Below are 72,089 nucleotides of genomic sequence, written 5' to 3' on the forward strand. Positions count from 1 at the left end.
GCTACACCACCATCAAGAATGCCTACCATGCTATTCCATGCCCTCATTTCAGGAAGTCTGATCACCTGGCTGTACTTCTCCTCCCTGAGTATAGGCAGAGACTGAAGACTGCAGTACCAGTAGTGAGGACCAAGAAGGTATGGACAAGGGAAGCACAGGAGCGCCTACAGGACTGCTTTGAATCAGTGGACTGGACTGTATTCAGGGTCTCCCAGTCTGCGTCAGGTCTCACCAATATATAAAAGGCCACACCGGACTGGGAGACCATTTCGCTGAACACCTACGCTCGGTCCGCCAGAAAAAGCAGGATCTCCCAGTGGCCACATATTTTAATTCCACGTCCCATTCCCATTCTGATATGTCTATCCATGGCCTCATCTATTGTCAAAATGAATCCAAACTCAGGTTGGAGGAACAACACCTTATATACCGGCTGGGTAGCCTCCAACCTGATGTCATGAACATTGACTTCTCTAACTTCCGTTAATGCCCCTCCTCCCCTTCTTACCCCATCCCTGACATATTTAGTTGTTTGCCTGTTCTCCATCTCCCTCTGGTGCTCCCCCCCTCCTTTCTTTCTCCTGAGGCCTCTCGTCCCATGAGCCTTTCCCTTCTCCAGCTCTGTATCACTTTCGCCAATCACCTTTCCAGCTCTTAGCTTCATCCCACCCCCTCCGGTCTTCTCCTATCATTTCACATTTCCCCCTCCCCCCCACTACTTTCAAATCTCTTACTATCTTTCCTTTCGGTTAGTCCTGACGAAGAGTCTCAGCCCGAAACGTTGACAGCACATCTCCCTACAGATGCTGCCTGGCCTGCTGTGTTCCACCAGCATTTTGTGTGTGTTGTTGTGAGAAGCTGCAGAACCTGGGCCTCTGCAATTGAATCCTTGACTTCCTAACCGGAAGACCACAGTCTGTGCGGATTGGTGATAACACATCCTCCTCGTTGACAATCACACTGGTGCACCTCAGGGGTGTGTGCTTAACCCACTGCTCTACTCTCTCTATACACATGACTGTGTGGCTAGGCATAGCTCAAGTACCAACTACAAATTTGCTGATGATGCAACCATTGTTGGTAGAATCTCAGGTGGTGACGAGAGGGCATTCAGGAGTGAGACATGCCAACTAGTGGAATGGTGCTGCAGCAACAACCTGGCACTCAGCATGAGTAAGGTGATAGAGCTGATTGTGGACTTCAGGAAGGGTAAGACGAAGGAACACATACCAATCCTCATAGAGGGATCAGACGTGAAGAGAGTGAGCAGCTTCAAGTTCCTCGGTGTCAAGATCTCTGAGGATCTAACCTGGTCCCAATATATCGATATAATCATAAAGAAGGCAAGACAGTGGCTATACTTTATTAGGAGTTTGAAGAGATTTGGCATGTCAACAAATACACTCAAAAACTTCTATAGTTGTACTGTGGAGAGCATTCTGACAGGCTGCATCACTGTCTGGTATGGAGGGGCTACTGCAAAGGACCGAGAGAAGCTGCAGAAGGTTGTAAGTCTGGTCAGCTCCATTTTGGGTACTAGCCCACACAGTACCCAGGACATCTTTAGGGAGCAGTGTCTCAGAAAGGTAGCGTCCATTATTAAGGACCCCCAGCACCCAGGGCATGCCCTTTTCTCACTGTTACCATCGGGTAGGAGATACAGAAGCCTGCAGGCACACACTCAGCGATTCAGGAACAGCTTCTTCCCCTCTTCCATCTGATTCCTTAATGGACATTGAATCTTTGTACACTACCTCACATTTTTAATATACTGTACAGTATTGCTGTTTTTGCATGTTTTAAATAATCTATTCAATATATGTAATTGAGTTACTTGTTTATTTATTATTATGTTTTATTTATTTATTATTTTTTCTCTCTCTCTGTTAGATTATGAATTGCATTGAACTGCTGCTGCTAAGTTAACAAATTTTACATCATATGCCAGTGATAATAAACCTGATTCTGATTCTGATTTTTCTCATTACACCAATCAGGGAGGAAGTACAAGGGCCTGAAGACACACACTCAAAATTTCAAGTACAGCTTCTTCCCCTCTACCATTAGGCTTCTGATTGGAATGGACAATCAACTCATAAACAATATCTCACTTTTTCTTTACTCTCTTTTTGCACTATTTAATTTAATTTTATATATAATTATTGTAATTTATAGTTTTAAAATTATGTATTGTAACATACTGCTGCTGCAAAATAACAAATTTCACGACATACACTCAAAGGCTGAAGGACCTGCTCTGCACTCTATCTATAAGTAAATAGCACAATTCCTTTTGCAGTTCCTCTGAAATTGAATCAATCCATACCTTCATGAATCAAGAATGTAACAACTTTCAGGCATGAGCAGGAACATGACAAGTAAAATTCAAGGCTCATACATGCCTGACAATGACCAAATTAAGAACCAGGAGTTTAAATGCTCACTCCTGACATTCAGTGGCATTGCTACTGAACATATTGGGACACCTCTATTAACCTGAGCCTCAGGAGAACCAGCTACATACAGTAAATAGCATAGTTACAAAAGTAGGCTAAAGGCTGAGCAGAACTGAGTCATCTTCTAATTCCACTCATCTCTTGTACCACCTACAGGAGAAAAATCAGGAGAGTAATGCAATTCTCGCTATTTGCATCTATGAGGATAGGTCTATCTGCACTCAAGAGCTTTGTCACCATCCAGGATAAAGCTTCCTGCCACCTTAAATCTCCATTCCTTCCTTCGTCGGTGCACGTGTGCTACCCACAAAATTCACTACAGTTGCTCACTTCATTTACTCCCAAACCCACAATCCCTTGCTAACAAGAACAACATGCTCAGCAGGCAAATAGGAACTCCACCACCAGCAGATTCCCTCCAAGATGCGTGTCACCCTGATTTGGGAATGTATCAGCACCCCTTCATTGTCACTAGATCTGAGTCCTGGTTCTTCCTACCCAACTGCACTGTGGGAAGCCTTCATTAGAAAAACAAGACGATTCAAGGAGGTGGCAAAGGCATTTAGGATGGACGTCTAACATTGCCTTTATCAATGACGTCAAGGTCCTGAGAAATCAATAAATTAAAAACAGAATTTGTTACCTTTCAGCCTATGTGTTTACCATAGGTATTACTATTCACACATAATACATTTCACAGAGCACAGGGAAAAATCGGTCTGCACGTCGAGGTGCAATCACTGTTACAAACCAAGCCAAGGTTTGACACTGCTCAATTACCGGAAGAAACAACACAATACAGAGAATGAGAGATATGAAGAATGCCACCTCTAGATTTTAGCCATTTGACCTCTATTCCCAAGCAACAAGTTATACATCAGTACATTAATTTTGCAGGTATTTTTACTTCAAATTCAGGGGAGGATTTAGTTTACACAGAACATAATGACCTTGCATTCTCACCTTGTCTGTACAAAGAGATAGCTCAAATGATCTGGCTTCCTGTTTCTCTACCAGAAGGATTCATTTTAACTCAGTATGAGTTTGTAAAATAGCAGGTTAGGGTATTTTTAAAGCAGAATGATTGTGCCAGACTAGTATAGGAACAATTATCCAAAGGAACAAAATGCTTGGTAATGTTGCAATTTCCTATCGCAAGTAAGTAACAACCTGAGAGATAGCATTTAAAAGCAGATTAGCTAAAAATAAGCAAGTAGAGAGAAATGGAATTAAAAATACACTGTAAATCCCACCTGAATCATTAGCCTATCTTTCTCTTTCAGATTCTGTGATCTGATGTGTGCTTCCTGGATTTTTATTTAATTTGGTGATACCCTTTAACACTTTCCATATATAAACATCCATGTAGGAGGCAATAATTTCCATTATAAGCTGCCTCAAATATATCCATGTGGAACTCCAGTTCTGGTCCCTGCTTCTAAAAATTGCATTACCTTGAAAATTAATATCAAGCTTATTTTAAGTGTTCTGACCACAGTGATTTTCCATTCGAAATACAGAGCAGTGATTTTTGAGTCGGCATTGAGATCTATGGTCAGCTGAAGTCACTTACAAGAGAAAATGCTACTAGCATCAGCTGACAGTTTAATTGCTGGTGCTTTGAATGGCAAAGCATAAGCCACACCACAGTCCTATTAAAAAATTTATTGACCAGCTCAAAAGCCTACTGACGAGAATAGAAAATACTGCCTAGGTTTAACTTCACTTCAGAGAGACATGGTAGTGTTTTAGGAATTTGCTACTTCATCACTTAATTACTGAAGTGCCTGAATTTCCTGCATGAGACATTAAATGCAGCTTCATTTGCATCGATGTGTCCAGGGGATATTTTTCTTGTCTGAAATTTGCTGGTTCTGAAGTAAATAGGAAAATGTATTAAGTTTTAAAATCAAGAAGTGATAGATTTCTCAACAAGATATTTCACTACTTCTAATGTTGCTTGTATCATAACTGTCTACGTTCACTATACTACAAATGTCTATTGTTTTATATGGTTTTCTTTTTTAAATTATACCTTATGGGTTTTAACATGCGTTCAGATCTTCTATGAGATTATTTTGTGGGTAATTTCCTTATGGAAATTAAAAACATACGAAATAAATGGCCAGAAAGCTTAAATACCCAAGGTAAATTGTCACCTTCCATGCCCAGACAGCAACCCAGCCAAAAACATCCTCCAGTATTTGTAGAATCTGCTGGATCTCCATGCATTCATTTCCATTCCAGATGTTTCCTTGATCCCTTGTCTATGGCAAAACTGTCATCAACCCCTCACAAGCAATAGTTGGGAGTATTGGCAGAGGTAAGCTTTAAAATAATTCCCCGCCTCCCCACACCTGGTTCAGAGGTTTGATTGGTTAATACATGACAAGTATACCTGCATTCGTATCCAGCACGGTTTCAGTGCCTCCCATCTCCACGCCCACACCACCTCATTCAAGTTGCCCTTCATCTTACCCATCTGCTCAGACCACCAGTCACCCCTGACTGCTTTCTCACCACTGCCACTCTCCTCTTCATACTGGCCATGTTGCTCTCCACTCTCAGTCTTGAAGTGGGCCTTTGATCTGAAATGTCAGTGACTTCTGATCTCTCACAGATAGCTTCCTCCAGCAGATTGTTTGTTGCTTCATATCCAGAGAGTTTTGGAGACTCCAGACATAGGTAAGAGACTGGAGGTGTGTTCAGCCTTCCCTGGGTAATTTGTCTATAAGCCCACTGACCCACAAAGACCATCTGGGCTTGTGCTTGGAAGCACAGTTGTACAACAGCGTAACCAAATCACCTAGTTCAAAAGCAAGGCCATCGCCAGAAGCATTGACAATGCTGTGTCAGCCAATGTGTTGGGAACCGAGCAGAGCATATGTAAAACTTCTGACACTCCTGAGTGCAGGTACAGCCGGGGAAGCCATTGCTGGGGTGGATGCTGTGTCAAGGTCCGCTGGCGGAAGACGAACCCATCATTGGCTCCATTACTCCGTGCCGATTAAAGCATCGAGCAAGACTAAAATGTGAGCGGAAAATGAATAGATGTTCAGTGCCAACTACCTCCATTTGATCGGCCTCCCTCTCTTCTCACCAGGTGCAGGATCTTGGGCCCCCACTGCCAGGTTCAGGAGCAGTTGCTGCCCTGCAGCCACTGGCCCATCAGCCTCAGGCGACTGAAGAAGTTCGGCATGGGCCCCCAAATCCTCAAGCCCTTCTCCAGGGGCACCATTGAGAGCATCCTGACTGGCTGTATCACTGCCTGGTATAGAACTGCACCAACCTTGGTCGCTGGGCACTGCAGAGAGTGGTACGGACAGCCCAGAACATCGAACTTTCCTCCACTGAGGACATTTATAGCAGCAAGTGCAGAAAGAAGGTCTGGAAGATCACTGGGGACACCAGTCACTCCAACCATAAACTGTTTCAGCTGCATCTGTCTGGCAAACACTACTGCATCATTAAAGGCAGGACCATCAAGCTACAGGACAGCTTCTTTCTACAAGCCATTAGAATTTTAAATTCACGTCTGTGAATCGCAACAGAGTCATAACACAAAGATTTTTACTCACACACGTTGTGGGATGGATGTAAGATTTAAATTCTTAAATTGGGCCCCTGGACGGGCTTCACTGGCCTCAGCACTGAACAGGGTCTGCAGCTATGGACTCACTTTCGGGGACTCTGCCATTCATGTCGCAAGCTTTTGGTTTTTTTTTAACTACTTGAGTGATTTGATCAAGGCCGAGGGCAAAGGGCGAACTGGTGTTCAGCTCGCCAGTCCATGAGGTTTACCCGCCACAGTGCTGGAGTGGCTCTACTGCGGTAGCCTGTAAACGTCAGTACTCACTTCATCACTGAGCCAGCTCCGTGGCTGTGAACTCACTTTCGGGGACTCTGAGATTAATGTTTTGTGTTTTATTCATCTACTTTTTTATTGTTTGCATGATTCGAAATCGGGTGTTTGACGGTCTTTGTTGTATGGGGTTGTTAATGGGTTCTGTTGTATTTGTTTTGCAGCTGCCTGCAAGAAGACGAATCTCAAAGTTGTATACAGTATACAAACCTTGATAATAAACGTACTTTGAACTTTTAAGTGAATACGATTGACTTTAGGCAGCAAGGTGAAGACAGACATTCTTATTTCGTGCTTCTGATTCAGAAAATTCCGTGATCGATTCTACAGCTTGAGTCAAACCTGAGTAGAAGCCTTTCTTCTCCATATATGATTGAGCCGTTTCCAAACATGACTGGCATTGGTAGGAAGTGGATGAATGGTCTCTGACAGCCTATGACTTCATGACACTATGTATGTAACGTAAGGTCGGTCAGCATTTGCAAATAGAACATTCAAGGCAGCTTCTAGCAGTGACTGTTTGGGTCAGGCCCACTTGCTCTTCTAAGTAATTTATAATGTGTAATACACTGAGGTATTGCACAATCTCATTATTATTACTTTTTTGCATATTTAACTACAGTTTTTTTAATTAGATGTATTTTATTATTCATGCACATAATTTGTCTATTGCTCATCCAGCACTCTTATACATATAAAAAAAACATTTCCACCTTTCTGCTTGTGGTCCTAAACTGGAAAGTGGTTCGACCCTCCACTACAGTAATGACGCTCTTTTAATTTAGCTAATAGCTATCATGTTATGTACCTTTATAAATTTGCTAAATTCATAGCACTGGGAGTTGTCTCTCCATGCGGTAACTGTTAAGTAGTTTGCTGTGTTTGGCTTTTGCATAGAGCTGTTTGCTCAGAGTATGGCTCCTTGATGTATTATTAAAATTGGTAATGGACTCCTGGGACTCTTTCTGGTTATAAGCCTTCATTTTCAGTATAAACCATGCGTTGTTTTCATCTTTGCTCATGATTGTTAATGGCAGTGATGATGAGCAGAGTGTTTTTTCTCTACCACCTTTATGAGAACTATTTTATTATGCAGTAGAAATAGCCAAGCTGCTGATTTTGTTTAAGGTTTTCAATTATTTATTTGTCTGAACACATCTGTTACTGGAAAAGGCCCAAGCATGGACCAGGGTATTACTAGTTTACACCTGCTGAAACACAGCAATACTTGTGCATATGTAGCACAAGAATGGGCGAAAGGGGCTTGCTTTCCTGTCCTTGTTTTGTTCCATTGCTGTTGTTGTGTTGTTGTTGGTGTTGTTCGTGCTGTGCTGGCGACGCACATCCTCAGGTGTGTTATTAGCAATGTTGGTTGCTAATGGCAAATGAAGCATTTCACTGTAAGTTTCAATGTACATGTGATAAACGAATGGATCCAAGTGGTTATTCTTGCTCTGTTTATGCATTTGTTCATGTTAACCTCTAAAATTGTGCTAATGATTCTACTAGCCACACCCAGAATAATACCTATCCATGAAACTCTTGCTCAGCAATTACTAATGGAAACATTAGCAACTGCTGAGTATGCTTTAAAGACTCAGATCAGTAGGAAAAAAATTGTCTCACTGCACTCACTTTAGTCAGAGTTTCCCAATTTGCAGTGACGTTGACAAAAATCATTACCAACTGGAAATGTTAACTCTGGTACTCTCTTACTTATTTCTGTCTTTATTTCAGATGACAACATTTATGGTACGCCCGCCCATTTCCTTCCCATTAAAGAACCCGACTGAGCCTTTTGCATATCACATTCTGTGCTGCAATCCGATGATGGCTGTAGTTAAAATGAAGATCCTCCTACTAGTGGTTTCTTCGTTGTTGAATTCCATGTGACCAAAATTGTTGCAATCTGTGTGGTGAAGTTTTAAGTATTGGATCTGCTTTTCTGTGGGGGTTCAGACACACAGGAGACTGAAACTGCTGGAATCTGGAGCAACAAGTTATCTGCTGGAGGAACTCAGTGGGTTGAGCAGCATCTGCAGGAAGAAAAGAATTTTTGGTATTTTGGGCCAAAACCAGGTCTATCAGAAAAAGCCAGCTATGATACAGAGAAAAAGAAGACTGCACATAGCCAGACAATGCTATGTGTTTGGTCTCAATGCAGCAGTGCAGATGGTCACAGATAAATAGGTCAGAATAGGAATTAGGTGGAGAACTAAAATGGCAGGCAACTGGAAGTTCATGGTCACTCCTGACAAACCAACCTCCCGTTGAAGAGAAGTGTGGATCCATGGCAGGGTTTAATATGTATCTATCTGCTGCTCTTGCTATTTTTTCTATGCCAAGTCACTTTCAAGACAATTCAGCATTAATGACATAAATTCAGGGATACCATCGTGAAACCAAAAGTGGACTGAAGCAACAATGTAACAGTGATCGCTGAAGTTTGCTTCTAGTTTAAATTGTACTTCTGTTTCTGAAACCGTACTCCAAACAATCATGAAACTCTGACAGTTTCAATGCTTTTAATTATTATGTTTTGTTCTCCAAAACATAAAACTAATGGAATTAAAAACATGGGGTCAGGAGATAGATAGATAGATAGATAGATAGATAGATAGATAGATAGATAGATAGATAGATAGATAGATAGATAGATAGATAGATAGATAGATACTTTATTCATCCCCATGGGAAAATTCAACTTTTTTTCCAATGTCCCATACACTTGTTGTAGCAAAACTAATAACATACAATACTTAACTCAGTAAAAAATATGATATGCATCTAAATCACTATCTCAAAAAGCATTAATAATAGCTTTTAAAAAGTTCTTAAGTCCTGGCGGTTGAATTGTAAAGCCTAATGGCATTGGGGAGTATTGACCTCTTCATCCTGTCTGAGGAGCATTGCATCGATAGTAACCTGTCGCTGAAACTGCTTCTCTGTCTCTGGATGGTGCTATGTAGAGGATGTTCAGAGTTTTCCATAATTGACCGTAGCCTACTCAGCGCCAGTACTTTGCCCACGACAGAGCCCGCCTTCCTTACCAGCTTTTTAAGACGTGAGGCATCCCTCTTCTTAATGCTTCCTCCCCAACACGCCACCACAAAGAAGAGGGCGCTCTCCACAACTGACCTATAGAACATCTTCAGCATCTCACTACAGACATTGAATGACGCCAACCTTCTAAGGAAGTACAGTCGACTCTGTGCCTTCCTGCACAAGGCATCTGTGTTGGCAGTCCAGTCTAGCTTCTCGTCTAACTGTACTCCCAGATACTTGTAGGTCTTAACCTGCTCCACACATTCTCCATTAATGATCACTGGCTCCATATGAGGCCTAGATCTCCTAAAGTCCACCACCATCTCCTTGGTCTTGGTGATATTGAGACACAGGTAGTTTGAGTTGCACCATATCACAAAGTCCTCTAGTTTTGTTTTTACTTTACTGAGGTGTGAGCATAGGACGTGGTGGTGTAATGACGTAGGCAATTCACGTACTTTGTATATAAATCCCATGATGATTTTTTTTAATGAACAGAGTGCTTAATCAAAACAATCTATTTACAATATTGCTCAAATATTGAATACACAACATACATACACACAGTATAGTATATAATATAAATATAATACAACTACTCTTTTACTCTCCGTACACCCATGACTGTGTCGCCACCCACAGCACCAATCTGCTAATTAAATTTGCTGATGATACTACATTGATTGGCCTCATCTCAAATAATAATGAGGCAGCCTACAGAGAAGAAGTCATCATCCTGATACAGTGGTGTCAAGAAAACAATCTCTCCCTCAATGTCGCAAAAACAAAGTGGCTGTTTGTGGACTACAGGAGTTTTGGATACAGGCTACCCCTATTGATATCAATGGATCTGGGGTTGAGAGGGTGAACAGCTCACGTGGTCTGTACATACCAGCTGTGTGGTGAAAAAAGCACAACAGCGCCTCTTTCACCCCAGACGGTTGAAGAAGTTTGGCATGAGTCCCCAGATCCTGAGGATTTTCTACAGGGGCACAATTGAGAGCATCCTGACTGGCTGCATCACTGCCTGGTATGGGAACTGTACCTCCCTTAATCGCAGGACTCTGCAGAGAGTGGGGCGGACAGCCCAGCGCTTCTGGACTTCCTGTGAAGATGTGAACTTCCTACTATTCAGGACATTTACAAAGACAGGTGTGTAAAAAGGGCCCGAGTCACCCCAACAAAGATCATTGGGGACCCAAGTCACCCCAACCATAAATTGTTCCAGCTGCTACCATCCAGGAAACAGTACTGCAGCGTAAAAGCCAGGACCAACAGGCTCCGGGACAGCTTCTTCCACCAGGCCATCAGACTGCTTAATTCACGCTGATACAATTGTATTTCTACGCTATAGTGACTGTCCTGTTGAACTTACTATTTATTACAAATCGCTATAAATTGCTCATTGCACATTTAGATGGAATGTAAAGATTTTTACTCCTCATGTATGTGAAGGATGTAAGAAATAAAGTCAATTCAATTCAATATCGGCATACATACTCATAGTACATATTAAATTGTCCTATTCAACTGTAAAAATTTAATCGTTGGAGGAGAATTTCTTACTCTTGTGGAATTATAGCTTTCCTGGCAAGAGGCATCATTCTGGTTTTGAGTGAGACTTGTGGATGTGAAATGATCTCTGGATCTGGGGCCCACTCCAGTAGTAGGAGTTGACTCTGCAACTGGAGGATGTGGTTCTGACGGTTTTCGACACCTTTCTTCTGGACGTGTTGTCACTCTGAACAGTGCATGGCAAGTTGCTCGATCTGCTGATCCATCCCAGCCCACCAAACAAAACTCTGAGCTGACATTTTCATTTTGAACACACCTAGATGATCGATATGTAGCTCCTCCAACGCTTTAGCTCCCAGCTTGGATAGCACAACTCTCAAAGCCCCGCGTAAGGCAACCTCTAGCAAGGGGAAGTTCATCCAGGCGTGGGTAAAAATGGGAACACTGGAACTTCTAGTGCACGTTCCAGCCACTTTGGGTGTGTCCATGTAGACCTGAGACAGAGTGGGGCCTTTTATTGTTTCCCTTTGGATCTTTGCTGTAATAGGGAGACTTTCAATTTGCATAAGGGACAGTGTGTCAAGAGGAGTGTCCTCCTTTGTAAATTTTTCAGGTATTTCCTTTTCCAAGGGTAACAGGACACTCCTTCAGCATTTCTATGATTAGTTGTCTTCTTGAATTTGACATTGTACTTGGATCCTCCAAGAAACAGAGCTATTCTCTGCATTCATGCTGCTGCTGTTAGTGGAATGAAAATGGACACCAGTGGTTGATGATCAGTAACGAGGATAAACTCTCTCCCATACAAGTACTGGTTGAAATGTTGTACACCACAAGCAAGACTGAAGCCCTCTCTGTGAATCTGTGTGTAATTTTTCTCTGCAGTGGTAAGGGAATGTGATGCAAAGGCTATTTTTGAATGTTTTCTTGTAATATTCCACAAACTAAGCAATCTCTCAGTGCATCATTAAGCTCATCACTGAACTGACAATGCTTAGACAATCTCTTCAATTCATCCGCATAAGCAGATATGGCCACCCCTTCCTTTTGATTCCACTATGAAGCCTAAAGCATTCTGCAATCAACAACATTTTTGGTTCCTGCATTACTTTCATCATATGAACAAAGCTCATTTCAGTTGGTTTAGTTGGAGCAGTTAAGCTTCTAAAGCAAACTGGATGCTTTTCCACCCAATGCACTCAGCAAAACTGGCTCTCACTTCTCATTGGCTATATCATTTGCTTCAAAATAATGCTTAATTCACTCAATATATAATATCCATTTATCTTTGTTCAATCAAATGTGTCTATCTTTCTGATGTGGCCAGCCATTTCTGCCCTTTTTAAAATTTTTGATTTGTCTGTTTTCTACCATTTTTTAACTCAACCATCTTTCTCTTCTGAAGAACATGACCTCTGATTTTTTTTTGAACTCGAACTCCTCGTTGCTCTTTTTTATATCTCAAATGTCTCGCTGCACATCAATAGGATAGGTAGTCACTTCAGATTCGTTTTAAATCTTCCTCATCACCACTGTTATGTTCTGTAACTCCAAAACATAAAGCTAATTGAAAGAAAAACATGGAGCTGGGAGATAATGTCTGTACTCTAGTTTCATTTTCACTTTAGAGAGGAGCATGCATATGGCGCAGTGGAGTAATGATATACGCTATTCATGCACTTCATGCATATAACCTGTAATGAATTACTTAAGAGAACCAAGAATGCATAACCAAACAATATATTTACAATATTATTCAATTATTACTGAAATATTAAATATACAACACTAATATCATCAAACGACTAGATTTGGGGATGAATAGAAGTTCCTTGCAATCAGAATTGCAGCGAGCAAAAAAAAGGAAAAGTTATATTGCAGAGTGTGTTTCGCTGTACCTGGGAGTTTGTAGAAAATGGACTTTCATCCAAACCCAAGTGCGTTAGTTATTTTGGCGTGAGAGAAAAAAGCTGAGGAACTTAGACAATTCTGTCTTCGTTTTAAAAAAACTGAAAAAAGGGAACAAGATTTCATTAGCAAAGAATATGGGTGTACTGTAAGCAAGAGTAATGGGTTTGTTAGCAGTCTGAGTAATGGATGTATGTTTGTGGTAAAGAACTGCTGACGTGAGTCTAAGTCTCATTGCTAGAGACTCTGACTCTCTTATAGCAATGTTAAAAAAGTTCTGCATGTAGCAATGCAAGTGTTGAAGTGCAAAGCGCTGCTGAAGATGCACCAGTGCGTTGCAACACTGGATTGGCTCAAGTGCTGACACACAATGCAAGGAAACAGCTTACTATCTGTGCCAAACATTTCGAGGAAGGTATGGAAGTGAGATAAACTATCACAGTCACAATGACAACCATCCAAGGTCCTTGGAGACAAAGGGAAAGGTATAAATTAAGTAGTAGCTACAAGGGTTAATAGAGGATTTTTTTTTTGAGGGAAATAATGATGGGTTAGTGAAAAGAAAACGATCAACACCAAAGTAAGAAAGTGTTACCAGCAGTGCCAGCAAACACAGAGCCAGGATAGAAAGCTGAGTAGTTCTAAGAGTGTGTGGAAACAATAAGCAGGACATCATGTGTCAGTTGAAGAGAGGGAGCTTGAAGAAGCAGCTTGTCACAGATGTCCTGTCACTGAAAAACTATAAAAGAGAAGGGATCTGGACCAAATTCAATGCAAGCGCTTCAAATGTGAGAGAACAGCATCATAACACACTGCAACAGCAAGTCCATGCTCTCAATTACTTAAGTAAATAATGGCAAGCAGGCCCCCACAGCAGTTTAAACTGCAAATACACATTTCATTACCAGTGATGTTCTAATGGTCTTTGGGGAAGGATTTTGTAGCAAATTGGTGTTTCCTAGAAATGTTCTGCAATAAACCTCTACTTGGTTAAGCTGTGTAAACAGTGTATTTTTCTACAACTGTGCAGTATAAGAATACACTCCTCGTTTGATTTCTGCTTGCAGATGATTATATTTATGTTTTCAGTAAACCAAATCCTATTAAACAAAGATAGGAGGGCCAACAGGTGGACGTTTTTTACATGCTCTTAATATTGATTAAAATACTGTAATTCAAAATGTAATCTCAGCTGAAACAGTAGCCTTTAACTTTAAAAGAAAACAAGGTCTTTCAGACAGTTGATAAAATTACAGGCGTACTGAAAGTTTCACAAAGTTTCACTGACGAGAGACAAGTGGTCGAGACGAGGAATGGGGGTGGGAATAGAATAATAGACAGGTTGTTTCAGTAGTACTCAGGCTTTTCTTTGTTAGGGTCATGAAAGGTTCAATGATGTATAAAAGTTTCCCCATGATCCAAATAATTCACAAGGGGCACAGCAAAAAAAAACATCCTTCGTAATTTTACATCTTGTGGGAAAGTAGCAACTAGCATGGGAAAATTAAGACTGGACAAGGATGTTGACATGACCTGTCGAACTAAGGTGCTGAAAAACTTGGCTGCATTAAATTATTCAGTCTATGTTCTCTGTTGGATATTACGTTCTTAGGAAGACTGTTATATATTTCAGTGATCATCTCTTGAATGTTATGTATTATTTACAAATCTCAATGACTCACAGGAGATGATATTTATGGAAATTTGTAGATTTATGATAAATCTGCTGCAGTTTGGGTAAAATATTTATACATTTGGATCATTCTTTTCCTAATAGCATATTAATTAGGTTTTTACTTTTAGGCTTAATTTTTTGTTTCAAAACACACAAAACTCAACAGGTCAGGCAGCATCTGTGGAGGGAAATGAACAGCTGACATTTTGGACTGATACCATTTTTCAGGACTCGGAGGAAATGGGGAAGAAGCCAGGTGAGAGGGAAGGAGGCTGAGTGGCGGAGACGCATGAGATAAGAAGCTGGGAGGTGATAGGTGGAAGAGGTAAAGGGCTGAAGAAGAAGGAATCTGATAGGAGAGGAGATTGGGCCATGTGAGAAAGAGAAGGAAGAGGGGCACCAAAGGGTGGTGATGGGCAGGTTAGGATAAGAGAAGGGGGAGGAGGAGAGCCAGGATAGGGAAAGGACAAAGAGAGCACGGGAAAGGGGGTGGAATTACAAGAAGTTAGAGAAATAGATATTCATCTCATCTAGTTGAAGGCTACCCAGATGGAATATGAAGTGATCTTTCCCCTAACTTGAGTATGGGCTCATTGTGGCAGTAGATGAGGCCATGGACCAACATGTCAGAGTGGGAATGGGAAGTGGAATTAAAATGGGTAGTCACTGAAAAGTCCCATCTTTGCTGGTGGGTGGGGTGAAGGTGCTCGATGAAGTGGTCCCCAGTCAATAGACTCGTATCTGAAGCATTGCCTCACCTGAGAAGACTGTTTGGGGCCCTGAGTGGTGGTGAAGGAGGAGACCAGATTCAGACTGGAGGAGCAACACTTTATATTCCATCTGGTAGCCTCCAACCTGATAGCATGAAGGTGAATTTCTTTAACTTCCAGTAATTTCCTTGCCTTCTCTTTTCTCTTTTTTTCCCATTCCCCATTTTAATTTCCCTCTTACCCCATCTCCTCCCCTTCCATTCATCCCCCCATGGTGCCCCTCCTCTTTCCCCCATGGTTTACTGCTTCTCCTAACAGATTCCTGCTTCTTCAGCCCTTTACCTCTCAGCTTCATTTCCTGTATCCCACCCACCCACTTTCCCCCTCACCTGGTTTTACCTATCACCTTCCAGCTTGTACTCCTTGCCTTCTTATTCTGGCTTCTTCGCCCTCCCTTTACAGTTCTGATGAAGGGTCTTGGCCTAGTACGATGACTGTTTATTCCCTCCATAGATGATGCCTGACCTGTTGAGTTCCTCCAGCATTTAGTGTGTGTTGCTCAAAAGTTCCAGCACCTGCAGAATCTCTTTTGTTAAGAATTTGTTGTTTGTTAATATTGAAGGTATCCTGAGCAGCTGCATCACTGCCTGGTTCAGAAATTGTACCATCTCGGATTGCAAGACCCTGCAGCGGATAGTGAGGTCAGCTGAGAAGATCATCAGGGTCTCTCTTTCCGCCATTACGGACATTTACACTACACGCTGCATTATGAAGGACCCCACGCACCCCTCATACCAGTTCTTCTCCCTCCTGCCATCTGGGAAAAGGCACCAAAACATTTGGGCTCTCACGACCAGACTGTAACAGTTTCTTCCCCCAAGCTATCAGACTCCTCAATACCTGAAGCCTGGACTGACACCTTACTGCCCTATTGTCTTGTTTATTATTTATTGTAATGCCTGCACTGTTTTGTGCACTTTATGCAGTCCTGGGTAGGTCTGTAGTCTAGTGTAGTTTTTTTCTGTGTTGTTTTTTACGTAGTTCAGTCTAGCTTTTGTACTGTGTCATGTAACACCAGGGTCCTGAAAAAGCGTTGTTGCATTTTTACTACGTACTGTACCAGCAGTTATGGTCAAAATGACAATAAAAGTGACTTGACTTCACTTGAAATACCTCATACATATATTTGAGTAGATGGAGCTCGTTAGCCTGGGAAGGCAGTCCATCTAAGAGAGGGAAAACTCTGATTTCAAACCTCTGCTGCCTTGTGGCCATACCCACTCATGGGAAAGGCTTTGGGAGTAAACCCTGAGGACAAATCCGGAGCTGGAGTCCCTAAGGCAGTCCAACGTTGCCTTCAACCTCGTTCTGGCAACTCCTGCGATGACACTGGTGCCAAGCTGTATCGGCCCTTGCCCTTCCTCTGGACAACATCAGTGGCGTGGAGAGGGGAGACTTGCTGCTTGGGCAACTGTTGGTCTTCCATACAACCTTGCCCAGGCCTGCACCCTGGAAACGATTCCAGGTGCAGATCCATGGTCTCGTGAGACTAACGGATGCCATCACCACCACATATTTTCTACAATTTATACCTTTAAACACAATAATCTAAGTAAGCCTGAGAATAATTTGAAAAGTTGAGAGATCAGGAATGAGCAGAAGGCTGATTTCTTCTGACAGAAATCTCTTTGTGATTTCATGTCGGTTTCGGGGCACAGTTGTACAGGGGTTAGTGCTGCTGCCTCACAGTTTCAGAGCCTCAGGTTCAATCCCGGCCTTGGGATTCTATCCGCGTAGAGCTTGCATGTACCGCTTGTGATCATGTGGGTTTCTTTGGCCACTATAAATCGTCCCTTTGCCAGGTGGGTGCCTAGGGGAATAAGCTAGTGGTGGGAAGTTAACAGAGAAAAGAAGAGCTGTGTGCATGGGTTCCTAATGGTCAGCACAGAAGCAATGGACCGAAGGGCTTGCTTCTACGCTGTATAAAGCCATGTGAATTTACTGCTCATCTTTCCTTGCCCTGACAAGTAACAGACCTTCTAGGCTGTTTCAGATAGCATTAAAATGTCAGTCATACTCAAGTCTATAGACTGGTCCAGATTCCCTTCCCTAAAGGGTATTAGCACAAAAATTCCTAAAACTTTCATGGTCAATTTTCTGGTGCAAGCACACAAATTACTAGATTTGTTGAATTAAATTTCACAAGTTGCCATGGTACAATTTGAAGTATCAACTCAAGAACTGCCGGTCTGATATTATTATTACCGTAATAGCATATCAATCTAGTTTAATTCAAGTAAGCAGATTTTGATCATCAACTGGAAAAAAAAAACGACTTTCTGGATAAGCTTTCTTTTCTTTCTGTTGGCATTTTCATTGAGTCATTTTAAGAATTAATTCGTTACTCTAATATAACTGTTTTCAGATGTTACAGCACAATGGTAACTCCAGCAAGCCATGAACCATATGACACTGCCCCTACAAAGCTCCAAGGTATGAATTGCAGTGTGTCATTCATTGGGCTTTATGGATCGCAACCTGGTATTACATTGTAGTAGGAACTGATGTGGAATTGAGAACATGTTCACAACCATATTATCCCATAAAATAAGAAAATTAACTGTCATCATTGCTTCATCTTTCACGTATAGGACCATTTTTCTAAAGCTTAAATAAAACCCGTATGCTTGGAGATCTGGCTAAATTTGGAACAACCACCAATTGACAAATTCTAAGCTCATCCATTGGTTTAGTAGGCTATTTACCATGAAGAAATCCTTTGGAACAAAACATTGCTGCAGTAAAGTCTGAACAGTAGGCTTATTACTCCAGAGACCCATGAAATAATAAATTACCCATTTTAAACTATAATTAATACTTAAGGCAGTATTTCCTGTGATACACAGTGAATAGGTCATTGTTCATAGCTTTTTGAGTTGGTACCAACTTATAACATTGTTTGTCTAACTGTGGTTTGTCCTGAAGTACCCAAATACTCTCTGGGATTGGATAGAGGCAGTAATTTGTTTGCTAAGCCTGTCTCAGGAACCATACATCATTTGAGAAAACAAAGCCCCTTTGCAGCTGATGCTATCAGCTTCCTCTATCTGTGTTCCATTTTTTCCTCCCAGTACAAGACCGGCTCTCAAAATGTTTTCATTGTGATAATTTGTGATGCTCGTGTTCCTTAAGTCAGGGCAGTGAGCATCCATCTTAAGTTAAATGTTGCATTCTGCTTTATGCATATTGTACCGTTCAAGGAGAATTGTTTGCCAGATTTTTTCTCTCTCACTATTCCATTGTTTTGTTTAATTTTTCATTTTGTCAGAAATAATCATTTGGGAAAATAATCACCTTTGCCATAACCACCGAGGGAACAAGGCCTACCACAGAGCTTTTCGTAACAAAGTACACAAACACTTCTGCATAAGGAAGCAAATGAATCCATGACAATAGGGGAAAAAAGTAATACATAACTGTCACTAAAAATACATACAAACAACCTACAAGGCACAATCCAGACCTACAGCAAATAATGCCTTTATTTTTGCTTTGTGACTTCACATTGCGAAGCCTTGATGGAGTCCTCATGCCCTACTCTCTGTATGTTGGATAATGGGATTCAGCATAAAACATAAAAATGCAAAGCAGCTGTGGTAAAAATACAATAGCAGCATGGTAGTTATTAAGAAATAATTAACTTTAGTTTGTTTTCTATCGCATACATTACTCAATCTGAAGCATCTTTTATTTACTGACTCAGGAAAATCAATCCAAATGTTTACAGAAGAAACACTTTACTAACAAAGAAAAATGGATCTTCAAAGTAGAGCCTGGAGACATTCGCACTAAATATCATCACTGACATATGTACGTTTCAGACTACATTCTCATCTTCCTGACAAGCTTGTTTGATGGTATTACTCTCAATGTCTACTCTCACGCATGCATTCAATTAAACGTTAGCTAACTGTTCACTGCCGAAACCGATCATCATTGTAACGTATATGTGCTCACCGAGTTCGCATCCTTCAATAACGACCCTTGTAGAATGTACATACATACTCAAGAAGAATGGAGATATTGAACAGTCTGTGTAGTTTAGTCAAGAATTGTTTGCAGACTGTCTTTGAAACACTTAAAAACATGGTGCAACCCAATAAGAACTAAGGGGGTTACAGCCTTAAGGCAACAATTATTGTTCACAACTAATACTCCACTGTTGCCCTTTTTTTCTGATTTATTCTATTTACAAATCCAGCGGAGCAGCTGTTTTTTTTAAATTTCTGATCTCTGCAGTGGTGCTGCTATCACTCTGTGAAGGCAGTGTTGTGAAAATATCATTCATTTCTGGACTTAATCATTTTCTCTTAATCTGACTCTTAACAGTAACATTACAAGTTGACTGCTCTTGGAAAACACTTAACTAGCTTCCAAATATTCTTCATCTTGCATCCTTCTTCACCATTGCTCTGTGCACTGGTTTCGTCAACATGGAATTCTCCATTTTCACCAATGAATTCAAAGGCCTGCACTTCTGGACTATTTCTGGATCCCTGGCCTACTGGGAAGACCTTGGACACAAACTCTGTCATGCAGGATGAACTTGTGGCGCTTTGTGTCGTGATGCTTCCTCTGTTTTCATTTCCTCTCCTCTTCCCTTTCCATGCTCGATTGGTTGAGATGCAACTGTGTTAACAATCTTCTATTCATTATCACGCCAGCAGGTGTAAACTTCAACTCCACAATGGACACTCCAAAGCCCAGCTGTGAAAGTAGGAGATCTAAGCTCTCAACCCCATCCCATAAAAACCCAGAGCTATAGAAACGCCAACAGATGCCAACAGACAGAGGACTCTGGTGAGCTGCTCTTGGCCGCCTATGCCCCAGAAGAGGTGATGGGCTTTAGAAAAAGAAGAAGGAATAAACCTTGGCACAGAATTCAACATTCTCTCTTAGCACTGGAGAATTGTAGCAAGTCAATGTATACTCCTTCCATAATCTATTTCTTCAATGCATGAATCATTCAAACAACAATGAATCAAATTGTTCACCATTATCAGGTACATGTGCAATAACAATAGGTCCTAACTCCTCCATTTTATGTTCTATAATGAACTCAAGTGCTTTTGCTTTACTTTGAATAGTTATCATAATAGCCTTCTATATATATATCAACCACTGGAATGGCCTTGAGGTCTTCTGCAGTCGTATATTTCATTTATCTACCGGTGAGAACTTCTGTAAACACACAGCTGATAGGCATGTTCCCCTGTCAATGCTTTCAATTTATGATGGCCAAGTGTTCTCATGAAATTCTTCAATAATCTTCCTATGTATCACTATCTTTTGTTGCCACTTCAAGTTCAAGTTTATGGTCATCTGGCTGTACACATCTGCAACCACATGAAACAATGTTCCTCTGGATCATGGTGCACCCACAAAACGTATATCACACACAGCGCATAAAGCAAAATATTACCATAAATAAGTTAATAAAACATAATTCAAAATGCACGTAGTGCACAGCACAGGTAAAGAGTAAACAGCTTGTTGTCCTAGTGCCGAGACCTTGATGGTGGCAGAGTATTCATTAGTCTCACAGCCTGAGGAAAGTTCTAGTCTTGATGCTCCTGTACCTCCTCCTTAACAGTACTGACTCAAAGAGATTGTGGAGTGCGGGTAGGGATCCTCAACAATACATTGGGCCCTTTGTCTACAATTCTCCCAGTAAATGTAAAAAATAGGGGGGGGGGAGCATACCCCAGTCATCCTCTTGACAGTTTTTAAGATCCTCTGTAGGATCTTGCACCCTGATGCCTTTCAACTTCCGTAGCACACAATGATACAGCCCGTGCTCCTGTAGAAAGTTGTTAGAATGGAGGCCTTGCAATCCTCTTTCTCCCCAGAAAGTGCAGACATTGCTGTGTCTTCTTGACCCACTAGAATCTGAGGAACGATTATGTTAAATGATTATGTTGAAGTCAAGAGAAGGAGTAGAGATAACCAAGGAAATTATAGAATGTTGAGTCATGACCAGTGGCGGGCAAGAATTGGCTTGCACACAGAATGCAAAGGATGGTTGTTGATGGTTCATTTGGAGGTTGCTGACCAGTGGTGTTCCACAGGGATCTGTTCTAGGACCCCACCTCTTCGTGATTTTTTATAAATGACCTGGATGGAGAAGTGGAAGGGTGGGTTAGTAAGTTTGCTGATAACACAAAGGTTGGGGGTACATAGAACATAGAACTTAAAAAATCTACAGCACTTTCCAAACCCTTCAGCCCACGATACTGTGCCGTCCATGTAACCTACTCTAGAAACTTTCTAGAATTTCTCAAGCACCTAGTCTAGTTTTCGAAGCTCTTAGATGTACCTATCTAAGAGGCTCTTAAGAGATCCTATTGTATCTGCTCCCACCACCACGGCCAGCAATGCATTCTGTGGGCAAGCCAATTCTGGATCCACAAAGCAAGGTCTCCTTGGATCCCATGCCTTCTTACTTACTGAAAGAGCCTTGCATGGCATACCTTATTAAATGCCTTACTGAAATCCAAATACACTACATCCACTGCACTACCTTCATCAATATGTTTTATTACATCCTCAAAGAACTCAATCAGGCTTGTAAGGTACAACCTGCCCTTTACAAAGCCATGCTGACTATCCCTAATCAGATTATGTCTCTCCAAATGCTCATAAATCCTGTCTTTCAGGATCTTCTCCAACATCTTGCCCACCACTGAAGTCAGATTCACTGTTGTAGATAGATAAGGGTGTTGTAGATAGTCTGGAGGGTCATCAGAGGTCACAATGGGACATCAATAGGATGCAGAACTGAACTGAGAAGTGGTAGATGGACTCCAACCCGGATAAGTGTGAAACGGTTCATTTTGGTAGGTCAAATTTGAAGACAGAATGTAATATTAATGATAAGGTTCTTGGCAGTGTGGAGGATCTGAAAGATCTTGGGGTCTGGGTACATGGGACACTCAAAACTGCCGCGCGGGTTGACAGTGTTGTACAAGATAATGAGAGGCATTGATCGTGTGAATAGTCAGAGGCTTTTTCCCAGGGCTGAAATGGCTAGCATAAGAGGGCATAGTTTTAAGGTGCTTGGAAGTAGGTATAGAGGAGATGTCAGGGGTAAGTTTTTTACACAGAGAGTGCTGAGCACGTGGAATGGGCTACCGGCAGCAGTGGTGGAGGCGGAAACGATAGGGTCTTCTAAGAGACTCCTGGATGGGTACATGCTTAGAAAAATAGAGGGCTATAGGTAAGCCTAGGTAGTTCTAAAATAAGGACATGTTTGGCATAGCTTTGTGGGCTGAAGGGCCTGTATTGTACTGTAGGTTTTCTATGTTTCTATGGTTCTGAGAAGGCATATGGTATGTTGGCATTCATCAACCGTGAGATTGAGTTCAAGAGCTGTGAGATAATGTTACAGCTATATAAGACCTTGGTTAGACCCCACTTGGAGTACTGTGTTCAGTTCTGGTCACCTCACTACAGGAAGGATGTGGATACTATAGAGAGAGTGCAGAGGAGATTTACAAGGCTGTTGCCTGGATTGGAGGGTGTAATTTATGAGAATAGGTTGAGTGAGTTTGTCCTTTTCTCCTTGGAGCGACAGAGTATGAGAGGTGACCTGATAGAGGTGTATAAAATGATGAGGGGCGTTGATCATGTCGATAGCCAGAGACTTTTTCCCAGGGCTGAAATGGCTAACACAAGGGGGCATAGTTTTAAGAGCAAACACGAGGAAATCTGCAGATGCTGGAAATTCAAACGTCCTGACAAAGGGTCTCGGCCCAAAACGTCGACAGTGCTTCTCCTTATAGATGCTGCCTGGCCTGCTGTGTTCCACCAGCATTTTGTGTGTGTTGGGGCATAGTTTTAAGATGCTTGGAAATAGGTACCAAGGAGATGTCAGGGGTAAGTTTTTCACACAGAGTGGTGGGTGTGTGGAATGCACTGCTGATGGTGGTGGTGCAGGCAGATACAATAGGGTATTTTAAGAGACTCTTAGATAGGTACATTGAGCTTAGAAAAATAGAGGGCTATGCGGTAGGGTAATTCTAAGCAGTTTTTAGAGTAGGCTACATGGTCAGCACAACATTATGGGCCAAAGCGCCTGTAATGTGCTGTAGATTTCTATGCTCTATGTTCTATGTTCAATGAACAACATCCTGGCATATGAGCCATCGTTTTCTAGGTGGGACAGGACGGAGTGGAGATCCGAGGTTATGGCATCATTGGTGGACTGGAAGCGGTAGGTGAACTGGAAAGGGTATAATGTAACTGGAAGGTGAGATTTTATCCAATCCGTTAGCAGCAACTGAAAGCACTTCATGATTGTTGAAGTCAGTGCCACTGGGAGGTTATAGTTTAGGCCAGATACCATCACTCTCTTGGGCACCAGAATGATGGTAGATGCCTTGAGGCCTGCTGGGCAGTGGATTGTTTTAAAGAGATATTAAAGATGTCCATTGAGACCTCTGTTACCTGGGCTGCACAGTCCCTCTGCACCTGACCAGGTATGTATTTTATCTGTCCCTGCAGGTCTGTGTGGATTTGCCCTGGCTAGGATCCTCTTTACCTTGACTGGGTCCAGACAGGGCGTCTATTATGGTTTGTATACCTACCCACATGCACCGCGTGTCCCTGGTGTCACAAAAGTATCTGTAACTTTTCTGTGAGTACGCTCACTTGGCCTTCCTGATGGCACGGAAGAGCCTGGCTTTTGCTGACCTTAGAGTCATCGTGAACCACAATCGGAATGCAGCGTCCTGATCCCTAAGCAGTGCACGGATCTCTGCAGTCAGCCATGGTTTCTGGTTTGCCCTGGCGGAGCAGTGTTTAATCACAGTAACATTCCCAGAGCACTTACCGACATAGCCAGTCGCCGATCCCGCACATTCGTCAATGTTGATGTGATGGTTGTAGGTAGCCTCCTCCCTGAATGTTCTCCAGTCAGTGCTTTCAAAACAGTCCTGCAGCAATTCCATGGCACCTTCTGGCAAGGTCCTGAAAGCTGGTTTGACTTGTTTAACCAGTGGTCTGTATGCATGATTAGCAAAATGGATATATGTCTTGAGTGTTCAAGGAGGTGCTTTGGGGGCAGCCTTGTAGACTTCACGAATGTTGGTATAAACTATGTCTAATATATTCTTTCCACTGGGTGTGAAGTTGACGTCCTGGTAGAACTTTGGCAGGATGGGTTATTAAGTTAGCATGATGGAAATTGCCAGCAATAATGAAGACACCATCGGGGTGTGTGGCTTTGAGGTTGCAGTTGGCACCTGAGGGCTTCTGAAGCACTTGCCCAGCATGAACCCCAGTGGGCAGGGGAGGATGTAAACAGCAGCAATCAGAATGATAGTGAACTCCCTCGGTAAGTGGATGGGCCATTGAAAACTCAGCCTTACACAACCTTAGTCGACGGACAGTTCACACCAGCTGCAATGGCAAAGTGCCACAGCATCGTTCAGTGTTGTATCTGAACCCATCCATACACACTCCGTGGCCACTTTATTAGGTACCTCCTATGCATAATAAAGAGGCCATTGAGGGTATGTTTGTGGTCTTCTGCTGCTGTAACCCATCCGCTCCACGGTTCGACGTGTTGTGCCTTCAGAGATGCTCTTCTGTAGTCCACTGGTTATTTGAGTTCCAGTCACTTTCCTGTCAGCTTCAACCAGTCCTCCCATTCTTCTCTGACCTCTCTCATTATCAAGACAGAAATGCTGGTCACTGGATGTTCTTTTTTGTCTTTCACATCATTTCCCGTAAACTCTAAATACTCTGGTGCCATTTACAGTAATAGCATACTCATTTTGTTTTTATTCTCCCACATTGTTATCACTATCCCCTGATTCTGCCACTCAGCTATACACCAGGGACAATTTAAAGTGGACAATTAGCCTAGCAATTCGCACCTCCTTGGGAGGGGAAACAGGAGAACCCAGAGGAAACCTGCACAGTCCCAGGGAGAGTCTGCAAACAGCACAGAAGTCAGGTTTGTGGCAAGGCCTGGTAAAAATCTGGAATAGCACCGAATTGAACCCAAACATGAGCAGAGGGCTTTCCAACTCTGTTGACCGACTCCATTTTCTGTTACCAAGGCTGCTGCTTTAACTTGCCATTGTTTGCACCAAAGAGCAGTTACATTTAAGTTTTGCATTACATGACTGCATTTTTATAAGCTTTTGTTCAAACTCCTGAAAGTTTCTTTCCACAGTTATTGTTGCAATTATAAAGTCAAACAGCAGTGGATCCCTTGCAGCATTTTACTCATTTTGCCCTGCACACTAGTTTGCCACACAGCTATGTCATCTTCTGGGTGTTAATTGTCAAGCAGTGTTGATATTTTTCACCAATATTGAACTAGGCATAAACATGAGAACTGATCTAGTTTAGTGAAGACTTCTGCTGTTTTCAATTTGTCTTTTTAAATTCTTGTGCTGTGGACAGGGGATATTGCAATAACAGGGAACCATGCCAAGTTCCATTATACCATTCATTGTCATGTGTCCAGGAGTCAGTATTAGAGCTCTGGATCTGCTGCTAGTCCATATACTGTCTTTAAAATAATGTTCTGTACTCATTGAAATTCCCTCATCTTCCATTGCTACAGTAATCCTAGAAGCCCAATCAAGTGTTACATCAGTCGTGTTAAGTAACTTGGACTGGCTATCACCTTATCAAATCAGCAAAACAAGGATCTTTTTTAAATAGCTTGGCCCAGTTTTGCCAGGGCACATCAATGAATGCAGTAATGGGGAGTCGACCAAATCAAGAGAGATATGTGTCAGAGAGCTTCTGCATGCAGACAACTCAGCCCTGGTTGCTACGATGTTAATGTGATTCAAGAAATTGTAGGCCGCTTCTCATTTGCTGCCATTCTTTTTGGCCTAAGAATCAATGTCTCCAAAACCAAACTTCTGTACCAGCCTCCTCCTCTGTGTAGTCCCAGTGAGACCCAACCACCAGTCATATCGGTCAATGGGGTAGCGCTGAAATGCTCTGACTCTTTCACATACTTAGGAAGCTCTGTGACCAACACCAACTCATCAGATCTGGAAGCTGAGAGGAGAATTCAATCAGCTACAAAAGTCTTTGGGGCGTTGTAGAAGCGACTTTGGTTTTGCTGCGACATTAAAATGGCAACCAAGGTCGAAGTGTATAACACAGCTGTTTTACCATCTCTGCTTTATTCAAGTGAAACGATGATATTGTATCAGAAGCACATCAAGAAATTGACCAAGACACAATTCAGGCATTTATGCCAAATATTACACATCAGGTGGCAAGAGAGGGTACCAGATGAGGAGGTGCTCAAACGTGCTGGGACAGCCAGTGCAGAATCGCTCATCACAGCTTCTCAGCTGTGTTGGATTGATCATGTCATGAGAATGAGTGATGTTCGTTTACCCAAAGCTGTTTTCTATGGCGAACTACATGAAGGAAGGAGGAAGCATGGTGGTCAGAAGCTGCGCTACAAAGATGTGCTTAAGCTCCATATGAAGAATGCTGACATGAATGTCAACACCTGGGAGAAAGATGCTTTGGACAGAAGAAGTTGGCGCTGCATTGTCAAGAAGTCAATCCCAGCTATCGAGGAGAAAAGGCAGAAGAGATATGAAGCAGGTCATGAACGCAGACATTCAGTGCTAGACCAGTCAAATCACAAATGCAACCGATGTGGGAGACAGTGCTGATCCAATGCTCATCTTGTGGCCCATAAATGTGCCTGCAGAGACTAAACTCTCAGTACAGTCAACATCGAAATCAATGGACAGCCGAAGAAGAAAATTCTTCTGGTTACTGCTCCTTAGAGTAATTTCAGTTGCACAGATCTCCCTTTTGATGATCTGCTGCCCTGAAGCAAAGTTCAGGAGGACCAGTGCCCTCATCAGATCTCTGCTGTGACCAGGATGGTGGGATCAATGTGTCATGATTGGTTCAAGTGCCAGTACTATTGAATGGGTGGGGAGGAAAGGGGAGAAACAAGAATAGCAATGCAACAGGATGATTCTGGAGTTGGGAGTGGAGAGGACCAAGGTTAATAAATTGAGAGCAAACAATGAAAAATAATTGAATTTTATTTCTTGGATGTCCCAGTGATAGACTTGGAAGAATGGATTGGCTATGACCATTGCAGAGTCTACACTTCCACCATGAAATCCCGAAATACACTGAAGTTGTGATGCTGTAATAGAATGTTCAGAGAATGACATAGTCACTAATTATACCTCCCAGTAGGTGAAGGATTCCAAACGTGACTTTTCATATCCTCTGTTGGCCCATGGCTGATGTGATTTTATAGCTTCCCTATTACTTTGTTAAATGGTACACCAATTTTCCCACACCATAAGTAAATATGCCAATATCATCTAAACACTTGGTTGGACCTATTTTACCAATCAGTCTTGCATCTGTGAATGGTCTTTTTTCAAGAATCCATATGAATGGGAAAAAAACATCTTTCAGTGTATGAAGTAAAGGTATTTTGTGTCTTATAATCCCTATTTATTCCTCATACCTGAAGCTAGATCTCAAGCTTGCTGCATTTAACCATGAGCTTCATAATTAATTGTAATTGATTATCTGATTTTGACTGTAGTCACTCAACATTCTTTGCAACTTTGCCACTTTCAGTGATCGTCCTTCTTCCACATTGTCACGTTTGTGAAAGATATAATGTAAGGCATGCTTATCTAGCCACTTATTAACCTCCAAGTACGTTCCAGAATGTGTAGGTTAATACTTGTGGCATAGGTGGTTCATACGATGTGTGATAGAGTCCTACAAGTATAGAAGCAGACCTTTTGGTCCACTCTATTCATGCTCTCCATTCAAGGGCTCTTCACCAACTGTCTCTGGAACTTTCCATAAAATATTACAGCAACCCAATCTATGAAACAACAATCACCATTCAAGGCCATTTTTCATGTGCTACAATGTAAGATTTTTTTTCAGAATCCTATTGCTTTTACCAAAAGAAAACTTTTACATTAGTGATACAGGCAGCTTTTAGATTTATATTTTATATCTGTTAATGATTTGGGGATTGAACTATCATATTATACTTAGACTGACAACTGAGGCAACATACGGAGAAAGAAATGATCACTGTTTCTCTCTGGTACTCCTCCCTCATTTTGGAAATAACCTTTTCCAGTGGTAACTGATAGGTTTTGGAAAGTTTCTCTATTGTCTATTATGACCTTGTTAAAATGCAGTTAAGGGGAAATTTCCAAGTACATCCTAAGGCAAAGATTTATCTAACCCACTCAGTACTGGAAATATAATACTAGAAAAGAGAGATCATGTGGAAAGTGAACTAAACCCTACAAAAAGAATGCATTGGAAGAATAAAGAGTGTTATGAGTAGGTGGGTATTAGTATTGAAACATCTGAGACAAATACACAATGTATCATGTAGCCTACAGAAACTCTTAAGCAATCATGATACAAAAGTGATCTGTATATCATTGTTACAATTGGATAGCCATGATAGAAATGTAACATGAATCAGGCATACCCGCAGTGTGTCTTCACATGAAAACCTCAAACTGAATAGTAATACACTGCTTTGTGGAAGACCAAGTGTACTGGATCAGAATACTACTAGAAAAAATTTGACAATATCATCTAAGATAATGGAGCACCATATGTTTCTTCAGGTTGCAATGACTGAGATGAACACGGGAACAGGTTTCTGATGAAGGGGTTTGGGCTGAAATGTTGACTATTTACTTTTTTTCGTAGATGTTGCCTGTCCTGCTGAGTTCCTCCAGCATTTTGAGTGTGCTGCTTTGGATTTCCAGCATATAGGATCCACAGATTTTCTCATGTTTGTGATTCTATAGGAACTGGTTAGTCCTTGTTAACTTTGTTCCTGCAACTGTAACAATAAACTGTTTATCATCAGTATTCTATCACACTTTTTAAAAAATTCCTTATTGGTGTTTCAGTGACCAATAAATTATGTGTTTAAATAATGTGTGCATGAATGTGTGACCTTATTGAATAATTCCTGATGTCATGCTTCTTTTTATAAGTAGACATGAGATATTGAGCCACAAGATAATGCAGAATATGAGTTATAGTGCTGATTGTAAAATGCTAAACACATTTTGCTGATATTTTCATGTGCAGTACTTCTGAAAGGAAATAAGGAAAAAAAAGGAAAGTGAAATGTAATATTTCTATTTGTCCTCAGTTTAATCTCTTGTCACTATTACTTTGGGGCAAAAAGATGAAGTTTCATATAGTAATCATAAACAAGCTTTGAAGTCGTCCTAAATCCCAATGGTGGAGCCAGATTCCATTTTTTCTTTAAATGCATGAAACAGCCCTCTTTTACCAGTAGGCATATGTTGAGATATGTCATGATCTATCACATGCTATTACCACCAGTTTACAAATCTGCAATAATTCTGCATCTCAGATCTGTTGATAAACCAGATCAAATGACAAATATGAAGCTTTACTTTTAATGGGCTGTATTGTTTGCTCACAAAAAAAAACTATTGTTGCAGCATAGGGTTAAGTAGCAAGGCAGGTGCCTTCTGGGTATGCTGAATTCCTCACACCATCAGCTGAGCCAACCAAAGGTTTTGGTGGGGGTGTGGTGGTGGGGAGCACATCGGAGGCATACACACTACATGGTAGCATTAGCAACGCTTTATAGATTTCAGCTCATTAAGTGCTTCATTAGCAGCTTAACAAATGGCTCAGCAGGATTATTTCTGGCGTATTTTCATTGGCTGAGCTGCAGTTTGTGATTGCTAATGAATTCAACTTTGCTGAAATTATTCTACTTAAAGTAGCATGTTCCTGTGACTTCATTCTCAAACCAGGAAGAGAGTGGAATATGCTCTTGTTGACTATTTTAAAAAATATTGTGGTTCTTTTTACCCTTTGAACTGAACCACAGAGAGCTAGCAAGTCACTGCAACACTGGAGGCATGTACAGCCTGGAGATGCTATAAGGTTATTGTCAAAATATTACTTTTTATAATGTTACATAAATTATTAAGCAAACCAAAATATTATAGGAAGTCAATCTTAACCTAACCGGTATATGAATGTATTCCATTATCAGATCAGGAAATGTTAATTTTCAATGAACTGTTAGAAAATTAAATTTGAAAACTAAAATCTTAATTTGGTTTAAGAATTGTATTCAAGCCAGAAAGCCAGTGGGTACCAAATGAACTCAATGAAATTGGAATGTAAAATTCACCGAGGGTTCCTTTTATTTATTTTGCCTGTCTTCTCTGGAAATTAGAGGGTTGGGTTTAGATACTGATTTGCTTCTGTCAAATAGCCTACCAGTACTTAAGTATTTAGATTCCTTGCCACTGTGTAGCATGCCACGAGCATGAAATGGAAGTAGATCTATGATTTTTTTTTTGTTTTTTGAGATGCATATTGACAAGCTGAGTTGTTTGATAATGATGGGAAATTAGCCCAGATATGTGTAACTCTCCCACAAAGAATGAATATTCTGCTGTAATTTGCCATTTTTTTCATGATCTAGATGTAAACTGGTAACTGCACTTAGCCAGATAGATGTATTGGAAAGTGTGAAGGTGAGCACTATTGTGTTCTTTTGTAATTGTAGAATTGACATTTAGTTCTACCTTCCATCCTTTATTTGGTTCAGTTGGTTCCATGGTTTAGTCTTTCTATGTATGCAATAAATAAAATGGAGGAACCCATTGTACTGGAGCTAGTACAAAGTATTTGTTTGGGATATCTTGAGCTACATTCAGTTTACCATGTTCCCACCAAGGTGAAACCTTGGAAGCAGCATACTAAATCACATAGCTGCAAGAAGCTTGTACAATTAAGTGATGGTGAGCAACAACAGTGAGGTTCTAGTGGCTGTGGCAAAGGTTGTTTTTATTCCCTAGGTTTCTATTTTTTTAAATTGCTCTTTCACAATGCATGAATGGAAGAATAATGTGAGACTGGCCTGTGGCGGTGGGGGGGGGGGGGGGTGTAACTGGTGTATGATGTATCACATGGTACATTCAGTTGGATGACAATCAGTCAAGTACAACTCCACCTGTTCTATTCTGATGTACAGTCCTTGACAACAGGGTAAGCAAGGGTCAATGTTGATGTGATTAATTGGTACATTTTCAACTCCACGATCCGGTGTTCTCCAGAAGACAATGGTGAACAAAGTTTTTTTTAAAAAAGCTAGTTACTCTTTTAGTAGTCACATTGAAAATTGATTTATTATTGTAAAAAAAGTACTTGATTTCATATTGAAAAGTTTGCAAATTTTATTTAATGTAAGGTATCAAAACAGCAAATGAAGGATTTTTTAAAAACAGATTGGCCCAGTTTTGCCAGGTAATCTCAATGAATGTACTAATGGGGAGCCTATGATTCTTGTGGTTACCGCTCCTTAGGGTAACCTCAGTTGCACGCATTTCCCATTTGATGATCTGTTGTTCTGAAGCAAAGTTCAGGAGAACCCTGATCGGATCTCTGCTGTGACCAGGATGGTGTGAACAAGGTGTCATGATTGGTTCAAGTGCCAGTACTATTGAATGGGTGGGGAGGAAAGAGGGGAAGCAAGAATAGTGATGCAAGAGGATGATTCTGGAGTTGGGAATGGAGAGGACCAAGGTTAGTAAATTGAGAGCAAACAATGGAAAATAATTGAATATTATTTGTTGGTTGTACCAGTGATAGATGTGGAAGAATGTTTTCCGGGTGGATCCAAAGATGGATTGTGCAAACTCAGGAGTACAGATGTTCACGAGTGCTCCAAAGAAGTGTTGCATGGAGAATGCCATCACACTCTATGCCTCCATGGAATGGATACCAAGACCCAGGGGGCTTGCAGCTCTTTCCCCAAATCTTTAATGCAGAGAAGAAAGGAGGTCTTGTGATATTGATTTTAAGCCCTATATTTCTCATGCATTGCAGATGCTATATTCACCATTGGCCATAGTGCAAGTGTTGACAACCTTGCATACAAGTCAGAAGGCTGTGAGTCCAAGTCCTGCTCTGGAGAGTTGGACACATACATCTAAGATATTATTTTAGTGCTGTACTGAGTGAGGACTACACTGTCAGAGGTGCCACTTTCTCTTGTGTGGTACAGTAGCATTTATTTCTTATTTAACATTTCAGGACGATTTCTGGTCATTGTCCAATTGCTGTCTATGAGAGCTTGCCAGTAATGTTAGGGAGAGTGAGCCATTGAATACCATAATGGGAGAAGCAGACAGAGGACAAGAGTTATCATGTGAAATGGTTATGTGAATGATCCAATATCTACCAAACTCTGTAGTGGAAATTAAATAGCCAGTATCATATTGCTGTATGAATAAGATTATTGCATACAAATCAGTTGGTCTCTGTCCTATACTGTGACAGTGGATACATTTTCAAGGATATTTCACTGGCTGTAAAACATTTGTTTGTATTTATTTCTGTTACTTAAATCTTGGCTGTATAGACAACAGCTCATTTATAATGCTCTGGATTAAAAAGCTCAATTCATAGCCTCAAGAAATGAGTTATATCCAAGTTGCAAATCATATACTAATGGCCTGTACTGTACAAACCTTAGCTCTTGGTGAATTTTAAATAGACTGACCTTTTCTCAATAAATGTGTTACAGAAAGCCTCAGGAAATTGGGGAAGTGCCATTAAGATGCACTTTGAAAACTTCACATCAAACTATGCTTGAATTAGATGCTATGTGCAATATTTCAGCCCAAGTGGTGTGAAATGGTTCCCCTGATGAAATTCCTGTGGGAGCTGATTCCTGTGTTAAACTTATCCCTTTTGCATTGCTTTGCATCAGAAATTACTTCACACAGATGCAAATATGTGAGTATAAGTACATCCTTCCTTTTGCCAAAAATTGATCTCAAGGGGCTAGTGTTTGTTAAACTAATCTGTGAACTACAGCACTCTGTTTGATTAAAGCACACAGAATTCTTTGAGAGCTGCCAATTGTATTCCACGTTGGAAAACCAAGAAATGCATCTGACATTGAAGTGAAAATAGCCGTTATTTTATGCTCACCTCCTAAGTATAGACCTTCACTGCATTGCACATCTTTTGTTGTCTGAACATGGGTCACTCTCTAATAAGTGTTGAGGGGCAAGGCGTACAAGTTCACTTTGGATTACCAGGGGTGCACTGCAGGTGGGAAGAAAAGTGTTTATTAAATGGAACAGCTTGCTACAGACAGGAATTTAATATCACAGAAATTAATAGGAAAGATCTGTGCAAGTGGCAAGCTATCAAGACTGCGAAGCTTCACAACCAAGCTGAAAGGCAAAGAATAGAACAATGTTCAGAAATAACAGCAGGGGATAGACCAGCAAAGTATATTATTCTGCTGTCCTTTCCAATTCAGGCCATTACTTTGATTCTTGCTTGATCTTATTGGGTGAAAAGGTTCTTAAAGGAACTAAACTAGATTCTTTATTTACTTACTATTGAGCAGAGCAGAAAACTGCTCATAATTGAATGAGTTGGAACCAAGTCAGTAATCAGGTTAAAAGCAATGATGACTTTGAAATTGTAACTTCATTCTGGTGCTGTGAAGGGTAGTTGCTTTTCCAAAGTTAAGGCAAATTACTGAATCTCGATAGAAATGAATTAACCCCACAACTATCAAATAACTCAGGAGAATACCAGCAAATAGCAAAGCGACTTTGATGTCAACAAGTGTGGAGTCTTTTAAAATGGATAAAAACATGAGTGTGAAGTATGTAACCAATAGGCAGGGAGAGATTTTGAAAGAGTTTTGGATGCTCTAGTTGACCCAATGTTTTGAATGTCTGGATAATGGCAAAGCAGTTTTTAAAGGAGAATGTAAATTATATGATTAAGAAACTGGCCAATCTGTTGCTAACATCTTCAATTTCTCACTGCTACTCATATAGCCCCATGTGCTTTAAGGAAACCTTCATCATCCAGTCCACAAGAAAAAGTAGTGTCCTGCCTGGGAACCAAACTGAAGAGATGGAGGAAGAGGCGATTGGCTCACAAATAGAGAAAGCTTGAAGTCAGTATGAGAGAGAGGATAGGCAGGTAATAGAGAAGGGACGGGCTCAGACTGATGGTTTGAGATGTGTCTATTTTAATGTAAGGAGTATTATGAACAAAGTGGATGAGCTTAAAGTGTGGATCAGTGCTTGGATCTATGATGTTGTGGCCATTCCAGAGACTTGGTTGGCTCAGGGGCAGGATTGGTTACTTCAAGTGCCAGCTTTTAGATGTTTTAGAAAGGACAGGGAGGGCAGCAAAAAAGGTGGGGGTGTGGCACTGTTGATCAGAGTTAGTGTCACGGCTGCAGAAAAGGAGGAACTCATGGAGGGATTGTCTACAGAGTCTCTGTGGGTGGAAGTTAGGAAAAGGAAGGGGTCAATAAATCTACTGGGTGTTTCTTTTTATATAGACCTCCCAATAGTAACAGGGACATTGTGGAGCAGATGGGGAGACAGATTCTGGAAAGGTGTAATAATAAGAGGGTTGTCATGGTGTGAGATTTTAATTTCCCCAGCATTGATTGGCATTTCCCTAGAGCAAGGGGTTTAGATGGGGTGGAGTTTGTTAGATGTGTTCAGGAAGGTTGCTTGACACAATATGTAGATTAGCTTACAAGAGGAGAGGCTGTACTTGATCTGAAATTGGGAAATGAACCTGGTCAGGTGTCAGATCTCTGTGGGAGAGCATTTTGGAGATAGTGATCACAATTCTATCTCCTTTACCATAGCATTGGAGAGGGATAGGAGCAGACAAATTAGGAAAACATTTAATTGGAGGAAGGAGAAATATGAGGCTATCAGGCAGGAACTGGAAGAATAAACTGGGAACAGATGTTCTCAGTGAAATGTATGGAAGAAATATGGCAAATGTTCAGGGAATATTTGCGTGGAGTTCTGCATAGGTACATTCCAATGAGACAAGGAAAGGATGGTAGGGTACAGGAACCGTGGTGTACAAAGACTGTTGTAAGTCTAGTCAAGAAGAAAAGAAAAGCTTACAAAAGGTTAAAAAAAACTAGGCAATGATAGAGATCTAGAAAATTATAATGCTAGCAGGAAGGAGCTTAAGAATGAAATTAGGAGAGCCAGAAGGGGCCATGAGAAGGACTTGGCGGACAGAATTAAGGAAAACCCCAAGGCATTCTACAAATACATGAAGAGAAAGAGGATAAGATGTGAGAGAATAAGCCCAATCAAGTGTGAAAGTGGAAAAATACGTACGGAACCGGAGGAGATAGCCGAGGTACATAATGAGTACTTTGTTTCAGTATTCACTACAGAAAAGGATCTTGGTGATTGTAGGGATAACTTACAGTGGACTGAAAAGCTTGAACATACAGATATTAAGAAAGAGGATGTGCTGGAGCTCTTGGAAAGCATCAAGTTGGATAAGTCACTGGGACCGGATGAGATATGCCCCAGGCTATTGTAGGAGTTGAGAGAGGAAATTGCTGAGCCTCTGGCGATGATCTTTGCATCATCAATGGGGACGGGAGAAGTTCCAAAAAGATTGGAGGGCTGCAGATGCTATTCCCTTATTCAAGAAAGGGAGTAGAGATAGCCCACAAAATTATAGACCAGTGAGTCTTACTTCAGTAGTTGGTAAATTGATGGAAAAGATCTTGAGAGGCAGGATTTATAGGCATTTTGAGAGGAAAAATATGATTAGGAATAGTCAGCATGGTTTTGTCAAAGGCAGTTCGTGCCTTATGAGCCTGACTGAATTTTTTGAGGATGTGACTAAACACATAGATGGAGGTAGAGCAGTGGATGTAGTGTATATGGATTTCAGCAAGGCATTTGATAAGATACCCCATGCAAGGCTTATTGATAAAGTAAGGAGGCATGAGATCCAAGGGGATATTGCTTTGTGGATCCAGAATTGGCTTGCCCACTGAAGCCAAAGTGTGGTTGCAGACAGGTCATATTCTGCATGGAGATCTGTCACCAGTGGAGTGCTTCAGGGATCTGTTCTGGGACCCCTACTCTTTGTGATTTTTAATAATGACCTGGATGAGGAAGTGGAGGGATGGGTTTGTAAATTTGCTGATGACACAAAGGTTGAAGGTGTTGTAAATAGAGTGGAGGGCTGTCAGAGGTTACAACAGGACATTGATAGGATGCAAAACTGGGCTGAGAAGTGGCAGATGGATTTCAACCCAGAGATATGTGCGGTGGTTCATCTTGGTAGGTCAAATATGATGACAGAATATAGCATTAATGGTAAGACACTTGGCAGTGTGGCGGATCAGAGGGATCTTGGGGTTTGAGTCCATAGGACACTGAAAGCTGCTGCACAGGTTGACTCTGTGGTTAAGAAGGCATATGGTGCATTGACCTTCATCAATTGTGGGATTGATATTAGGAGCCAAGAGGTAATGTTGCAGCTATATAGACCCTGGTCAGACCTCACTAGGAGTACTGTGCTCACTTCTGGTTGCCTCACTACAGGAAGGACGTGGAAACCATAGAAAGGGTGCAGAGAAGATGATCAAGGATGTTGCCTGGATTGGGGAGCATGCCTTATGAGAATAGTTGAGTGAACTCAGCCCTTTCTCCTTGGAGCGATGGAGGATGAGAGATGACCTGATAGAGGTGTATAAAATGATGAGAGGCATTGATTGTGTGGATAGTCAGAGGCTTTTTCCTAGGGTTGAAATGGCTAGCATGAGCGGGCACAGTTTTAAGGTGTTTGGAAGTAGGTACAGAGGAGATGTCAGGGGTAAGTGGTGAGTGTTTGAAATGGGCTGCCAGCGATGGTGGTGGAGGCGGATACGATAGGGTCTTTTCAGAAACTCCTGCATAGGTACATGAAGCTTAGAAAAATAGAGGGCTATGGGTAACCTTGGGTAATTTCTAAGGTAAGGACATGTTTGGCACAGTTTTGTGGGACAAAGGGCCTTTATTGTGCTGTAGGTTTTCTATGTTTCTATGCCTCAATAACTACTGACCGGTAGCTCTAAGATCAACCAAAATGTAATATTTTGGGAAATTTATAGTTACCCATATTAACATCAGACTTTCAGACAATATAGAAATTTCCCTACTTCTTTCCCAGAATCTGCATATGGAAAAGTACCGTAAGTTAACAGAGGATGCCAACTTGCTTGCACTACATTTTGCCCTGAATTGCCTCAAAAATAAGAATATGTATCAGGATACTTTCATATTTATTCCAGATTTGTTGACAGATGGCTGTAGCTCACGTTCTGAAGAATATCCATATCACCAGCAACCCTGTCTGATCCCTCTATATGGACGGAGTGTTCAAAAAAAGCTTTCTAGTGTACCCATGTTGTTGGGGATCCAAGAGATTTTTCTGAGGATTCTCTTTACCTTCTACAGATGTGTGAAGAAATTATCCTGATGAGTTGTATCTCAGCTAGTTATGACTGTTGTTCAGGTTGCCATGCCTCATTCTGAGCAATGGAGCCAGCAGAGACTAGTAAACACTAACCAGTCTACCCCTAGCCCATCACTTCCATATAATCCATCAGCTTGATGTATTCATTCAGGAAGGCCAATAGTGTTGTCATATGGATGCCTACCATCCTGGCCATTCCTTTTTCCTTCTACCTTCTCGAAGAAACACAAGAGTTTGAAAGTCCTGATATCTAGACTTGGACAGTTTCTTCCTCCACTTCTGAACCAATAATTTCTTTCACTTCACATTCCTGGTGCTGCTGCCATTTTTTCACATTCTTAATTCTGCCCCTTAGTTGTTCTGTTATTGTCATTTTCATATTTTTTGCACTATTTCAGACTGTAGTACTGTCTTAGATCTAGTTTAGTTCCTTTAAGAACCTTTCCATCCAATAAGACCAATAAACGTGGCTATATTGATGATTTATTATTATGTATAATGTTTACTTTAATGTTCACATGAGCAAGGAATTTCCTTGTGCTTTGGTGCATATCTGATGCACGAGAACAGAACAGAAGCATCTCTATTGTAGAAGGTTGGTTTGCACTGGAAGACATTGTTTAAATTTGGTTAGCAGGGTAAGAATAGATTTAAGTGAATCAAGAGTCTGCAAAATGTAGCAGACAAATTATCACAAGAGAAAGTGGCATTTTATCAGAAAAGGTTATGGAGACTTCTACTTCTGCAAAAAAAAGGTTAAGGAAGTGCTTCATAGAGATTTACTAAATGGTAAAAGCTGGTTTGGCACAAGATACTATATGAATGTACAACTAGTAGAATAGGGCTACTTGACAAGGAACAGAGTTTAGTAAGCATGGTCTTATTTGAGGGTTGGATATAAGCTACTCTGTAAAATGAAAGGCAGATTAAGGAGTTCAGGGCTTTGAGAGGTGAGTGTTAAGATAGACGTAAGGTTGATGGGATAAGGAAATATGTCTCAAAGCTGCAATGGTTGCAGCACAGAAGGGGATCATCAGAATCTTTACTGGATCTATGGACGATCAATGTATCTATATCCACGACTCTATCCCCTCTATCCTGAAAATACTTCCTTTTCTAATACTTGCTCAGCTTGTTTGAGCATTATAATCTGTCCCCACTACAATGCCAATGCAAAATCTGTTTTTGCCCTCTGACCACTTATCACCAATCTCTATTATTCCCTATTTTGTCATTCTTGATTAATCTGCCAATGGGAAATGTTTCTCTTCATCTACTTTATCTGGACCCTTTATTTTAAATGTTTCACAGATCTCCTTGGATCCTTCTTCCAGGAAGAGCAACTACACAATCCCCAATCTATCAACACGTATGAAAACCCTCAGCCTTGGAATCCTTTTGGTATATCAGTTCTGCAACCTCTAATCTTCCTAATCTGTCCAGGCACCAGAATGGAACACAACACTCCAGCTGTTGTATTTTAGGAATGTTCATCATTACCTCCTACACATCTTTATGAAGCCTACTCTGCTTTCAGCCAGTTCTGTCAAGCTGTCCGGCCATGTTCTTTGATCTACGCTTGGTAGATTGGTTGGTTCCCTTTGGTTGTTTTTTTTTTAGCCAAAGGTGAATTATATGCTCAGCTTTCTAAGATGGCTCTGGCAATACTTGTTGATGTTTTGTGGGCAGCTCACAAAACTACTAGATATTCTGTTGGATATACTTCTGAACTACTTTGAACTTCAGTTTATCGGCCCTTTCCACTTGCCTGTTTAACTCCTTAATCTACTACAATCTTTCTTGCACTTCTCTGCACCTCCAAACAATAATTTCAAGAATTCTAAATGATAATTTCAATGGCTCTTTCCAGTCATTTCCTTGTGCCAATTTTATATGTTATATAAAGTATGAGATTCATTTTCACTTTCTCCTGAGATTGCTGCAATCACAAGACATAATGCAGCCTCCTCCAATCACTCCAAACTAAGTCGAGAAGTGGCTAAGAGTCTTGGATACAGCCAAGCCAGCATCCTAGCTTTGGTACTGAAGGCTGTTACTCCAGAACTAATTGTACATTCAGCCATGTTGTTCTAGTACAATTACAACACTGGAATCTGCCTGAGAAGTTTGGAAGTTACCTAGTAGTACTTAGTTTAGTGTAGCAGGGCATATCCAGTCTGATTAATTACCATCCAGTTTACATTCATTCATCAGTATACTGATGTAAGGTATATTCAACTATTTCTTCAAAACAGTACTATTTCACCAATCACCTCCTCACTGTTGAGAAGTTTGTCCTTTACCAGGACAACTTGGCTCCATATCCCATCAGTCTTGGTGTAAATCCAGAGCAAAGAGCTGGATTCTGCAGGTGAGGAGAGAATGACTACCCTTGACATTGAGGCAGCATGTGGTATCCAGAAGACCCTGTTTAAAATAAAGTCAATGGCATCAAAAGGAAAACATTCCAGTAGCTGGAGTTGTTCCTCACAAAAGGGACGATGGTTGTGTTGTTGGAAGTCAATTACTCCAGCCCCACAACATCAGTGCAAGAGTTCCTCTGGGCAATGTCCTAGGTACAACTATTTTCAGATGCTTCATCAATGACCTTCCTTCCATCGTAACATCAGGAGTGCAGATATTCACTGATAATCATAATGTTTAATTCCATTGCGATGCTTGCTGATTTAAACGTTAAAATAGAACCCATTTAAAACAGCTAATTCTGATGATCATGCTGAAAATCAGCTATAATTTTTTAAATTATGAATTCCATTTTTGAAAGCCAATTACTATGTGCATAGTTATGATGCCATCTGATTATTATTAGTTCCATATGGCACCCCTTAGCTCTGTAAAAACACTGAAACAGACTGTATCACAAAACTGTCTTTCTGATACTCAACACTTTATATTATCTCGAATGAAGTGTTTATAATTTTAAACCAAAGACTATTTTCTGTCAATCCCTACTTCAGACATGAGTACAGTGGTGACAAGACATCTCAACATTGTATCCACTGCCTTCTTGCAACTTGGTTTTGAATTGCCTCAATATACTGAAGCATAACATGAAGTTTTAAAAAAAAATTTATATTGGCCCAAGGGCAACCAACTTTTAAAACATATTTTCCTGCAGCATAATAAACAGCCTATAATTTCTCAGGTGTAAATTTGATCTGTGTGATTGTGCCATTAAGAAATTAGAAAGAATTTAAGATAATGTATACAATAGGTTTTTCAACTGCTGCTATCAATAAGCAGTCCCGGCAGAGAGCTATTGGTTCTGTACAAGGTCAAACACTGCTAATGTCATTTTCTACTTTTGTAACAAGAATTAAATGCACATATGTTTTCAATGACCCCAGCAAAGCTCCTTTGTCTTTCTTGTGAACTACTAAAGCAGAGTTCTCAAAGACTTTATAGTAAGGAATGCACATCCTTGATCACTGGTAATCCTTGTAACTGGCTTCTTGTTTTTTTAAAGATGGGGCCTTAATTATATGGGCAGCTTCTTTGCTTGAAAGATGTAGGAAATGTAATCTGTTACAGGAGAAGTTATGGCTACAAGATACCTAATTTATCTTTGGGACATACAGAATACGTAAGAAGTCCAAAATCAGTTCTGCTTATCTAGAAAACAAAACCTGCTTTAGAATTGTTGTTTCTTAATTCTTTCCCACCATTTGTCAACTGCCTAGAATGGAACAAAATACCAAACTACCTCCTGTAGTAATATTCCGGAGTAATCTGGGGAGGTATTCATGTGGCCAACATCATCAACAAACACTAATAAAAGATTAATTCTCTGTTTTTAAAAGCTCTTTTTATATCGTATTACATTGAAAGATTAAAAATGTTTGGTGCAAATTGCATTTTAGAATTTCTTGTGCTAGTCTAATTACAAAGTAGATTATACTCAAAATTCGAAGACTTAGCCCAAAATCAGATTACTAACCACAATACAATTGCAAATTGTGCCCCAAGCTATGGTATAGTCTGTAAAGTGACCAAATATTTGGTGTCAGTGCCATTATTTGGCAGACTAGTAATATCTATTATGGTTTTGGCTTCAACTCTCATAAGAGTGAAAATTTAAATAAATCCTGCTCAAGATTATAAAGGTGCATGTCTGTTTATTTGTGCAGATAACATTCATTGCACCTTGAGTTGTACAGTCTAAATGTGTTCAAACAAGAAATATCGGCTTGTGTTTTTCTCTAACCATGAGTTCAAAGCCCTTTTTCCGCTTTTAACAATCCTAATTTTGTACTAATGTACACATTGGAAAAAGCCACCAATTAGAAGTCTAAATGGTAAAACAATCAACTGATTCTTGCTGTAATTTATTTAAAAAAAACACAAAACCAAAGCTGTCAAGAAATTCCTTAAAACTCATTTAAATGCATTTAATGGCCATTCATCTTTCTAGTGACGATATGGAGTCCTGGGTAGGTCTGTAGTCTAGTGTAGCTGTTGTGTGTGTTTTTTTTCTCTGTGTTGTTTTTTACATAGTTTAGTCTAATTTTTGTACTGTGTCATGTAACACCATGGTCCTGAAAAACGTTGTCTCATTTTTACTATGTACTGTACCAGCAGTTATGATCGAAATGACAATAAAAGTGACTTGACTTGACTTGAGATGGTAGTGAAAGTGTGTTTTTTTTTGCTTTGGAATTGACAATGCAGATCTCCAGCTAAAGGATTGCTATTTCCTAGCCCTCCTATCTATGAAGTTTCATCCCTCCAAAATGAACATTGTAATATTTATAAACTGAAAATTAATTGAGACAACAATCTGGGCACCAATAAAAGTGACATATCTGAAGGATCTTGATATAAGAAAACAACCCCACCCAAGTATCATAACGTACCTGCCAAAAGGATACACTAAAAGTACCAAAAATATTTCTTTGAAAGTGGTAATTCACTGAGTTCTAACACAACTTGCACTTGAGAGATCATGACACTCTCCATGCATGGCCATTCTTGCTGTCATCCATAATAAAAGCATCACTCCTGATCTTGTGATTGGATAAACAACAATGTTTCTTCTGAATTTGTGTTTCAATTGGGGAATTAGATGCAGAGAAAAGAATTCTGACTGAACAGTTGCCATCGGGGCCTTTTAGACTTTCCAACTTGAGTGGTTTTAATTTAGAAATTATGCTTCGTCTGTCCAACTCATGATGCTCCCATGCTGCTCTTTCTGCTTCCTGGCCCTGCAGTGTCCCACATGTGCTCCACATTTGCGACCCTAATAAGGTTCTTCTTCCAGCAATCCAATGTGCTCCATTCCCCGTCAAGTATCTTCGCTCCCCAACTGTGACCTGATCCATAATCACGGGTGCAGAATAAAAGTGCGCCAAATATCCTACGAGCTGATGAAGAATTTCAGTGAAGATCAGGCAGTTGTGTTAAAACATCATTGGCAAAAATGATGTCTAGTGCATGTATTCACATTGTCTAGGTCTGTTAGCAATGTGTAAATGTAAACAATGCATGATTATTTGAAATGTTCAAGTTTTCTATGACACAGCTAGACATTCCAGACACAGCTTTAATACCATTAAGTACTGGCGAGCACATGTGATATTTCAAACCATATTCTTCTGCTTTTTATTTAAGTTTTCTCAGAGAAGTGAAGTGCACGCAATGGAAGTATGTTTCAATGTTATAAAAGCTGTGTGTGGTTAAATTAAATTAAATTGTTAAAGTGATATTAGGTGCCTACTCAATCACATTTGAAATTGAAAACATAATTTTGAAAAATAAAACTTGTACAGCCAATGTTTTTTCATTTTCATGCAAAGACTTTGCAATTTCAGTTCTCAGGCAAAAAAAACTATTAATTTTGAATTTCCCTTTCTACCTAACATAACATTTTGTATGCCCATGAGATCATCCCTTTTTAACACACTATTTTAGATCTCCCAGTCTGTTCAGAAAACATTCCCTCCCTCCAATACGATCATGCTAGGATCAACTTTTCTTTTGCAAGCAGTGGACCAGATGTTATCAGATTATGTCTGAAATTAAACTCTCCCTTGATGGAAGAGTGCAAATTAGGGAATTTGTCTAAATCTGTATTCCCAAGTGTACAGAGCAGTCTGTTTTTGTTTCACTAGCTTGAGTTGCTTTTTAAATATATCAAAATCTTTACCAGCCCAAGAATGCTGTATCTCTCAAATCCTACACTTACCAAAAAAGCTAAATCTAACAGATTCTAAAAATATTTATCAGTCTTGAAATAATGTCTGAGCACTTAACTTGGACATTTTTTCTTTTGACTGACACATTTACAGAAATGCATGCATTTTTCGACAGCTCGGGGTTTAATAACAAATTTTCAAGCCAGTAAAATTTTCTTTTATTAAAATCCATGTTTAGAGTTTTCCATTTCGAATTGCATAATACATGAGCATTTAGTTTTATGAATTTTGTAATCTTAACTTTCAATACTAGCCCTGAGATTTTTTTTGAAAAATTAAGCCCCTGCATTCCTTGAACTGATGGGACTTCTGTATTACTTCAGCACACAGGCTGTAAATGTTTTACTTTGATTTAAGGTACATGACAATAAATTAGGGGTATTTATCAAAGGTGCTTTGTTGGAACAGTACAAACCTGCCTAACTCAAGCCACTTTTGCATAAATTACTGCATTATCCAAATACACTTAGTAGGATCCTGCTGCTTTGATGTTGGCAGCATAGATTTATGTAATATAGGCTTTTTATTTATCTGCCCTGTTCACCTCAGAAAGAGCTCGACACATCCATCAATTAGCTCCATACTTTAAAGATGACATGTACATATCACAGTTGAACTGTTATCAAGAGGAGAGTAAAGGTTTAAATCAGTATTTTTCACAAATGCATTTTTGTGAGTTGAAAGCCAAAGCTTCTGTGCATTTTCAAGGTTATTAAAAGCATTTGATCAAAAGCAAATGTTTCAATACTTTGTATTCAGTTAAATTTAATATCCCTTGGCAGATAGATTGACACAATTCAGAATAATATTCTAAACCAGGAACTATTCTGCTGGAATTGGAGTTTTGTTGGCACTGAATTTTTTTTTTGTGTGGGTTAAATAGTCATTGCTTAATCCTTCTACTCTTAAAACTGAGTTTCCTGAATTGCTTGGTGCATAAATACTCCACCCCATTTTGCTAACAAGTGATATTAATCAGAATGTCCTCACTCTAAGTCCAGTTTACGTTCAGTTAGTAAAATTCCTTTATGGCTACCTCGGTACTCTTAGACTGAGTAGAGGACAGATTGTCAGTTGGCTATGAACTGTGATTCCTGCTGGAAATCCATGTACTTATCAGGTAGGATCAGTGTTACATTTGCCTATGATGATCTCCAGCTTGCCATTAGTTGCATTTGTGCAGAATGACCACCTGGGTGATATATAATCTGCTAAAATGAAGAAGAAAATTCAAAGTGATGAGTTGAAACATCTTGAAATAATTCCCACAAAACACAGGGAACAGAGCACAATAGAAATCTTACTTGTCCTCTGCCCTCTACAAGGAAGAGAAGCTTTCTCCATTACATTTGTGTTTGTGATCACAAATTGTATTCTCAATTTCTGCTGTAAGTCTCAGGTCCAGAAATTATTCTATGGAGTGCACTGTTTTAGTTTGTAACACGGTAAACTTTAATCAAAAATTGGATCACTGTATGGGTTTGCTATTTGCTCCATGGTTATTACAGCAGGTTAGTTTGAGTCTTGTTATTCCATGTAAAGGAACGAGGACATGCATTATGTTTCAAACAGCATTCAATGCACATTTAAATCACCTTCACAAAACTCTTTTGGGGGTGTTGTAGCCTTCATGAGACAGGAAATGCCTAGTTCAGTACAATTTAAAGTCTGACCAAATCCCAGAGATAGACCTTTAAGTTTTTTTTCCTCCATCTCAAAGCTCATGCCTTCCTCTTATTGTGCATTCTCCATTAGGACCCCTCCACTGTATGTCTCTAAAACTTTCCCCCGCTCTCCATTAATCTGTGGCCAATCATAAGCCAGACCACATTTTATCCTTTGGTCCTCAAGGTCCAAGTCCCCTTCTAACTAAAGCTTTGACTTGATCTATCTAGCTCAGGATTTTTCACTATCAGGATGTAATAACAATCAGCTAGATATGATCAACCACCTACCCAAGTTCTACCACTAGCTCATTGTGAAAGCTGATTCTATTGCAGTAGATGCATTGAGCATAGTGCGCAATAGAACATCGCTGCAGTGGACCCCGGTGCCAATCACTGCATTGCAGCTTAACATGCATTTTCTCATAAAGAATCAATCCTAGCTTGCTTCCACAAGCTGCATTTTCTCCTGGAAGAATGTGCAAATTACTGCACTGTCACTTTCCATCTCGAAGTCAGCAAAACATTGTGGGACAATGGGCCAGTTCTGTGCTGTAGTGTTCTATGTTGTAACTGCATTGTACTGATGTCAAGCACTTAAGACTGAGCTCAGTTTTTACAACCAATGGCTTCCTTGTTCAGTACTGGAGACTCAAAGACTTTTCTCTTAAAAGACTTCATGTCCTTGTATCCAGGGGTATCTATTCTGCAACATCTTGACCAATCATTTTGGTGCTTTCATGTAACAATGTTACTTCAAATTTGATGTACCTGACAAAAATACCTAGAGGCTGTTGGTACATCAATATACTCTAGAAGCTGTTAGTCTATTTGTCTGAGCTTGAAACATGTTTTGAGTATTACTTAACAGATGATAAATCATACTTCTTTGAAAGTCCTAAATTAACTTTCCACCCTCTAAGTTTCTCTCAACACCTATCAAAGGAAGCTAATCATAAACGATACATAAAGCAATGTTGGTATTGATGCAGAATTAATCAGTAGGCTAAATGTGTTTCAGCAAATTGTTTCAGGTCACCAGCTGAAGCAAGAATGTTGAGAAAGAAATCATAAAGGCTAGAGATGGAGCTGTAAGCTAGTGAGTTGATTTTACTTAAGATTGCCAAAGCTTAGAAGTAATATGCCTCTGGCCAGTTGGCAAGTGGAATTTTCCAGGCCTGATATACACGTGTATGCATTATATCTGCATAACTGTATAATAAAGTTTCTTTCTACAAGACTATTCTCCATGATTACAGTATCTTTCTTATCTGTAGTGTTGTTTCAGCTTGATTACTTCAGGATGTTTCAGTCTGTTATCTGATGGTGGTTCAAGATACCAGCCTTAAGCATCCTGAAGTAATTTAATCACACTTCAAGAACACTAAGGACAAGAAACCCTTTTGAAATCGCTAAATCTGGGGACAGGGAAATTTAGGCTAGAACTATGAATTATTAAACATTAATACAAAATGATAATATGAAATCTTTTGTAATAACAAGACTCTACCTCTAAGCTATCTTGGGTTTAGCAATGTCTCTTAATGATGACAAGTATCTGAAGTTATTTCGAACCCAGCAGTATGCTGCAGACTTGCAGAAGTTGACCACATCGCTTGGCATCAAAATTCCCATCAACTTCAAGCAAATGCTCAGCTTTAACACTTTTGATACCAGCATAGTGTGAGACCAGCAACAATCTGAATGAGTATGCATATCACATTATAGCACATTTGGAAATATTTTAATCATGATCTAAGCAGTGGCCTCTTTGTGAAATTTATTATGTACTCTGCAGTCACCCATCGTCTTTCACTTGACTAGTTTACAGTTGAATGATTTAGCAGTTTAAACACAAATTTGATCTTGAAATTATGATGGCACAATAACATGCATCCTACAAGCATATTATATATCAGATTCTTAAAGCATAGCACACTCTCCTTGAGTCACTTTGCAGAACGATATGAACAGATCTTTCATCATAATAACTTGCATTTATTTCAGAGAAGTCACTTGACAGTAAGTAGTTTGCAACAATCCTCTTATTCAAACAAAAAGAATTCTCAACCTGGTTTGTGGGTGACAGCACAAGAACTTGCAGTCAAGAAAGTTAGCGCCAATATGCCCTGTCAGACCATTAAAAAGTTAGCCTGGTATTCCCAGATATTGGAACCATGTGTGCTGAGGAATTTTTCTTCTGGTAAGACATTCCAAATATTGTACCACTGCCAAACACGGCAGTGTTAGACTAATTTAAGCAGTATGTTGGAACCATCTCTTAGAACTTTGATCATCTGGAGATGGTTTGTTACAAATTGAACTAACCCAGTCTCTATTTCTGGTGGATCAGATCTCTGGATTTGTTGAATTAAATGCCTCATTTAATACAGTTTGCACATGAAAGAAAGTTACACTCAGGAATCCACCGACAAATATTTCACGTAACCAACTGGTCTCATTTTTATTACTTTTAAACATAATCCATATTACACTCACACTGCTTCTAATAACCTCTGCCCTATTTAGAGCTTGTGTCTACAAAGTTTTGTGTGTTTGTGGGGGGGGGGTGGGGTGGGGGGAAATATCACACAATTATGCGTGTTTCCTAATCAGAAACACATTTACATCATTTTCACAAAATAGTTTTTCTAGAGCAACATAAAGCTGGATTAGTCGAGGATAACATTAGTATCTCAAATCCTTGCAGCTGAACATGTCTCACTTCAATGTGACCACTGTATCGTGCCGAACATAATGACATGATTTCATATTTAACTTCCACTGAATGAAAATGCACATTTGGGCAGAAAAGTTAAAGATTATAGTTTTTGGATTTTACTTTGCATTCACTTGTGCATCATTTTAGGGTACCTTGAGAACTGGAGATTAATTAGGATTTTAATATTATTAATTTTTGTCCAATGGCATTTGTCAGTAAAAAGTTTCTAATAAAATGCTCTCTTTGTGTAACTGTCTTGCTATTTTCCTCCCCCCTTTCATGCTTTCTGCACCTTTTCATTTGCCATCATTCATGCAACTTCCCCTCCATCTTTCCTTCCCTTTTGTAATTCCTCCTGCTTGAATACTTCTTTATCTATAATCCATTTTCTGATGCTTTCTAACTTTGACTTCATCCATACTTCAATCACCTTTGCGCACGTGACATTCAATGCTGCCTTTCCTGCTGCTATTAGCATGATTTTAACCTTGATTCATAACAGGAGTACAATTTAATCAGGGTTCATTGTGAAAGGAGGGCCCAACTGTACAAACTAGACTACCACAAGGTGGGAATGAGATCCTAAGAGCTCCCTTCTTCCTGAAAGGGTGTGCTACTTATTTGTTGCAGTGGGCTTTCAAGCTCTGTTTCAGCATTAGTCTCCCTATTATAAATTTCAGTTGTGCAACGCCAACTCATTAGTGGGCACATTTTTTTAGAAGTACAAATGAGCCACTCAGGATTCAGGCTTGTGTTGCCAGTGTAATGTGAAGGTTTAACTTACCTGCCAGTCGAAAGCTGCTTCCACTGTGCCAGTCGCTGATTGGCCCATTGGTTGGCTTTACGCCATGGCACAGGTTTCCAGATCCGGACACGCCAGGGGTATAAGAAGAGCGCGTGCCGGAGCCTTGGTCTCTTTTTGCTAGGTGCTCCCCTTCAGACTGGGTCATAACCAGGCTTGAAGGACCATTGGGAAAGTGTGCTGCAGAGAGGAGGGCCCGCATGCACACTTAGATAAGTACCTATTTGTTGACCGTTTAGTGTTGCAGTTGCAGTTTATATAAATATTAGTTTGACTTAGATGCTTGGTTGAGTGTTTCACTGTTTGTAAATAGAAAATTAACGTGCCTACTCCCAACCAGTGTCTCCTGTCCCACTTACTGAATCTGTTAATCTGCCGTCACATAACGTTTGGTGTAGTCGGCAGGATTCAGTGAATGTAACAGAGATTTAAAATGTTCAAGAGTAAGAGCAAGCAAGAGAACCCCTTGTGTGAGGAGTGTCAAGTCCCAGGGTGGACCAGCATTCAACAGGGCAGGGTTTGGCAGTCTTGCCAATCTAATGGCAGGCCACAGCACACTGGTGGATTGGTCAGACAAGTTGGTCTTCCATGGGGAGAAGATATGACACCACATTGAGTCCATGTTAAATGAGGTAGGGTTCCCAGACAAGAAGGGGTGCCTTTTGTCTGTTGGTGCCAATTGTCAAGCATGAGACCATTGCATGGAGAGCAGGAGATAGTAAGTCTAAAGAACATGAAGAAGGTGCTGTACCAGTGCTGTGCCACCATGGGGGAAGCTGCCCAGTTGGAACAGTTGCTAAAGAGCCAGAAGACAAGGGTATGGAAATAACTCATTAGCTAGTAACGATGCAATAACTAAAGACTGCCTGATGGGCTAACTGACAACTGGATCCCGTTAGGCTCTGGGCCTTAATGCTGTGGGGAGATGATCCCAACACCTGGTTGGAGGATAGAGATATCTGCATGGACGGTGAGGATGGGGAAGAGAAAGTAGAGCAGAGTCCTATGATTCTCCCTCAAAATGATTACCCTCACCCCTACGCACTCAACAGTACAGATCAGACTGGTGACCACGCAGAGCCATACCTGGCATGGGAGACTTTGGCCTGTGGCCACTCTGAACTTCACAGGACAGGAGAAGGATGAGGAATGTGGGAGAAGTAGTACAATGGGCCCCGCCGAGACGATGGAGATCGGGTAGTTCTTTGCTAAGGAACTGGCAGGATTGGGGGTTAAGTACAGGCAGAAGCCGGGAGAGCCTCTGGCCACGTGGTTTCTGAGGATATGGGATGAGGAGGTACTGGATTAAGCCTATCTAACAGAGCGATGGGTGCCCTATTGTTCCAAAAGGCAGTCAATAACACCCCGAGGATGCCGCTTGCCCCCCATCAGGGTAATAAATCCTTGTGGGATCGAGAGATAGTGACAGTCAAGGTCAGGTAACCCTCCCTTCTTGAGTGGAGCACAGTAGAGGAAGGGACCAAAGTCCTTCACCAGTAACTACACATTTATAGAGCAATATTCACCAGAGGAAACGGAACTAACCCCAGTCATGACAGGGCATTTGGTTAAGGCAGCAGCTCTCCACTCAAAATGGTGGTGCTTTAATAAGACCAGCAATCAGGGATCCATAATTGCTGCCATTTGGTTGCTGACAGAAGTTGGGGTACGTGAGAGAAGATATCATTAGCCAGGTCCAGAAATTGGATAAGCAGACAGGGAGTGAGGACCCTGTGACCCGTAAGGAGATAGTTTTAGTGATGGTCGGGGACTGTAGAAACAGGTCGATGGGGTCTGCACTCCCACCCTCTCACAATGTGGAGGGAACACTGCAAGGGGAAGTCCAGCAAGGGAACTGTTAACAGGGGTGGGGGGAGGTCACTGATGGTTCCAGGCAGTGGTAGGGTGGCAAACAGTTGTAGAAGGCTGCTGTGCTCTACCCTGCGATGAGCAAAGTCATCATGCATCAAATGGTTGATTGGCTGGCCATGTTCCTGCCTCTCTCAGGAGTGATCGGGCCTATTAGAGTCTCTACCAGCTCCTGGGTATCAGCTAATGGCATGGCAGTATAGATGCCTCTGTGGCATGAGCAAAACTGGGAGGTACATGGGTGAATTCTCTGGGAACAACCCTATTGGGAATGTATCTGGAGGGATGAACGCCAGTGACAGATCCTGTAGATGCCCACACCTCGCGGGACACTGAGGAAGCCATGCATAACTCCACTGGAAGTAGAGCAGTGCTGATCAGAATGCGTATGGTGTTTCGATGAGAAGGACCACAGTTGGATGGCTGTCTGGGCACACCAGACACTTGGGGGCAAAGGCTCAAGGGATGGCGCTAACATATGACGTGCCAAATTGGAGCTGCCGGATCTGCCAACAAGTTAAACCTAGAGGATAGGTGGTGGGTTCCTCAGGACATATCTAAAGGGGTATAGGAGCCAGTTAGGTCTTGCAGATAGACTATATTGGGCCTCAGCCTCGACAGAATAAAAAAGCAGCATATGTCCACCATAACCGACATACTGTATACTCTGATGGCAGAGCTGTGTGACCACGCTGGCCAGGAAAACACAACACAAGGGTTACAGAGCTTGTCATCCATTTGTGACATCCCCTGAGAGATTTAATCGGACAATGGCTCATATTTTACAGAAGCTAAAATCCAGGATTGGGCCATGGAATCTGGCATTTTGTGGTTGTTTCACATCCTATGCTACCCTCAGGCAGTGGGGCTGAGCGAACGCAAGAATTGGTTGTTGAAGCAACTGATTAAGCTATTGACCCCCACCTACCCGCACCCCCCGGGGTGACTGTGTGTCCTGCAGCAAGCGGTGGACCATCTGAACTCCCGGCTGGTGGGTTCCGATGTCCAGGCATTCAGTAACGTCGGACCCTCCGAAGCTAGAGGAGGTGGAGATGGAGGAGGAATCGGGGAAGGATTAGGTGTAACGAGCACAGGGGCCATTGGGGTGGTTAGGATTGTGGTACACGGACAGGTGAGTACGCGGTGTGTAGTATTACTGGGGAAGCAGGAATAACATGCCCAAATACCCAATGATTCACCAGCAGGGAGTTAGTGTGACTCTCCCTACATTACAGAATGGAGAAGTGGTGGGTGTTGACAGCAGTGATGATGATGCCAACCAGTGGTGGGAAGTCCTATAATACATTCCTGCGGGTGGCGTATGAATACGCAAACAGGACCGGGTGGCTGGATTTGCATGAGGACTGTGACCCGTGCCGCAGAAGGGATGCCATTAATACCGATCCCCTTCAATGACAAGGAAAAAGAGTTGGGGGTACTTGTCCAGCTCCATCGACTTCGGTATTCTGTTTTGGGGCGGGAATCAGGGAGGGGTAGTTCACTCCAGCCAACCTCACCCAACTGCCTTAAAGAGTCTTGGTGAGCCCCAGTGGAGTGAGTCCTTATGATTTGTTTAACCCACCCCAACTCTGAAAGTGATTCCCCAGACAACAAGGAATGCTGGTGTAGGCAGGATGGTAAGCAACCAGTCAGTGGGACACAGTGAGCATGAGCAGGAGTGGTACCCTGGGGTGACTGTGTGTACGCCGAATGGTGCAGTGCAGACAGACGCTGAATTGTATTTACCGGATATGCGGCCCCCAGGGCCTACCTACGGCTCCCCACTGGGTGCTATGGCTGCCACTATCGGGGACATGAGGTGCTGTACGTACTCCACCTCCGTGCCCTGGAATGGCACCTTGCCCATGATGGTCAGTGTAGTAAGAGGCCTATTACAGAGGCAGAAATGTTTCCGATCATAGCCTTTCCCGGTATGATATGGCCAGACTATGCTGGGAACTGACTTATATGGCCTCTGTGATGGAAGCACTAGCTAATTGACCGGAGATTCTGCCGAAATGATAGCTATTCGAATAGTTGCCCTGCAGAACTGGCTGGCCTTAGACTACCTGCTCACAGAGAAAGGTGGCGTATGTGCTGTGATCAGTCAAGAATGCTGAATCGGGGAACATCACTCACCAGACTGGTTGCATCCGACAGTCGGTGGATAAGATTAAGAAATTGAGGGAACCAGTTCCATAGCTATTATCCTCTGGGGGGAAGCCAGTGGCTCTTAGGGGTGTGAGGAGGTCGGTGGCCTACTGTACTACACTGGGTAATGACTATTGGACTGATTATTGTATGCAGTTCAGTGGGGTGTTCACGGGGTTTATATTAGCTTGAGGGCCAAATGTCAAGTTGTTGCGCCTTTTGAGGGGTGGATTGTAACATGAAAGGTTAACTTACCTACCGGTCAAAAGCTGCTTCCACCATTCTAGTCGCTGTTTGGTTCGTTCAAAGGATGCGGCAGCTCTCTCCCATTGGCTTTCGAGCGACCAGCTTCCGGTTCCGGGCAGAGGTAAAAAAAATAGGATGTGCGAGAGCCTCGGTCTCTCTTCGCTAAGTGCTCACCTTCAGACCGGGGGTGGGGAGGGGTGGGGGCTCATGACCGGGGTTGAAGGACCACCGGGAAGGTGTGCTGCAGAAAGAAGGGCCCGTGTGCACACTTGGATGAGTTCCCGTCTGTTGAATGTTTCCTGTTGTAGTTGTATAACTTGGGTTTAACCAAGTACCTGTTTGAGTTAGAAGTGTCATTGAATGGTTGATGTTGTAGTTTTGTAACTTAGGGGGGCTTAGATGAGTAGATGTTTGACTTAGATATTTGATTGAGAGGTTTTCTGTTTGTGAATAAACAGTTAATGTGCTTACTCACAATGTCTTCTGTCCCACTCACTGAATCCACATATCTGCTTCTGCTTAACCGGAAGCCACAAGCCCAAGCAGAAGCTCGGTGTTAATTAGGATAGGGGAGGGCAGCAGTTTTGTTCTGTGCTATGGCCAAGGGATGGGAAAGACCAGAAAGAGGGTTTTGATGTGTTTTTGATGGGCGAAGGGAGACTGTGACAATGATGGGGGAAGATGATGGAGTTAACAGTTTTTCAAGGGTTAGTGGTGGGAATGAGAGGAGAGCTCAGGGAGCAGAGATGGTTGTAGAAATCAGGCCACTGGAAGTTCATTGAATCAAGGATGGGAATTGGGCCTTGCAACTTCAAGAGATCAGTGGGTTCCAGAGGGTGGGACTGGAGTGATTTGCCCCAGGGCTGCCCAGTCATGGTTACTGCAAAATAACATGATCCACTAACAGTTCCCTAAAACGCTGCAAGATATAAATGTCACCACCTTGTGCACCTGGGGTTGCTTCTGCCAAATCAAACTCCTGGAATGAACAACTGGCAGAACATAAGACGAATTGTCTGTGGTAATGTTTTTAACATTTGCTTTCTTCCTTTTGTGCTATCAATTCAATTATAACTCCCTTCAGTGATGAGCTCACAAGTTCAGTCCAACAATAACTATGACTAACGCTGCTGAATTAGAACTCTTACATCACTTTCTGTTGATAATTAATTAATGAATCATTTTTAGAAATGGTATACTTGTATGGAAATAAGTTATGTGACTTTATGAAATAGACGTTGTTAGAATGCAATAGATTGTATGCACATTATGTAGTTCCTGGTGACTCCAAATGATAGTACCTACCAATTTTCCAAGGCTGTTTCACTTCTGCTCCCAAATACACTACAACTTTGAGCAATCAAAGTAAATCATCTCGAGGAGATGAGAGAAAATCTCTGATCAGTAATGGTCAATGGACCTATTGAGTACATGACGCAACATTGTGGTTGGGAAAGAGACAATAGAGCAGGTTGCAGTTTTCCTGGGTGCAATATGAGTCAATAAATTTGTGCATCATTGGTGATCTTTTTTATATAATAAAGATAGTAATGTGTGCAGAGATATGCTAATATAGGTACTGAAGAACTGAGTGTAGTGTGGACAAATCTTAAGAGCAAGTCACACTTTGTACAATGAACTGAGGTTACTGGCTCAGGCACAAATAGATTATGTAGGCACCCTAGGAGTATACAATTGGCCATGTGAGCACTTTGGTTTATGCAGAGAATTCAAATGTTATGTCCTGCTCATCAGAATGGGTAACCATATTACAAATGGACAGGTACCCAATCCAGCTAGCACTGTGTTAGCAGACCTTGACTCTGAGACCTTAATGAACTGCTGGCCCGTGATGTTCCATGCATCGAAGTAGTGCACAAATTGGATGATTGTTTCACTGCACAACCTTATGAAGTAACAGAGTTACAAGTTTCCCACAGGGGATCAAAGAATGGAAAAAACAATCTGCAACCATACTGCTGCAGTAAAGGATTTATTAAGGCTTATAAAATGAATGGATTCATTCCATATTGCTAAATATGTAGTGTCTTGCATGGCTTCCAGAATTGCAACTTAAGTGGAAATGGCAATGAAAAATGCCGAGGAACTTTCATTCATCGCCAGGCATAAATATGACAGTAGTTTATAGTTGGAAGCCAGAGCAAAAGCTCCATTGCAAATTCTTAGTGCTGATGCAGAGACAGAAATTCATTGTTTTAGGGTCCAAAGCACGGAGAGTTCTCCCTTGCCTTCCTGTGCTTCTCTGATCACAGTGATCACTCCTGTATTCTCTAAGCACCCTGGAGTCTGTACCATCCCACCCTTCAGCACTCAGGTGTCAATGTAATGATGAGCAGTGAGATGACTCAAAACTGCTTAGTGTTCTTGGAGTTCTCCTCCTCGGGAATCCAGACACAGCCTGTGAATCTCCACTGGTGGGCCACTCTTTTCTCTCCCCTCCAAATCATCCTGTGGGTCTTCCGCAGTCTGTACAGAAGTTTGGGACACCACTTGTATACTTAGTATGGTACTCCACTTGGCCCAGCTGCTGAGCTTGTCCCAGCTGTTCTTAGTACAGTATTTCTTGGACCTCCTTCAAGCTGGGCTCCCTGTTGTCGAACTCAGTGATAGGTGCTGATCAAGTTCCTGTATGCCCCCAGGTCTTGCTCCCTGGTTGCATCTGCATAGATCTCCCAGAGACGCCAATCAATCTCCTCTTTTGGGCAAGATAGCTGTCCACTCCACTTTTGTCCTTGGTGAAGCTAAATGGATCAGCAATGAAGGCAGCCCTCTTCAGCCCTTTCTGGCCCTCTCCCTCCTGCGCCGTCTGTGCCGTCCTGCCCTGCGGAGAGTGAGGAGCCTCTTTATCACGATGTTACAAAGACCCTGCAGTGCTGCTGCCTCATTAATCTGCCATTTAAGTGACCTCAGCTCCTGTCTCAACTGACTGATATTGTTAGTTCATGGCATAGGGTGCGCTCTCCGAATGCTTTTCCTCTGTGCCAAACCTCTCCACGGCGAGACTGGTGATGATCGCTGACATGAACTAAGCCTTCTGTTGGCATCTCCTCCAGTAAGTTGTCTACATCATCGTCGAAATGATGCCACTCATCCTCCTTGCTTGCTGGAGGCCTCTCCACCCAGCAATATGCTGATACTATGGCCGAGCTGGGGGTTTTGTGTACATGGAGGTTCTGGGCACCATTGGGGTGACCCTGTGCCTATCTCTTCCTGCATCTCACCAGGGGTGCTCCCTGTGCGCTGTACCCATTGTTCCCTGCTTGAACATCGCATCTCGGCCTGATGGATCCTCAGACCCATGTGGTTTCTAACAAACTTTGCCACAGACACACTCCCTACTCGTGGTCGATTGACCATTAGCGTGGGTCTTCATCTATAGGTCCTTCCGGTCAGGGTTTTCATTCTCCCCCTCCTCACCAGCTCCCCTGGGGATATATCTCTTTAGAGTGTTCCGTAGCTTTGATAGGTTCTTCTTTACAGAAGAAGCAGTTTGGGTTACTGGCCCAGAGCAATTAAGCAACGGAAGCTGGCATATATGATATAGAATTAGCCTTGCACTAAATCCATGATACCAGTGAAAATAGCAAGAAACAGCAAAACTGCAAGGTAAGAATTTAATGACCAATCAGTGAAAGTGACTGGATACAAAGAGCAAGGGTCCCAGAATAGATCCCAGCAGAACACCTCTGGTCACCAACCACAAGGCAAGATATACTACATCTATGACCACCCTCTGCCTCTGTGGGCATGCCAGTTCTGAATCAACACGGTCAGATTTCCCTGGATTCCATGCCTCATGACTTCCTGAATGAGCCTTCCATGGAAAACCTTGTCAAATGCCTTACTGAAATCTGTACACACCACATCCACTGTTCTACTTTTATCAACTTGTTTTGTCACTTCCTTTAAAAATTTTGATCAGGGTCATGAGACATGATCTTTCCCCCCCCCCCCCACCACCAAATCAGACTATCCTCCTCCAAATGCTCATAAATCCTGCCCCTATGAATCCTCTCCTATAGTTTTCCCACCATTGATGTAGGACTCATTGATCTAATACTACTATTCCCAGGGTTATTCCTACTTCCTTTGACAAAGGAATAACATTTGCCACCCTCCATTAATCTGGTACTACTCCTGCGACCAGTAAGGAAAAAAAAATCATTGCCAAAGTTGCAACAATCTTTTCCTTCGTCTCCCACAGCAACTTGGAGTATCCTGTCCAGCCTCAGGAACTTGGAGATCTTAATGTTTTTCAAACGTTCCAGTACATCTCAGAAAAACAAGTGAGAAAACAAATTTCCAGGTTGTATATGGAGATATCTATGTACTTTGATAATAAATATACTTGGAATTTTGAACTTCTTCTTTCTTAGTCAACATTTACGGCATATTAGTCTATTTTACACCATCCTCACAAACGTCAAGTTCCCTTTTGCTGGTGAATACTGAACCTCCTCCAAATCCAGGCACATGTTACTTCTTCTATCACTGATTAGTCCTACACTCACACTACTCATCCTCCTATACTTCACTTCCATTTAGAACGCCTTGGAGTTTACCTAAGCCTACTTGGAAAAGTCTTCTCATGTCCCCTTTGAACTCTTCTAAATTCTTCCTTGAGATCCTTCCTGTAACTTTCTAGATCCCTGTCTGATCCTTGCTATATAAAATTTTAAGTATGCTTCTTTCTTCTTGTTGACTAGATGTTCCACATCTTTTGTTAACCATGATTCTTTCATCCTTTCCTGCCTCAAGGGTACAAACGATCCAGAACCCCATGCAAATGCTCCCTAAACAACCTCCACATTTTCATTGTGGATGTGCCTGTGCACATCCGTTCCCAGTTCATGCTCCCAAACTCCTACCTAATAGCATCATTATTTACCTCCTCCAATTAAACACTTTCCTCTATCATCTGCTTCCATCCCTGCCAAAGGCTATGATAAAGGTCAGGGAGTTGTGGTCACTGTTTCTGAAACACTTACTCACCAACAGATTTATTACCTGACCAGGTTTATTGTCTAGTTCTAGATTCTGTCTGGCCTCTCTAGTCAATCTATCTACATAACGTGTGAAGAACCCATCTCGGGCACACCTAACTAAATTCTATCCGATCTACAACTTTTGCGTTAAGGAAGTGACAATGAATTTCAGGGAGGATGATGTCTCCCATGGCAACAACCCTATTATTTCTGCACCTTTCCATGATCTGCCTTCTGATCTGCTCCTCTGTCTCTATTGCTATGTGGGATAGTTTATAGAATACCGCTAACAGAGTGATTGCTCCATTCTTGTTTCTGACTTCCACCAAACTGACTCCGTAGACAGTCGCTTGATCCAGTAATGACAGCTGTACTTACTAGTGTGGAAACTCCGAGTGCCTGAGAAAATTGTAACTAGCACTTCATTGGCTACCACCAAATATGCTAAAAGAAATTCAATGTTTAAATTAATTAAGTTGTATTATCTTCATCTATATGTGGGCTCAAGTGGTAATAGTAAAATTTATGCAAATCAATGCAATAAATATCAGTCACAAATTTCCAGTCTGGTTTTCTGGCAGTTTATAAGGTATATGACATGACCAATGTTTTAATTTTTAATGTTGGAGAGAGACATACAGAAGCTGTTGCCCCAGTCGATGGAACCATATAACTGTTTTTGGCTTCAGAGATGAAGGTTTATTACCTGCTGCCTTTGTCGTAAGGACCTCAATTGATGTTTGTTTGCCATCTATTGATTCATTACTCATCTTTCTGCTGGGCCAGGTTGGGTTGGGTGGGGGATAAGGGGGTTGGTGGTGGAGGTAATTAGTGATTTCTGCATTTGAGGTGGTTCCAACGTGGCATGTCTGATGATGGAAGTCCACCAGCTGCAACAGACTTGGAAGGTTGGAGACATGGTAGCTTACTACTCAACCTGAACTGGTGTGCAGTACATGGATTCCAAAGGATGTCCAGCCATTCCATCTTTCCCATCGCACCTGAAGAAGATAGTTGTGTTAAAGACCCAAGATATTTCCCACTTGGCTCCAGATGGCATGTTAATGCCCAGACAGTGAGAATGGTCCCAGCAATGGGAAGGTTGCCCATGCTTTGCTATTCTTTTTTCAGAAAGGAAGTGAGCCAAGTCAGCATATGGTGTAATCCAGTATCACTGTATTTATGCCAAAACTGAAAAAAAAAACACCCGTAAGACTTTTAATAAAATAGGTTTGAGGACAGAGTGTTACATGAGTGTTAAATGTTATTTGAAGTAATCTGATCATTTGGACTGATTTTGAGTTGTCTCTGTGCCTGTCTTTTCAAAGCCCGCAATGTGGGCTTTCTTCATGTGGTTTGAGCTTTATTTAGCTTACATTGGTTTAATTGCTCAGTGAGTTAAATATGCAAACATTAAACAGTGCCACTCTGTGTTACACATTAAAAGGGGAGTTTATTTAAATCCTATCAGCCTTGACTGTTAGCCTCAGAACAAAGTATCAGATTATTAAACATGAGTACACATAACTGAAGCAGCAACATTATTCTCCATCAATAATGTGCAATTAATATTAACAATTAGTCAATATCATTGACATGTAATTTATATAAATTTAATTGGAAAATACAAATTATACACATATATAATGAACAAACTACCTCAATATAATTATAAACTTCAAGTGGAGAGTTGATTGTTACATCAGTTGCTTAGCCTTCTGCCTGGTGTCATAAATGGACAGTCGATGTGTCACGTCATTGAGTGGAGAAAGGAAGAATATTGTGTCATCCAACACTATAAGCTTCCCATAATCTACAACTACTTCAATGTTTCAGGAAAAGATATTTAGTTCCCTGAAACATTGTTTGATTTCCACTCCACAGATGCTGCTCAACCTGGCGGGCATTGTTGTTCTGATTTCCTCCCATAAGATCAAGACACTTTCCAGCTATTTGAGCTTAACTGATCTAAAACATAAGTATAATACTGATGGAATGTTGTGCCATCAGGAGAGAACCATCTTTCAGAAAAGATATATTAAATATAAGCCTACCATCATCCGAATTAAATCGAGAATATATCAAAAGATGACTTCTCATCTTTTTTTCCAGTCCTGATGAAGGGTCTCGGCCCAAAGCGTCAACTGTTTATTCATTTCTATAGTTGCTGCCTGACCTGCTGAGTTCCTCCAGCATTTTGTGTGGTTTTTTGTCCTTGGATTTCCAGCATCTGCAGATTTTCTCATGTTTGTGATTCTAGTACTCCCACAAAGTAGTCAGGTTTAACAATGCCATACCCTATTTTATAAGTAAGTACCTTCCAAAAGAAAACAAATAAAACATGGCAGTTATACTTAATTTTTTTTTGCAACAGTTTATCTTGCTTCTGACAGATTTAGTACCCAGATTCTAAATCCAAGTGTCCAGATATTTTGCCACTAATTAGTCTGGCATTATTTTGAGGGTTTCTACAGACTTAGTTTCAAGGAGAAAACTATAATTTTTGTGACATTTTCTTCAATTGTAAGTGCTTTCCAAGCTGTCATACAGCATCTAATGCATTATTTGTAACATGGACATTCTTTAAACAAGCAAATAAACAATAACATCAATAATCTGTGAACTGATAGTTTGGAAATCCCAATGATCAGCATCAGGCTCGTTTCTCGGTCTGGAATGTGAGTAGGGGCCTGAGTGTGTAGTCAGAGCAGGGCTTTGGTCCAGAGCACCAGGGTAAGAAACATGGGTAGGTTTGTAGCCAGAACCAGTTTCTAGAGTGTTTATATATTTGCTGCTCTTTGAGTTCACTGAAAAAAATTATGATACAGTTAGAAATAGGCAATGCTTACTGGCCTTTCCAATTACATCAAGAAAAGTGAATAAACAAAGACAGTAATGATCTAACAATGTCCAAAATGGATTAAATCTATAAATGAAAACCAAAAAGAAAACCTGCAGATAATGCAAATCTGAATTTTAAAAAAAGAACAAACATTGGAGATTCAAACAACAATACACACAAAATGCTGGTGGAACACAGCAGGCCAGGCAGCATCTATAGGGAGAAGCGCTGTCGACGTTTCGGGCCGAGACCCTTCGTCAGGACTAACCGAAAGGAAAGATAGTAAAAGATTTGAAAGTAGTGGGGGGAGGGGGAAATGTGAAATGATAGGAGAAGACCGGAGGGGGTGGGATGAAGCTAAGAGCTGGAAAGAGATGTCCAGTAGGTCAGGCTGATTTGTGGACAGTGGCCCTGAACAAGGAACTCTATTTCCCTATCGTCTCTAGAACAAACTTGTAATTGAAGATTTAAAGATTAATTACTTTCTGACATGTACATACATTAAAATGCACCTTTTGTGTCAAATCCAGTTAGTGAGGATTGTGCTGGCCGGCCTGCAAGTGTAACCATAATTCTGGTGCCAACATAACATGCCCACAACTCACTAACCCGAGCCCATACATCTTTGGAATGTAGGAGCAAACCAGAACACCCGAACAAAACCCATGCAATCCGAGGAAAACCTACAGACGCCTTACAGACAGTGTTGGGAATCCAACCCCAACCTGGCTGCAGTAAGCACCCACTAAGTCAAGTCAAGTCACTTTTATTGTCATTTTGCCCATAACTACTGGTACAGTACGTAGTAAAAATGAGACAAATGCTACGCTAATGTGCCACCACAATAAATGGCACCTTTTTAAATATTATTTAGGCAGAAGGGTCAGGCTTGTAGTGACAGTAGAATGGGGTTGAAAAGGATAATAAATCAGTGATGATAGAATGGCAGAGCAGACTCAATGGGCCTGATTCTGGTCCCATGTCTCATGATCCCATGGTTTACTTTATCCTATTTCATATATAAATTGAGTTGGGAGAAGCTAAGAAAGGATAAAAGCTGAAACATGCAAATGTAAGAGAATGTAACTCATTGCCAGGATCTACCTGTTCTGCATACTTGTAGGAGGTGCTGCCTGTGCACATGCAGTGCCTGCATCAAGATGAGTCATGGCTCAATTTTGTGTGCATGTAATGGTAGTGAATCCTCCACGAGGATCACAACATTGTCGTAGGGTTTAGAGACTTGCATGCCTAATTCACCCAGAGAGCTCTGCCGGCTGGAGTGAGGGGTTTATGCTTTGCCTCTTGGTAGGGTCACCCCTGCCAAACAGGTTAAAGTGTAGATCCATTCGTACTCCAGGTTGGGGGGCTCAGGTCAGGGCTAACAACCCCGACTGGTAGAACAAAACTGTTACAGAAAAAGCAATGAAGAATACTCCTGCTGCTGGACCCTCGACTTCCTGACTGGAAGACCACAATCTGTGTGGATTGGAAATAGCATCTCCACCTCGCTGTCAATCGATACTGGCGCAAATCAGGGATGTGAGCTTAGCCCACAGCTCTGTTCTCTCTACACCCATGACTGTGCAGCTAGGCTCAGCTCAAGTGCCATCTATAAATTTGCTGATGATATTTGTTGGCAGAATCTCAAATAGTGACTAGAAGGTGTACAGGAGCAAGATATATCAGCTGGTTGAGTGGTGTCGCAGCAAGAAACTTGCACTCAACGTCAGTAAGACCAAAGAACTGATTGTGGGCTTCAGAAAGGGTATGATGAAGGGACACATACAGGTCCTCATAGAGGGATAGAAGTGAATAGAGTGAGCAATTTCAATTTCCTGAGTGTCAATATCTCTGAGGACCCATCCTGGTCCTGACATATCGATGCAGCTATGAAGCAGGCCCTACGGCAGCTATATTTCATTAAGAGGTTGAGGAGATTTGGTGTGTCACCAAACCCACTTGCAAATTTCTATAGATATTTCTACAATTTTTCCCATCCTTCTTTTCAAAACAGCTCATTAGATCACATGGGGATCATGAGTGAACAGCCTTTTTCAAGTCCAGCCACAAATTCTCAGTTGAATTGATGTCTGGACTCGTACTTGGCCACTTCAGGACTTTAACTTTGTTGCTTTTAAGTCATTCCTGTGTGGTTTTGGCTTTATGGTTGGGGTCATTGTCTTGCTGGAAAACAATTCTTCTCCCAAATTGCAGTTCTTTTGCAGACTGCATCAGGATTTTCTCCAGGATTTCCCCTCATTTTGCGGCATTCATTTTACCCTCTACCTTCAAAAGCTTTCAAGGACCTGCTGCAGTGAAACATCCCCTCAGCATGATGCAGCCACCACCATTCTTCACGGTAGGGATGGTGCGTTTTTGATGATGTGCTTATGCCAAACACAGCGTTTAATCTGATGGCTTAATTTTGGTTTCATCAGACTATAGAGCCTTCTTGTCTTCTACAAGCCTTCCAGTAAACTCTAGCTGAGTGACCTTTGTTCAACAGTGGCTCTCCCTTTGACACCCTCCCATAAAGCTGCAATGGCGAAGCACTTGGGCAACAGTTATTGTATGCGCAGTCTCTCCCATCTCAGCCACTGAAGCTTCTAACTCCTCCAGAGTTGTCATAGGTCTCTTGGTGGCCTCTCTCACTAGTCCCCATCTTGCACTGTCATTCAGTTTTTGAGGCCGGCCTTCTCTAGGCAGATTTACAGCTAGACAATATTCTTTCCATTTCTTGAAGATTGACTTAAATGTACACCAAGTGATATTCAATGACTTGGAAATCTTCTTGGTTCTATCTCCTGACTTTTCCTTTTCAATTAACTTTTCGCAGAGTTGCTTGGAATGTTCTTTTGACTTCATAGTGTAGATTTAGATAGATAGATAGATAGATAGATAGATAGATAGATAGATAGATACTTTATTCATCCCCATGGGGAAATTCAACTTTTTTCCAATGTCCCATACACTTGTTGTAGCAAAACTAATTACATACAATACTTAACTCAGTAAAAAAAATATGATATGCATCTAAATCACTATCTCAAAAAGCATTAATAATAGCTTTTAAAAAGTTTGCGAGGATACTGACTCACTAGCAGTTGGGCCTTCCAGATACAGGTGTATTTTTACTACAGTCAGTTGAAACACTTTGACTGCACACAGTAATCTCCATTTAACTAATTATGTGACTTCTAAAACCGACTGGCTGCAACAGTGATGATTTGCTGTGTCATATTGAGTGAGGTGAATACTTAGCTATCAATTATTTTGAGTTTCATATTTGTAATTCATTTAGATCACTTTGTAGAGATCCGTTTTTCACTTTGACATGAAGAGTCTTTTTCTGTTGATCAGTGTCAAAAAAGCCAAATTAAATCCACTGTGATTCAATGCTGTAAAGCAATAAAACATGAAAACGTCTGGGAACGGAGGTGAATACTTTCCATAGGCATTGTATATGCGTACTGCAATTCAGTTTTTTTCCTCTTTATTATGTATTTCATTGTACTACTGCTGTAGAATTAACAAATTTCACAACATATGCCGGTGATATTAAACCTGATTCTGATTCTACCTCTGAGTGGGGCAGTATTCCTGAGTCTCCACCTGTAATTTGCATGACTGACAGTAGCGAAAACCAAGCTACTGACACGATGAAGCACGCCCTGAATACGCCAGAGATGGAGGACCTTCTTTGTGGTACTAAACGCGAATGACGTAATGGACAGTAGAGAGAGTGGTAGTGAATACGATTTTGTATTTAAATGATATCCATAACACCCAAAGAAAGTACCGATTTTAAATTCCTTCTTTTATCCCATTTTAATCCTACAGTGTGAATATCAATAGTAGGTCCTCATACGTGTCCTATCCACTACTTTATTACAGATTCAGAATCAATCCTGGAGCCCGCTAGGCTGGTATCATACTGGCTAGTACAACAGGTAAAACCAGTAAGACTCTCCTCCAAGGCAAACAAAACGTCAGGCATGCACTTTTGCTCATACATAATGTCATTATAGAAACCATTACATAGTATTTAAAGATGAATTATATCAACAAGTTGTCATTAGAATATGTAATATTTGAATGTCTTTTGCTGCAATGCCGTCTTAAATGGCTTCTTTTTAATGATGACTGTGAGCAGCATTCATTCCACCTTGCTGTTCCAGCAGGCAATTGCATCTCTTCATGATGGTTTCCACTTAGAGCACAGTATGGTGTAATCCCTGCTTGGGGCTACTATCTCTTTAAACATAACAATATTTCCAAGTTGAAATCTGTGAAGTGGCACACAAAAAAAATTAATATATTAACCCTGTCATTGCCCTTTTCTTTGTGATGGTGTGCTAATAAGTTCCCTCTAATAATTGGAGACATTAGAAGCAGCTTTATTTTTGTAGCATGTCATGACACTAAAAGGAGCAATTCCACACTAACAGATTTCCTAGCTAGAGTTCCCAGCAATAGACTTCTACCTAGAAATACTTTTACAAATACTTATCAATTTAACATGCTCCCAATGGTGTCTTTATGGAGTGAACTTTCTATACATTGCTGTTATTTCTGGTTTCCTTACAAGATGCCAGGTGGTAGTATTATTACAGCTGTCCAGAGTATGGAGACAAGCTGCAGTGAATGGCTTGCAGCAGGTATCTGAACTGGTTAATACTGTGAAATATCGACTTGAAGGGATTTTCTTCAAAGCTCCAGAAAGAATTATGCTGATGAAGGTAAATTGATCGAAGCAGTTTAAACCAAAATCTGAGATGTGGATATGGATGTAGAAGATTACTATCCTTAAGATTCTACACTGTATCTCCATCAGGTTTGATAATCCTTCTTTTATTTTATTGGTTTCTTGTTCTAAAGTGTAATCTTCCCCAATGCTCTGGAAATTTACTAACACTGATTCCTGATGTGATCAGCTGTATAACAATCCGATTTAATATTGTGGGACTCTGTTATTTTTAATGCACTGCATTTGTTTTTTTTGTAATATGTGTTGGATTTTATTTCTAAAGTGAGACGAAGTCCCATCCCTGAATACATAAAGGTAATATGAGGAGCTATTTAATACCTTGGCCTTCAAAAGGAAAACACTACTCTTAATTTGAATTAGAGATGGTGAGAATAGCTTTGGCAAGCATACCATTTGAAGGCGAGGCCCAGGGACTGGTTAATGCCAGATTTCTGCATGGCGCTAAACTTTCTAGGATAGCCTTAGACCTTGTGGGGAGTATTTGCTTCTCTTTTAGATGATGAATGAAGAAGCAAAGTCCTGAGCTGTGAGTGCATTGGCCCTGCATCTTTCTAGGATCCACCAGGACATGATTTACAGAGTTAATAATTAAAGATTTTTTTAAAAAAGTAAAGCTGACCAAGTGTCAGGAGGGAAACTCATCTGGTCACTTGTTCTTGATTACTAATCCCTGCTAAAAGATGTGCATCTGAAAAGTTGATTGCGATGCCTTAAAGACTGCTAACCCTGAAAGCACTTGTTATAAATGGATGCCATTTGGAACCATCATTCTCAAGGCTGGAGGGTAGGAAATTGGAGGAAAATCATCTAGCAGCTGCACATGTGCACAAAGTCAGAAGAAAACCAAGCTGAAATGCCGCTCAATAAGCAGAAACATTTACAATATTCTCCATACCACTGTTTCTCATTATATGTACTATATGACCCCTGAAACAGAACAAACCTTCTCACAGGCAGTTTCTAATTTAATGACAAGTCTCAGCCTTGAGAAAGGACATAATGATGGAGCCACTTTTGAAACACCGGTATCCTTTGTCTCTCCAAAATAAATGTTATTAAAATCATATCCTGAAATAAAATCTACACCATTTATTGTACCACAGCTTTATATTTTTCAATACTGAAGTAACAAGTTACTATTCATTCTATTTAGCTCAGTGGTAGTGGATCCTGCAGAATTAATTCCGACTTTTCACTTTTGCCATCCACTCATATACTAATCTCATATCCTGTGATTACTTAACCAAAAGAAAATTATACACTATTAAAAAGGTGGTTGAGTTTGAATTTTTAGTTGTAATGTAACTGAGGATTAATATTTGGCCTACGATTCTAAAGGTGGGGATGATCATATGAATTCAAGCTTGCATAATAAGTCAGACAAAGAAATGTTGTCTATTGAGTAAAATTTATTCCATATGTTTTTTGTTAGTAATGAATGAAGCATTCTTTGTCTGCTTCATTCATTACCAATAAAGCAACCATTGAATAAAAGTGTTTTCAATGGGTGGTGAACAGACAGGGACTGACACAAGGTCATGTATTTCCATTGTATGAATCTTGACACACGCAGAATACAAACCTGTAACTTGCATATTATGAGTTTACTCATGAATTTAACTATCCTGCAAGGGGAAGGAATAAATATTCTTGTGTTGAAGTAAAGCATGATGGAGAAGTATTTTAAGGCTCCTTGTGTGCTCAGTCTTTCATGTTGTCTTGGGTGTATGGGGATTGCTTTGCATCAGAACTGCTGCTGTGAAGTCAATGTGATTGACAGACAACAACTGGCAACAAATTGGATGTCATTTATATAATGAAAAAGGAGCAAAATACTTCTGCCTATAACCTAAAGGTGTTATGGATCTCAGTGTATGGTTTCCACAGTTTCTACATTTTGTTATTATGAACCTCTCTTCCAGTGGTACTCATTACTTAAAGTTATAGTCCTAGAGCTCTACAACACAGAAACAGGTCCTTCTGCCCATCTAGTCTGTTCCCGACTGTTATTCTGCATGGTCCCATCTATTTGCAACTGGACCATAGCACTCCCACCCATCCATGTACTTAAGCAAACTTCTCTTAAATATTCCAATCAAACCTGAATCCAACACTTCTGCTGGCAGCTCATTCCACACTCTCAACACTGAGTGAAGAAGTCCCCCGTCAGGTTTCCCTTAAATATTTCAGAAAAGCAACCATCTAATAACCACTCTCTGTCTTCTCCTGCTAAACCAATATTGAATTCTATGTTCTACTTATTCCCGAATGCTAAGCAATTGAACCTTCTTGACCAGCCTCCCATGCAGAACTCCATCAAAGGCCTTGCTAAAATTCAAGTAGACAATATCCACTACGTTTCCTTCATCGACTTTCCTAGTAATCCCCTCAAAATTCTCTATCAAATTGGTTGGATGTAACCTAACGTGCACAAAGCCATGTTGACTATCCCTAATGAGGCCTGTCTATCCAAATACTTGTGCATCCTATCCTTTAGAATACCTTCCAATAATTGATCCAATATCGACATTAGGCTCACTAGCCTATAAATTCCTAACCTACTCTTAGAGACTTCCTTGAACAACAGAACAACGTTAGCTATGATCTCGTGAGTGGCTAAAGTTAAAGTTAAAGTCTGTCCCGAGCATTATAGGCTCATCAAGCCGGTGCTTATGCCAATTTCCGTGGCGTGAAGTGACTGAGAGTACGAGACTCCTCCCCTCCCACCCAATAGGACACCTGTCTACCGTGAGGTTAACCCCCAGCATCTGCCGGTACCCATTTTCAGCAGGGTGGACTGGAGCAATGTGTTCCCCTGCACACAGTTCTGTCACTTGCACTGTCTCATTCTCTAATAGGAGATACAGTATCATATTCTCTTGAATTGGGACCTCTATATGTTGATTAAGAAAAATTTTCTGGACACATTTGACAATGACAACACTCTCCTATATGGTCTTTCTGCAATATGGGAGTCCCAGTCAATAGAAAGTTAATATCACCTACTATAACAACCCTATTTTTCTTGCAACTCTCTGCTCTCTCCCTAAATATTAGCTCTTCTAAACCTGACTGACTATGGTGGTCTATAATATAATCTCATTAACATGGTTATCCCTTTCTCATTCCTGTTTCACCCACATAGCCTCAGTAGACATGCTGTCCTGTCTGAGTACTGCCATGGTATTTTTCTCCAAGTATCCCAAACTTCCCCCTTTAATACCTCCCCCTCTATTATTTCTAAAACAACAGAACTCCAGAAAATTGATCTACCCATCCTGGGCTCACTAATAACTACAATATCATAATTCCACATGCTAACATTGAATTTGCCTTCCTTACTACCAAGCCAACCTGCAAGATAACTTTAGGGAACCTCAAGTCCCTTTGCACCTACAATTTCTGAATTTGCTCCCCATTTAGAAAATAGTCCATGCCTTTATTTCTTCTAACAAAGTGCATGACCATGCATTTCCTTACACTGTATTCTATCAGCTGCTTATTTGCCCTTTATGCTAATCTGTTCAAGTCATTCTTCAGACTCCCTTCTTCCTCAACACTACTTGCTCCTGTATTTATCTTTATATCATCTGTAAACCTGGTCACAAAGTCATCAATTCCGTCATTAGATCATTAACTAATAATGTGAAAAGAAGCAGTCCCAACACTGACCACTGCAGGACACCACTAGTTTCCAGCAGGCAAACAGAAAAGGCACTCTTTACCCCTACACCTTGCCTCTTGCCATTCGGACATTCTTATATCCTGCAATACCATGGCTCTTATCTTGTTAAGGTGTCTCATGTACAGCACCTTGTCAAAGGCCTTCTAAAAATCCAAGTAAACAACATGCACTGACTCTCCTTTGTCTATCCTGCCTGTTATTACTTCAAGGACTTCCAAGGGATTTGTCAGGGAAGATTTTCCCTTTAAAAAATCTATGCTGACTTTGGCCTAATTTATCATGTACCTAAGTACCCCAAAACGTTATCCTTAATAATGGACTCTAACATTTTGCCAACTACTGAAGTCAAGCTAACAAGCCTATAATTTCTTATCTTTTGACCTCCTCCCTTCTTAAAAAGTGGTGTGACATTTGCGAACTACCAGCCCTTCAGAACCATGCTAGAATATAGTTATGCTTCCACAAGATCTTCATCCATCTCTTTCAGAACACTAGAGTGTAGTTTATCCGATTCAGGTGACTTATCTACTTCAGACCCTTCAGCTTCCCAAGCATCTTCTCCTGAGTTCCACCCCCGGCATTCTTGAATTTCTGGCAGGCTGCTGTTGACTTCCACAGTGAAGACGACACAAGATACTTATCCATTTATTTGTCCCCCATTACTACATCTCCATTGTCATTTTCCAGTGGTCTGATATCCACTCTTGCCTCGCTTTTACTCTTTACATGTCTGAAAAGAAAACTTTTGGTATCCTCTTTTATATCATTGTCTAGCTTTCCTTCATATTTCATCTTTTCTCTCCTTATTGCTTTTTTAGATGCTTCCTTTGGTCTTTAAACAATTCCCACTAAGTTTTGCTTCTTTTTCTGAGTTTATGAAATCTTTGACTTCCTTTGCCAGCCACAGCTGCCTCATTTTCCCTTTAGAATGCTTTATTATGAACTGATCCTGTGTTTTTCAAAGTACTCACAGAAACCCTAAATTACTGCTCTACCATCATCAATTTTGACCAGCTCCTCTATTCAACCTCTGTAGTTACCTTTACTCAACTGTAATCCCAATAAATCTGATTTTAGCTTCTCCCTCTCAAATGATAGGGTGAATTCTATCATGTTTTGATCACTGCCTAACAGTTCCTTTACCTTAAGCTCCCTAATCAAATCTGGTTCAGTACTCAACATCCAATCCAGAATTGTCTTTTCTGTAGTCGGCTTGACCATAGGCTGCTTTAAAAATAGTATCTTCAAGTCAAGTCAAGTCAAGTCACTTTTTATTGTCATTTTGACCATAACTGCTGGTACAGTACACAGTAAAAATGAAACATTTTTCAGGACCATGGTGCTACATGAAACACACTGAACTATGTAAAAAACAACACAGAAAAAAAAACTGCACTAGACTACAGACCTACCCAGGACTGCATAAAGTGCACACAACAGTGCAGGCATTACAATAAATAATAAACAAGACAACAGGCACAGTAGAGAGCAGTAAGCTGGTGTCAGTCAAGGCTCTGAGTATTGAGGAGTCTGATGGCTTGGGAGAAGAAACTGTTAGATAGTCTGGTCATGAGAGCCCGAATGCTTCAGTGCCTTTTCCCAGATGGCAGGAGGGAGAAGAGTTTGTATGAGGGGTGCATGGGGTCCTTCATAATGCTGTTTGCTTTGCGGATGCAGTGTGTAGTGTAAATGTCCGTAATGTCGGGAAGAGAGACCCCGATGATCTTCTCAGCTGACCTCTCTATCTGCTGCAGGGTCTTGAGATCTGAGATGGTGCAATTTCTGAACCATGCAGTGATGCAGCTGCTCAGGATGCTCTCAATACAACCCCTGTAGAATGTGATGAGGATGGGGTGTGGGAGATGGACTTTCCTCAGCCTTCGCAGAAAGTAGAGACGCTGCTGGGCTTTCTTTGCTATGGAGCTGGTGTTGAGGGACCAATTGAGATTCTCCACCAGGTGAACACCAAGAAATTTGGTGCTCTTAATGATCTCTACCAAGGAGCCGTCAATGTTTAGCGGGGAGTGGTCGCTCCGTGCCCTCCTGAAGTCAACAACCATCTCTTTTGTTTTGTTCACATTCAGAGAAAGGTTGTTGGCTCTGCACCAGTCTGTTAGCTGCTGCACCTCCTCTCTGTATGCTGACTCATCGTTCTTGCTGATGAGACCCACCATAGTCATATCATCAGCGAACTTGATGATGTGGTTCGAGCTGTGTGTTGCAGCACAGTCGTGGGTCAGCAGAGTGAACAGCAGTGGACTGAGCACACAGCCCTGGGAGGCCCCTGTGCTCAGAGTGATGGTGTTGGAGATGCTGCCTCCGATCCGGACTGACTGAGGACTCCCAGTCAGGAAGTCTAGAATCCAGTTGCAGAAGGAGGTGTTCAGGCCCAGTAGGCTCAGCTTTCCAATCAGTTTCTGAGGGATGATTGTGTTGAATGCTGAATTGAAGTCTACGAACAGCATTCAAACGTGCGTGTCTTTTTTGTCCAGGTGGGTTAGGGCTAGGTGGAGAGTGATGGCAATGGCATCGTCTGTTGAAATG

Source organism: Hemitrygon akajei, chromosome 17, assembly GCF_048418815.1.
Source record: "Hemitrygon akajei chromosome 17, sHemAka1.3, whole genome shotgun sequence".
In the NCBI taxonomy this organism is placed as follows: Eukaryota; Metazoa; Chordata; class Chondrichthyes; order Myliobatiformes; family Dasyatidae; genus Hemitrygon; species Hemitrygon akajei.